At 42.9% G+C, this 72,089-nt stretch overlaps 1 protein-coding gene and 3 pseudogenes across 1 annotated transcript; 1 reads left to right on the top strand and 3 right to left on the bottom strand.

Annotated features, from left to right (window-relative positions):
* The first annotated feature begins 21,219 nt into the window (after positions 1-21,219).
* LOC103224986 (olfactory receptor 2A12-like) lies at positions 21,220-22,158 on the top strand (annotated as a pseudogene).
* A 15,458-nt stretch (positions 22,159-37,616) lies between these two features.
* On the bottom strand, positions 37,617-38,546 carry LOC103224985 (putative olfactory receptor 2B3; annotated as a pseudogene).
* Positions 38,547-51,525: 12,979 nt separating this feature from the next.
* On the bottom strand, positions 51,526-52,459 carry LOC140709317 (olfactory receptor 2A12-like; annotated as a pseudogene).
* Positions 52,460-58,679: 6,220 nt separating this feature from the next.
* Positions 58,680-59,797, bottom strand: LOC103224983 (olfactory receptor 2A7-like). The gene has a single exon (XM_007979126.3). It carries the CDS (start codon positions 59,613-59,615, stop codon positions 58,680-58,682), a length of 936 nt encoding a protein of 311 aa, XP_007977317.2. The 5' UTR covers positions 59,616-59,797.
* Positions 59,798-72,089: the final 12,292 nt, after the last annotated feature.

The raw sequence follows: 72,089 nt of genomic DNA, 5'->3' as shown, positions 1-72,089 counted from the left end.
GTGACAAGAATTCGGTGCTGTTTAACCGTTTCTTTTTTTGCTTCTTCTTATAGCAGGAGACAATCTCCTCCAAGCCACGGGCCGATTCTAGCATTCTTCATGCTTGTTTTTTTCCTTACTCTCCATCTGCCCTGGCTCTGCTGTTTCCTTCCTGCAAGAAAAGAGGAGAAAAAGGAGAGGGGGTGATGTTTCCTGAGGACTTGCCAGCTGGGTTCTTTGGGATTTCGGGTTCCTGTTTGCGGGCTGGGGGGACTAAAGGTGACCTCTCTCCTGGGTATCTGCCTCCTCCGCCTACCTCCCAGCCTGCGCCTGCCAGACTCCTTCAGGGGTAGCTCTCGGGGCAGGAACCCTTCTGGAGTTTGGGGAAGGGCTTCTGTCCATGCCCTACCATGGCCTCCTAGTCCACAGCAGCCTGGATGTTCCTGGCGGCTCGGAGGCCGGTCTTGATGGCGGTGTCCATCCAGCCATGTGGCAGGCCGGTGTGCTCGCCAGTGAAGTGTCACGGCCCTCCTCTGGCTGTGACAGCTGATCCGAGTAATGCACAAATTGGTAGGGTGTGAAATCCGCAAAGGTGCCCATGGCGAGGGAGTCCAGAGACCACTTCTTGACCACCGAGGAGGGGCACATGTGCCACAGCTCCTCCTTGGGTATCTGGTGCACGGTCGCCAGGTCATTCAGGACGATGTCCACCACCTGGTTGTGCTTCAACGCCGTGAAGAAGAGGGAGTCATCATCCAAGGTGTAGGAGGCCAGCAGGACACCCTTGCCGTCGGGGAGGCTACGGCTGGGGTAGATGATGTAGTGCGAGGGCTCGTCGGTGATGGATACTCCGCCCCGGATTCCCATTTGATACATCCGTCCCATTCCCAGAAGCGCTGGTCACAGGCCAAAACCACCTTGGTAGTGCCAGTGTAGTGCACAGAGCGGAGGGCGTCGATCTTGTCCGTGGACGGGGGTGGCTGGAAGGCGATGAGGCACATGGCCTTGGCTGAGGCGGAGACCACCACGTAGTCGGCGGTGAGGGTGCACTGCGCCCAGGCGGGTAGGTCCGCCCGGTATGAGACCCGGACTTGGGGCCCATCCCTCACCACCGCCTCCACCTTGGACCTCAGGTGGAGGGTGCCGGGCTTCAGGCTGGCGCCGAGGGCTTTGGGGAGCTGGTCAAAGCCACCAGTGATCTCGAAAAAGCTGCAGGGGTGAATGGGGCAGTGAGGGTGGGAGGCTGAACGTGGACCCCTCACCTTACTCCCATTCTGGGGCTTCTTTACCTCACTCACCTTGGTGGAGTAAGAATTGTAAAAGGACATCAGGTGGCTGCAGTTGAACATTTTCAGACTATGAGCTGCAGGAGGGTAAGAGAGAGAAGGAGCTTTAGATTAGAGCAGAATTCCTGGGTGGGCACAAGGAGATGGGAGTTGAAGAACCAGGGCAAGGGTAGTTTCAGGAGCTCCTCTTTTCCTTTTTCTCACCTTCATTTAAAGACCTTTTGAAGACTAAGTTGAAGACATTCACTGAAACCCAGGAGGACTGATTCATTACCAAGAATTGGGTTATCTGGTGGTTCCCTTTCCTCCCACTGCCATTGCTCAAACCACCCAGGGACAGGAGAAGAGAGGGGACTGGGCAGTGGGATTGGTGGCAACATTCTTGGAGAGTGTTATAAGACAGGTGGCCCAATCACAAGAGCACTGAATAGGAGTCAGGTGACATGGGTTTGTCCACTAATTTGCCAGGTGACCTTAGGCCAGACCCTCTTCCTTCCTGACCCAGGCTGGGGTAAGGCAGAAGGCACCTTGTCGATGGACTCGTAGAAGAGATTCATAGCACTCTTGCCCTTCTCTGTGGGGCTTACAGAATAGCCCAAGAGATCTGGGTTGGCCTTGACCTCCCAGCTACGGTAGCGTTGCCTTGATGAGGTACCAGGTGTTGTCATCATGCTGGATGAACTTGTTCAGTTTCAGGCCAAATTTCTTGACATAGGTGTAGACCAGGCTGGAGCAGAGACAGGCATAACATGGTCCCCATCCCCATGGCATCTTGTTCCTGCTGGCCTCACAGCAGAAACTAGTTCCAGCAAAAGCAATTTCTTCCTCTGCCCGGGGGCTTCAGACCAACTCCTTCCTTAGCTCTCATCCTGTTTTTCCTTCTTTTCCTTCTGTCATAGCCCGGAGGGATATGGGGTGGGGAGTTCACCCATCTCTGAATTAAGACCCTTTAGGGAATCTCAGTTTGTAGAACTCCAAAGTAGACATAGAGGCCTTTTGTTTCAGACAGAATTTGAAATTTCATTTTCCATTTCTGAGTAGGTCTAAGGCCATATCTAAAGACTCCTAGTTTGGACTAGTTCAGCTGGTTTTTTTTTGGGTGGTGTTTGGAGGGAAATCTTGGGTTCAGTTTACATTTAAGGCAAAAAAAAAAAAAAAAAGAGGTCATATTTCCAATAACAGGCTCTGAAATTGAGGCAACAATTAATAGCCTACCAACCAAAAAGAGTCCAGGACCAGATGGGTTCACAGCCGAATTCTACCAGAGGTATAAAGAGGAGCTGGTACCATTCCTTCTGAAACTATTCCAATCAATAGAAAAAGAGGGAATCCTCCCTAACTCATTTAATGAGGCCAGCATCATCCTGATATCAAAGCCTGGCAAAGACACAACAAAAAAAGAGAATTTTAGACAATATCCCTGATAAACATCGATGCAAAAATCCTCAATAAAATACTGGCAAACCAAATCCAGCAGCACATCAAAAAGCTTATCCACCATGATCAAGTTGGCTTCATCCCTGGGATGCAAGGCTGATTCAATACACTCAAATCAATAAACATAATCCATCACATAAGCAGAACCAATGACAAAAACCACATGATTTTCTCAATAGATGCAGAAGAGGCCTTTGACAAAATTCAACAGCCCTTCATGCTAAAAACTCTCAATAAATTTGGTATTGATGGACCGTATCTCAAAATAATAAGAGCTCTTTATGACAAACCCACAGCCAATATCATACTGAATGGGCAAAAACTGGAAGCATTCCCTCTGAAAACTGGCACAAGACAAGGATGCCCTCTCTCACCAGTCCTATTCAACATAGTGTTGGAAGTTCTGGCCAGGGCAATCAGGCAAGAGAAAGAAATAAAGGGTAATCAATTAGGAAAAGAGGAAGTCAAATTGTCCCTGTTTGTAGAAGACATTGTATATTTCGAAAACCCCATTGTCTCAGTCCAAAATCTCCTTAAGCTGATAACCAACTTCAGCAAAGTCTCAGAATACAAAAGCAATGTGCAAAAATTACAAGCATTCCTATACACAAATAACAGACAGAGAGCCAAATCATTAGTGAACTCCCATTCACAATTGCTACAAAGAGAATAAAATACCTAGGAATCCAACTTACAAGGGATGTGAAGGACCTTTTCAAGGAGAACTACAAACCACTGCTAAATAAAATAAAAGAGGACACAAACAAATGGAAGAACATTGCATGCTCATGGATAGGAAGAATCAATACTGTGAAAATGGCCATACTGCCCAAGATAATTTATAGATTCAATGCCATCCCCATCAAGCTACCACTGACTTTCTTCACAGAATTGGAAAAAACTACTTTAAAGTTCATATGGAACCAAAAAAGAGCCCATATTGCCAAGACAATCCTAAGCAAAAAGAACAAAGCTGGAGGCATCATGCTACCTGACTTCAAACTATACTACAAGACTACAGTAACCAAAACAGAATGGTACTTGTACCAAAACAGAGATATAGACCAATGGAACAGAACAGAGGCTTCAGAAACAACACCACACATCTACAACTATGCTGGGAAAACTGGCTAGCCATATGTAGAAAGCTGAAACTGGATCCCTTCCTTACACCTTATACAAAAATTAATTCAAGATGGATTAAAGATTTAAATGTTAGACCTAAAAACATAAAACCCTAGAAGAAAACCTAGGCAATATCATTCAGCACATAGGCATAGGCAAGGACTTCATGACTAAAACACCAAAAGCAATGGCAACAAAAGCCACAATAGACAAATGGGATCTAATTAAACTAAAGAGCTTCTGCAGAGCAAAAGAAACTACCATCAGAGTGAACAGGCAACTTACAGAATGGGAGAAAATTTTTGCAATCTACCCATCTGACAAAGGGCTAATACCCAGAATCTACAAAGAACTTAAATTTACAAGAAAAAACAACCCCATCAAAAAGTGGGCAAAGGACATGAACAGACACTTCTCAAAAGAAGACATTTATGCAGCCAACAGACCCGTGAAAAAATGCTCGTCATCACTGGTCGTCAGAGAAATGCAAATCAAAACCACAGTGAGATACCATCTCATGCCAGTTAGAATGGTGATCATTAAAAAGTCAGGAAACAACCGATGCTGGAGAGGATATGGAGAAATAGGAATGCTTTTACACTGTTGGTGGAAGTATAAATTAGTTCAACCATTGTGGAAGACAGTGTGGCGATTCCTCGAGGATCTAGAACTAGAAATACCATTTGACTCAGCAATCCCATTACTGGGCATATACCCAAAGGATTATAAATCATTCTACTATAAAGACACATGCACACATATGTTTATTGCAGCACTATTCGCAATAACAGGGAAATTGTAAGAAGTGATGGGAATTTTAAATAAGTGTGAAAGAGAAAGGCAACAGAGACTTGTCAGTAATGCTAAAGAGATTTTGCCTTTTTTCTAAAAATAATAGGCATTATTAATGGGTGTTGTGCACATATAAGGATTTAAGCATAGGTATGCAAAAGTGGTTGCATGGAGCACTCACTGAATTGGAATAGAAAGAGGAGTAGAGGAAAATCTGAAGGTTAGGTGGATTATTTTACAGCTTAACATGGCATAATTGACATATAAGAAACTGTTTGTTCATCTTTAAAGCACACAATTTGCTGAGTTAATGGTAACTATTATGATTGTTAGTTTGGGAATCTATGGCTTTCTGTGTGATGCTGGACGCTGAGCCTCTGTCTTCTCTTCTGTTAAATGGGAGTTGAGTGTTAGACCTGGCCCGCAGAGTTGAATCACATGGCACAGTAAATCTGAAAGGGCTTTGATCTGATGACTGCGGGTCCTTTCCTGCCTCTTCCTCATCTCTCCTCCTTGCCCTTTGCTCCCTCCCTTTCCCAGGACTTACCTGTGGGATTTGGGGATGCGCATGGGCCCCAGATCCTAATACCAGCCCTCCTCCTCATTTCTGAATGTCACCACTCGGCCCCCAATATGGTCGCTGGCTTCCAGGATGGTCACCTGGAGTGCGGAGAAGCTTTTGTCATCCCCAGAGACATGCTGTCCCTTCTCCCCACCACCTCCTCCCACTCCCACCCTGCCACATGCGCTGGCCTGGAATTCCCAGCATCCCTGAATGTGCGGGATAACCAAACCAGGGCTGTTTCCCCCCGAACACCCCTGAGAAATGGAGGTGAAGCTGAATTCTCTCCATCGGCTGGGGACAGAGCACCACTTGGCCCTTGCCTGTTAGTATAGAACACAAATTGTACTTAACAATATTTAAAGGTTGAGGGTTTAAGAGACCCAGGGGTTATGCAGTTTTCCAAGAGTTGGCCGTAACCTGGCTCTTGTCTTTTGCCACCCAAGGAAGCAAACTGGTGGCAAATGATTGAGGCCCCTCCATAGCCTACTCACGTGGTGGCCAGCGTCCTGCAGGGTCTTGGCTGCTACCAAGCCTGACATGCCAGCTCCCACTACCACCACACACTTGGGCAGCGGGGAGGTGTGGAGCCCCTCCTGGGCTGTGACGAGGAAGGACTCGTAATTGGGATCCTGGAAGCAGTTGGCCAGGTCCTCAGAGTAGGCAAGGCAGCTGGGGGTAGCCAGCAGGAGCCCCAAGACCAGGATTTCTAGGGGCAGAGAAGACAATAGGGGTGCCTTTTGGAGGCTCAGACTCTGAGCCCTGCCTGCCCTTCCCAGTATGAGCTTGGCTGTGTGAACCAATACAGGACAGTCAGGTTAGGGCAATGGCTGGTGAACGTGTGGTTGTGAACATGTGTATTTGTGACTGTGTCTGTGATTGGAAACTCAGGGGTGTGTGCACGTTTGTATTTGCCTGTAAATGTACCCGATGGTGAGTGTGTATATGAGCTTGTCTGTGTGAGCTTGAGTGTGTAAGGGACTGGTTCTGTGTGTGTGTAAGTTTCAGTGTGAGACTGTGATATAAGTCTCTGTGAGTAAGAGTTTGTGATCGCTGCCCTGTGTGATTTTGTGTAGTCTGTGATTGTACGTGAGGAACGTGTTTGTGGGTGGGTACCTGAGTCAACGTGTGTGGAGGGATCTGTATGGGAAGGTGAGATGGATTGTAGAACTGGATATGTGTTGTCTTGGATTTGGAAAGGTAAGCGTGATGGAATATGCACATTTGCTTGAGTTCCAGTGAGAGTATGAGTGCCTACGCTCTTGTGTTTGAGTCTGTGTGTGCATTTTTAGTGTGAGGCTGGATGGGAGAGCCTGAGGGTGTCTCCATTCTTTGGGAATGTATGCATTTGTGACAGAATGTGTGTGGTTGAGGGGAGGAGCCGTGGTGTCTATGTGTGTGTCAGCGAGAGTATGTGAAGGAGGTGGGCATGGTTTTCTTAGGGGATGAGGAATGGGGAGTGACCCAAGGGAAATTGGCAATTCTATTGTTCTCTGGCCTCACAATATCTTTTTTTCAGAGCTTTTCAGGTATTTAATGCAAAGTCAAGATTGGAAACCACTGGTCAGATAGTTAATAACTGCCATGCAACAAGTTCTGAGTGACTTGACTTTCTTCTCCACAATGAAATGCTCTGATGGACAGAGAAATTCATCCGGGAGTCTGAAACAAGGGGCTGTGGGATTTCCTATGTCCCTGCTTCAAAGGGGAGCAGCCAGGAACTGTGACACAGTGTACTCCCTTCCACTAGCCCTAAGTTTTTTTGAGTGGGTAAGAACCCCTTTAGTCCAGTCTTTGTGGAAGTGGGACGGTCAAAGCTGCCAGAAAGAAAGGGATCCTCAGGAACCCCCTGCTGAGGAAATGCGGAAGACCCAGCTGGCTCAAGGGCAGGCCCTTCCCAGTGCTGACAAAGCCTTCTGCAGGGGTGACTCCTCAGGAAAGAGGAGGGGGTACACATGCCCATGGGAGAGACTCCTCAAACTTCATCCCCTCACTCCATCCCCTAGACTTACCTCAGCCTCCCTAATCCATTCTCAATCCTTGAAAATTTTCCCATCTCTTTGAGCTATTGCCATTTCTGTCTCAGTCCCCATGTCCTTCCCCCTGAATGGACCGAACCCCTAATTTATTCTCCAGACCCACTTTCAATCCCTCGCCCCATCCCTGGCCTTCAATTGAGCTCCTATCCTTTATCTCAGTCCCCACCCTCCTTCCCCTTGCAAGGCCCTCCTTGCAACCTCCTCCTAAGACTCACCTCAGACCCTTTGGCCATTCTCACCCCCAATCTAGTTTCTCTCCTATTTCAACGTCCAACACCTCCTTCCTTGGGCTCCTCTCTCTCAGGCCTAGAGACCCCACTTACCACTCATCTTGAACTTGGCCCTGCAGCTTATGCCATGCTAGGCAGCTCTCCCTCTCTCTATGAGGAGCCAGCTCCAGCCCCGCAGTAGTTGGCCTCTGTCCCACTACCTGCCCTCAGCCCTATTGGCTGGATCAAGCAGGGAAGCATTGCCCTCAAGTCCCGGCCTCTCAAGCGAGATTATTACAGTGACTCATTCCATCCTCAGCCTCGTCTTCTGTATCTTCACTTCTTCCTGACTGTCTCCCCAACTAGGGAAAGCCACTCCTCCCAGCTCAGACCTTACACTTGGTGCTAATGGGGAGCAGGGTTATGGGAGCCAGGTAGGCCATCCCAAACCTGCTGGGATCACTCCCAAGGAAGGGGTGAGTGTTGGGACTGAGCATTGAGGCTCGTTTGGACATCCAGTGTCTGGGCTGTCAGCATAGGCCGAAGCTCCTGGCTGATGCCCCCAGCAAATGTTGCTGCTGCCACTGCTGTCCCACTGTGGAGTCTTCGGCTCCTCTGGGAGTCTGTTCAGGGTGGAGATTCTGGCCTGGGGCTCCATGAGAGAACTGTGTCCCCCTACCCCTCTCAGGGGCTCACTGGACAGGCAGGGTAGAGGTCTCTTGCCTGGCCCATTTGCCATAAAGAGTGTTTTTTCCCTGTCCTCTGGCTCCCCTGGGGATTCCTAAGGCTCAAGCAGATGTCTTTGGCACTGAAATTTCTTCCCCAGAAGAGCGGGGCCAGCTGGCTATGATGCCAAAGCTAGCTCTTTGCCATCTGTGTGCAGTGGATGGCCAGAGAAGTGGGCAGAAAGCATGCACAGTATGGGGCAGGAGAGGGGCAGGAGAAGGACAGGAGTGGGCCAGTGGTGGCACTCAGCAGCTGGGGCTCAAAGTGGCACAGAGGAGAGGGCACTAACAATGGAATCCAACAGAAGTGGAATTGAATGTTGCTGTGTTCTGTCCTAGCCATGTGGGTTATAACTCTCTGAGCCTGTTTTCTTATCTGTAACATGGGAGCAATCATATCATCTTCATAGGGTGTTTCAAGGATTAACTGAGATACTGTATGGGAAGAGCCTGGCATAGCACCTTACGCTTGGTAATTATACAAGCTCGTTTACTTCTCCCTTTTGGAGCTCAGGTTTGGGTGGAGAGCAGACCACACACAACTGTCATATCTTGAAAACAGAGGTAATTTCTCCAGCACAAGGTAGCTGGGAGGACTGGGTAAAAGAACACATAGAGAGTTATTGTGCGAACTACTGAGCTTTAGACATAGGCCATGGACTCGGTCTTTCTCTCTCTCTCTCTTTGCTGTTTATTGCAGTTTACAGTAAGTTTGAAATTGTGAGGTGTGAGTCCTCCAACTTTGTTCTTCTTTTTCAAGATTGTTTTACCTATTCTGGGTCCCTTGTAGTTCAATATGAATTTTAAGATCAGCTTGTCAATTTCTTTTCTTTTTTTTGTTTTCTTTTTTGAGACAGGATCTCGCTCTGTCACTCAGGCTGGAGTGCAGTGCCACTGTCATGGCTTGCTGCAGCTTCAACCTCCTGGGCTCAAAGAATCCTCCTGCCTCAGCCTCCTGAGTAGACTATAGATACATACCACCACGCCCAGGCAATTTTTAAATTTTTGGTAGAGACAGGGTCTCACTATGTTGCCCATGCTGGTTTTGACTTCCTGGCCTCACAGCTTGTCGATTTCTATAAAACTGTCATCTACGATTATGATAAGGATGATGTTGAATCTGTAGTTCGATATAAGGCGTACAGATGTCTTAACAACTTTTATTTGTTTGTTTTTTGAGACAGAGTTTCACTCTTGTCGCCTAGGCTGGGGTGCAATGGTGCTATCTCGGCTCACTGCAACCTCTGCTTCCTGGGTTCAAGTGATTCTCCTGCCTTAGCCTCCCGAGTAGCTGGCATTACAGGTGCCCACCAGCACACCTGGCTAATTTTTGTATTTGGAATAGAGATGGGGTATCAACATGTTGGCCAGCCTGGTCTCGAACTTCTGACCTCAAGTGATCCACCCACTTCGGCCTCCCAAAGTGTTGGGATTACAGGCGTGAGCCACCATGCCTAGCCTTAACAACATTAAGTCTTCTGATCCATGAACTATCATGAGCCACCAAATTACCATGTGGTCTGAGTGCCTATTGGGAACTAGGTATTGTTTGACTTACCAAGTCATAAAGCTGGCATGCACTCCATCATCAAATGGAAGTGGTATATACAAAGTTGGGCTCTCGTAGTCCCTGGAAACACAAGAAGTTTGCATGGGGAGGTGGCCTAGATGCCCTACTCTTGCTACGTTACCCTCCATTGTCTGTACCTATTGTCTTCTGGGGTGTTCCCCAACATTTAGAACTGATAAAGAAGAGAAACTCAGGCCTGGTTAGGCATGATGTGTGGGCACCACCTGAGGGTGGACAGCTGTAGTACTTCTGGGACATCCCTGAAGGACAATGGTGAAGAGGAATCCTCTCGGGGGCAGAACATCAATAAACATTAGTTGTTTATTTTATCTGGAAGGAGAAATGAACCAAGATAAAAGTCTATATTGACTAATGGACTGGGGCCAATGGTTTAGCTAGATGGTCAGGGACTTGGAAGGGACATGATTAGAAAAGTGGTGAGAATGAGTGCAGGGAAGAGAGGTATATGGATAGTCCTTAAGTCCTTAATACACAAGAAACTGGTCTGACCTAAAAAAAATAATAATAAAATAAAATAAAAGGAAGACATTTGCATTCTGATATATTTGATTTTGTAAAGACAAATTGTGACCGGAAGTGACGGCTCATGCCTATAATCCCAGCACTTTGGGAGGCTGAGGGGGACGGATCACCTGAAGTCAGGAGCTCGAGACCAACCTGGCCAACATGGTGAAACCTCGTCTGAATAAAAACACAAGAATTAGTCAGGAGTGGTGGTGGGTGCCTGTAATCCCCGCTATTTAGGAGGCTGAAGCAGGAGAATTGCTTGAACCAGGGAGGCAGAGGTTGCAGTGAGCCGAGATTGCACCACTGCATTCCAGCCTGGGTGACAGAGTAAGACTCCATCTCAAAAAAAAAAAAAAAAAAAAAAAAAAGAATAATTGTATCAAGATTAATAGGTGGCAGTCATTAAGTCAAATATGAGGTTGCAAAAACTGGCAGAGTGGTATCCTTCCAAGAAAGATGTTGTCCATTTATCTTGGAACTGCCATTCACAAACCAAGCAGCTCTTGTCAATAAGTCAAGAGCTGTTTATAGGGAACTGTAGAATCCAGCAGTCCTAGGCGAAAAGAGGCTTCTTGCTACTAAATGTCTCCTCCTTGCATTCCTCAGGTATCATGATCCTGCATTAACCATTTCCGTTTTATGATGGAACTCTTCCAGGCATTGCCTGGAATACCTCCTTGGGGTATTTCTCTGACATCACCCCAGGCATTGTGGGTATTTCAGGTTTCAGATTATTTTGTGCCTTTTGTTCATATGAGTAGCTTCAGTCAATGTCCCATAGTGAAGTGGCAAATGCCCCTCAAGTGGAAATTCTCTAGTCCAAAGTCCCAGTAGTTGCCACTTGGAGGCATTTATAGGCTTTTGCCATAAGCACCAATCTACATTCTGCATAGAACTATCAAACAGAGAATTTGTCTATATCACCACTCCAGCTTCTATTCTATGCTGTGTGGGCTTGGGCAATCTTACTGGTTCTCACTGAAAATGTCCAGTTAATATTGCTTGAAAGATTTACATGTCTTCTGTTTTACAATACTAGGTCGGAAAAGGTAGGGTTTTTTTTCTTTCTCAGTGGTATATAAAATGATGCGTCCTAAAATTGATCATGTCTTAGATCTAACAATACATAATAGAGCACTTAGAATTGTGTCAGGTACATAGTAAGTACTAAAAAATTAGCTATTATTGTTACTGAATCATTTTCATTCTTTTTCTGGGGGGGGGGAAGAGAACTCCCATTTTTGTGTCAGTGAAGTGTAAGCATTTCTACTGCAATGTCACATCCTGAAAATTCTCGCATTGTACAAAATCAGGTACTGAAGATAGCAATGTGTGGGAAAAATAGGTTTGGAGAAAACCTCTCAAAACTGTTGCACCATCACCTGGTGCGGTGGCTCACACCTGTAATCCCAGCACTTTGGGAGGCTGAGGCGGGCAAATCACCTGAGGTCAGGAGTTCGAGACTAGCCTGACCAACATAGTGAAACCCCATCTGTACTAAAAATACAGAAATTAGCCAGGCATGATGGAGGGCGCCTGTAATCCCAGCTACTCAGGAGGCTGAGGCAGGAGAATCGCTTGAACCTGAGAGGCGGAGGTTGCGGTCAGCCGAGACCATGCCACTGCACTCCAGCCTGGGAGACAGAGCAAGACTCCGTCTCAAAAAACAAACAAACAAACAAACAAACAAACAAACAAAACCGTTGCAGCTTTGTAATCACAGCAATAACAAATGCAAGAATTATCCTAATGAAAAAATGTAAATATTTAAGACTTGTTAAACTTCTGGTGGATAAAGAAATGACTGAATTTAGGACTTCAGCTTATTAAAAAGGTGAAGGTAGCTTGATGAAGAGGATGTAAAGAAGGGATGTAGGTGCTGACTTATGGAGATAAAGGCAAAACGTGCAAATACTAGGGGAAACTTCACATCAGTTACTTTCACGACAGAGCTATGGCCAAAAGGAAGAATGTGGAGTGAGTGAGTATCATGTACCTGCTGTGTTGTATACAATTACTCCTTAGCTTGCTGCATTTAGTCATGTTAGTGCTTCAATTCAGATGCTGTTTGTTGGTGGTACAAAGCATTAACATTCTGGAAAAATAATGCATGAACCAGTGTAACTTCTGCATAACTATGGCTTCGTTTTCCTATATGTTAGTTAGATGGAGCCAATTTAATTTACAGACACATGTTTGAGAGCAGAACAGACTGAACTTTACATTGTCCCCTAGTAACCTTGCCAGGAGGTGCTATTTACATTTTACAGATAAGAAAATGGATTCAGGATCAGACACTAGCTGTGTGTCACAGGATTGGTGAGAGATGATGACGATAGGAATCAAATCCAGGTCTTCCTAGTTCCAGACCTATGCTTCTTACATGTACACCGCAAAGCCTGCTTTCTACCAAATTTCCCTGATTACTTCTCCTGTGATTATTCCAAGAATAATCATACATTTTCTGATGAACTGTTAGCCTTGGCTTCATCAGGCTGATGTTTTGGAATCTGGCAGGTTAGCAGAAGCAAAAGATAGTTGGTTTTTGCTTTCAGTGTTTTCTCAAGTTGTTTGTTAAGTTTGGCTCTCAAATTTCTACGTTTCTTTAGTAACTGAATTTCCTCGTGTTGTAAGGTTTGTGAGTTCAGAGTGAGTAAAATATTGCCTTTTCTTTGCTTATTTACCTTATCATAGAATTTTCAAAGTTTATCTTGCTCATTTGGGGCCTTTATATGATATTAAGAGATAATTGTTTTAATCAGATAATTGATATTATCTGATTAAAGGAGAGTAATTTTTGAATCCAGAGCCTTTTGACCTTATGAGAAAGATGGTTTTTTTTTTTTCCTCTAAGACTTCTTGTATCCTTCTTGTGTTAGAAGTGTGGGAAAAAGAGTTAAAATTATTACAGAGCATGAAAAAAATTTCAGGATTAGGTTCCCCAGAATTTAGAAAAGTTTCTTCCTTTATGTTTTTTTTTTCTTTTTCGAGATGGGGATCTTGCTATGTTGCCCAGGTTGGTCTCCAACTTTTGGCCTCAAGCCATCCTCCCATCTCAGCCTCCTGAGTAACTGAGATCACAGACAGAAGCTACTAAACCCAGCCAGAAAGTTTCTTTGTGACTTTTTCTCTTTTCCTTTTTGGGAAACATTTCTGCTTCTCCTCATCAGGAAGTATTTGCTTGTGTATACAGTAGTTATGTACATGGGTAGTAGGTTGTATTAACAAATGTTTACTGTTTGAAACCATAGACCTTAATGACCTCAGTGCACACAGGAATAAGACCCCAACAGCCTAATGCAGACGATGGATGACCCTGGCCAGGCGTCGGCCACAGGGAGAGCTGCCAACTGAAGTGGACCAAGGCTTTGCTCAGTCCTAAGCTGATTGGTTTCAGGCAGTAAAGCAGACCCAATGCTGCCAGGTCTTCTCAGTTTTCAAGAGAAGATAGAAATCACAGTATTTTTCTTTGTGAAATCTGATATTTAAATGGTGACAAATAATTACATTTTTTTCCCCTAACAATGCTGAGCAGGTTGGTGGAAGCAGCTCAAGCCCTGCCAGTTGTTGCAACCTCATGTCTGACTTAATGATTGTCGTCTGCCAATCTGGACACAATTTTTCTTTACAGTGCCAATATATCAAAATGTAAATGTCTTTCTTTTTTTTTAGTCAGACTGTTTACTTGTATATTAAAATTTTCTAGAGCTTTTGACTTTGAAAAACGTCAAACCAATGAAAAAGTTGAATGAATGATACAGGGGACACTGCATATCCCACGCCCTTCACCTGGGCATGGCAAATTAGATTTACCAACTCTTAATATTTTGCCAAGTTTATTTCATTGCTCCTATTTTGTTGGACCAATTTAAAGTAAGTTGCAAAAGTCATAGTATTTTACACCTAAATTTTCTGTCATGTTATTTCCCAAGAACAAGAATATTCATCTACGTAATGATAATGCTGTTATCACATCTAATTTTTTTTTTTTTTTTTTTTTTGAGATGGAGTCTCGCTCTGTCGCCCAGGCTGGAGTGCAATGGCATGATCTTGGATCTTGGCTCACTGCAACCTCCGCCTCCTGGGTTCAAACGATTCTCCTGCCTCAACCTTCCGAGTAGCTGGGATTACAGGTGCCTGCCACCATACACAGCTAATTTTTGTATTTTTAGTAGAGACGAGGTTTCACCATCTTGGCCAGGCTGGTCATGAACTTCTGATCTCAGGTGATCTGCCTGCCTCAGCCTCCCAAAGTGCTGGGATTACAGGCATGAGCCACTGCGTCCGGCCCTGTGTGTGTTTTTAAAAGGCCTTTATGATAGTTTTCTATAATTTTGTTTAATTGACAATTAAACCGATTTTAATTTCCCTCTGGCATGCCAGACTTTTTCTCTCTGTACTTTGAGATGTAAATTTTGCTACCTGATTTTTCACCTAAGAGTTGTTTTCTTTAATATGCAAATTTAGGGTTATTTAGCTGGCAACTGTCTAGGGTAATGAAACAGTTTATCTAGAGTTTCAAAGCCTAAGATACTGTTAACCCAAAATATCTGAGACAGATCTCAGTCAATTTAGAAAGTTTATTTTGCCAAGGTTAAGAAGGCTCCCATGACCCAGCCTCAGGAGGTCCTGATGACACATGCCCAAGGTGATTGGGATACAGCTTGCTTTTGATACATTTTGGGGAGACATGAAACATCAATCAATATATGTAAGATGTACATAGGCTTGGTCCAGAAAGGCAGGACAAATTGAAGTAGAGAAGGGGCTTCCAGGCCATAGGTAGATAAGAGACAAATTCATTTGAGTTTCTGATTAGCTTTTGCAAAAGAAGCAATCAGATGTGCATTTATTTCAATGAGCAGAGGGATGACTTTGAATAGAACGGGAGGCAGATTTGCCCCAAGTAGTTCCCAGCTTGACTTTTCCCTTTAGCCTAGTGATTTCAGGGTCTCAAGATTTATTTTCTTTCAGATTTCTCCCTTTTTCTTTTTAAAATCTTTTGGAGAAAGCATCTTAGAAGAAAATAAGTCTCTGGTCTCAGGTTTCATCTGATCACTTATAGCTAGGACAGTTTATTCATAGATAAGTGTGTCCCATGTTATCAGGAAAGCTTATTTTCAGCAGGTTGTGAAGTCTCACATCCTATGAAGAGAAAATAGAGAAAGGAAGGGAAAAAACAGCAGCAAACAAACAAATAAAAAGAACAATTCTGGAAAATCAATATAGGCCATGTTACCCTGAAGCCCACACATCAGTAGGCAGGTATGAAAATGGCTTGTGTATGTAAATAGGTTGTGGTTATTTTCTTTGAAGTTTAAGTTGTCTGGCATCAGTTTGCAGGATTTTAAGAAAGCACAGCTTAGTTTTCAGTGATTTCAAATTAGGAAAAATGGGGGGAAAAGGAAAAGAAGAAGAAAGAAATGGAAAACATTATTTTAGAGACTTGTAGCCAGGAAAAATTTTAGAATTCAGTCCAAGTTGTAGAAAATAACAAAAATTGGAAAACATTAAGCAAAACTGGAATCTAATAACAGATCTACTATAGTTTGTTTTGAAACATAATTTTCTCTCTCCATTTTCCATTTTCACTAAAGACAAATTGTAGTACAAATTCATTTGCAAAATAAGTTTTAGTCTTATTTTACTTGGCCTGAGTATTTGCATAAAGCCAGCAAGAATAATTATTTGCCAAATAGGCTCTTTTTTTTTTTTTTGAGACAGTCTCGTTCTGTTGCCCAGGCTGGAGTGCAGTGGCACTATCTTGGCTCACTGCAAGCTCTGCCTCCCAGATTCATGCCATCCTCCTGCCTCAGCCTCCTGAGTAGCTGGAACTACAGGCACACGCCGCCATGCCCAGCTAATTTTTTGTATTTTTAGCAGAGATGGGGTTTCACCATGTCAGCCAGGACGGTCTCGATCTCCTGACCTTGTGATCCGCCCGCCTCAGCCTCCCAAAGTGCTGGGATTACAGGCGTGAGCCGCCGCTTGGCTTTGCTAGAACTTTACTTCCATAAGAAATCTCAGATTCAACTTTAATGCCTTAAGCCCAGATGGGCCTGCAAATATCTGTATTAATTGGGTGAATTCCTCACTTTGAGATCCCAAGAAAACTTGGGACTCCTGGGCCTGTCAGAAAGTGACATTCTTGCCACAGGTCAGGAAACTGTACAGGGACTGCATAGACAAGGTATTGTTGCAGGATCCTTGGGATGTCATTTTTCTGGCCAGAAACCTCTTTGGCTGGTGGTGCCTTTGCCCAAGTTTTGCTCAGGCTTGCTGGGGTTATTTTGCTCACTTGGCCTGGCAGGCTGTGCTCAGCTCCCGCTACTGGCCTGGGTCCCACACCTGCCAAGGGTGAGTCGGGGGTGGAATGGTGAGGGGTGTGTGAGTGAGCATGGGATCCAGCTACTGCACAGTCAGATATGCCAGCTGCTGCAGCAGGGTGGACAGTTTCAGGTGCTAGCATGAGTGCTGGCTCTCTGTGAGGGTGTGGACAGACCAGGTGTACCACAAACAGCTTCCATAGCTGGCACTGGGGAACACAGTGGCACCTGGAAGCTTGGAGATGCCAGGAACTGCAGAGCAGAGCCCCCAGGTCTGGGCTCCCTGAAGGGCTGCAGCTCTTCTTTCCTTCTCTTCACCTGCAATGTGGTGAGCAAGGGGCATGTCTCAGCCCTGTTTGTGTTACAGCTCTTTTAGCCTCGCCATTCAGTGGGTCCTGAGTTCTTGTCCTGCAACCAGGAAGAATGAGGTACTCAGACAAGTGGAGGGTGAGCAAGAGGAAGAGCAGCTTTATTGAACAATGGAACTGCTCACAGGAGACCTGCAGGTGGTAGTTCCTTTCCACAGCCAGGGTGTCTTGATGAGTGTTCAGCTCCTCCTAGTGGATAGGGTAGGTCCTCTCTGCTAGGCAGGTCATCCTGACAAGTGTTCAACTATTAGCAGAGAGGGTAGCTCCTCTCTGTAGCTGGTCGTCCCATTGTCTGTACAACTCTCAGCAGAGAGGAGGCCCTAGAGAGGGTAGCTCCTCTCTGTAGCTGGTTGTCTCATTGTCTGTACAACTCTCAGCAGAGAGGAGGCCCTAGAGAGGGTAGCTCCTCTCTGTAGCTGGTCGTCTCATTGTCTGTACAACTCTCAGCAGAGAGGAGGCCCTAGAGTGGGTAGCTCCTCTCTGCAGCTGGTTGTCCCATTGTCTGTACAACTCTCAGCAGAGAGGAGGCCCTAGAGTGGGTAGCTCCTCTCTGCAGCTGGTTGCTCCATTGTCTGTTCACCTCTGGCTGAGCCCAGGGCTTCTACAGGCCTCAGAGGGCAGGAAGGCCATGCTGATTGGTTCATGGACAGTCATGGGTGGGCCTGGAAAAAGCACCACAAGTTCCCACTCCATCTGTAGGACTGGCAACCCAGCCCCCAGCCTTCAGGCCCTCCCTGGCCTGTTGGTGGAGCCTCACCAGACATCTGCCCCCTTCCACCCAGGAGCCTGTCTGCTTCTGGCTGTCATTCATGGCACCCAGGTTGTAGGTGCCGAGGGTCACCAGTGCCAAGTTTCCTTCAGCTGCCCATTGGCTTCCCTTCTATGCTTCTTGGTGCCCAAAGTCGGAGGGGCTGAGGCGGCAGGGAGCTGGTGTGTCAGCCCTGCCTCAAGCATGTGCACACCCAGCTGGGCTGTGACAGTGCTGGGGTTCAGCCCCGACTTTGCTCCAAGACCAGAGTGGAGGCCGACAGCAGGGGGAAGCCAGGCAGTGGGAGGAGACATTTCTGAATCTGTAAAAGCTGGGGGGGCCTTCCCAGGCCCCCAAGAGAGCAGGGATACCTGGGTCTCAGCATTAATAATGTATAATCATTTAGGTCAATGTACTAATTTCCATTTTGATTTTTCTTTATTCCATAAATTATTTAGAAGCATATCTCTAATTTCAAAGGAGTTAGGTACTTTCCCATTATATTCAGTGTAACCTTGATTTCTGGGTAATTTCATTATAATCAGAAAATCTATTCCAAATGATTTCTCTTTTTTGAATTTTTTTGAGCTCATATTTATGATGCAGCATATGACCAATTTTGGCAAATGTTTTATGAAGCTACATATTTTTTTTTTTTTTTTGAGATGGAGTCTCACTCTGTTGCCCAGGCTGGAATGCAGTGGTGTGATCTCAGCTCACTGCAACCTCTGCCTCCCAGGTTCAAGCAATTCTCTGCCTCAGTCTCCTAGGTAGCTGGGATTACAGGCACCCGCCACCACGCCTGGCTAATTTTTTTGTGTTTTTAGCAGAGATAGGGTTTCACCATATTGGCCAGGCTGGTCTTGAACTCCTCACCTCATGATTCACCCACCTCTGCCTCCCAAAGTGCTGGGATTACAGGCATGAGCCACCGTACCTGGCCTACATGTTTCTTTTAATTAGTATTTACATGGTGTATTTTCTCCCATACTGTCTTCCCAAAGTGTTTATGCCCTTATGTTAAAGTGTGCTTTTCATGGGTAATTTGTAGGGTTTTTAAAAACTCCATCTGGAAATGTGTGTTTTAAATTAAAATACTTAGTTTATTTGCACTTAATTATATACTGAAGTCATATTTGCCATCTTTCTATTTATTTTCTATTTGAACTACCTGTTTTATGTTTGGTTTTTCCTTCTCTCAAAGAGCATTATTTTGGGTTAAAATGCATTATCAGTTCATTTATCTTATTTTAGCTTGTTAAACATTATTTTTAATGATTTCTCTAGATATTAAAACATAAATCTTTGACTTAGCACAGTTCAACACAAATGATTAGTTTTATTACTTTTCTAATTTTGATAAATAATTAGATTACTCTAACTTCATTTACTTTCTTTATTTTTCATGTTATTTTTGTCATAATGTTTCATTTTCAATAGTTTTAAGTCCCACAAGACCTTATTATTATGTTGTAATTATTATTAATTTATATCTACATACATATTTTCCATGCCCTTGAGATGCTTTTTATTCTTTTTTGCATTTTTGTGTTTCTTCCTTTTTTTTCGGCCTGAATAACTTCCTTTAAATTATCTCACTTTTTTTTTGTCTGGAAAAGTTTTTATTTCACCTTTAAAGCATTGTAATTTAAAATAATTTTTATTTTGAAATAACTTCAAACTTAGGGAAAAGTTGAAAGAATAGTACAAAGCAATCCTGTATGCCCCATACCTAGATTTATTACTTTTTAACATTTTATAGCATTTACTTTATCATTCTATCTGTATAAATATATTATTGCTGTTTTTATAATTTTCAGCACCATTCTAGAGTAATTTGCAAATATCATGCTCCTTTACCTTATAATACTTCAGTGACTATTTCCTAAAACCAAAAATACCCTCTTATATAGGAGTTATCAAAATCAGGAAGTTAAATATTGAAATAATATATATATATACAATCTAATATCTAATTTAAATTCCAATTTTGTCTATTGTCATAATGTCTTTTATAACATCCCTCTCTTCCAAGATTATATATTGCATTCGTTATTTTTCTTTTAGTCTCTCAGCATTTTTTTGTTTTTCATGACATTTTTTGAGATTAGAAACTAGTTATTTTATGGAACATTCCTCAATTTGGGTTTCTTTGATGTTTCTTCATGATTAGATTCAGGTTTTACATTTTTGGCTAAAATGCTATATAGATGGTGTATTCTTAGGATTGCACATCTGGATACACACTGTATCTATTTGTTCCTTACTGGTGATGTTAATTGTGATCACTAAGTTTAGATGTTGTCCAGTTTCTCTATTATAGATCTACTATTTTTAATGTTTGTACTCAATAAATCCTTAGTGGATAGATAGCTTGCAACTACCTAAATAAAAAGTTTGAGATTCAGACTTTTTCAAAGAGGATGTGACTCATAGGAATGACCAGCCTACCAGCAGCACTGGCCAGAGCTTGCATAGAAATGGCGGCTGTGTTGAGGGGAAGCATTGCCTGAGCATGTGGCCAGGGCTGGTCTGTAGAAGTGGCTGCTGGATGGGGAGAGTGTGGCCTGAGTGCGTGGCTGTGTAGTCCACGGAGGTCAGTTGGAGTGAGTACTACAGTCCTTCCACGCACCAGTTTACTCACTCTAAAGCTGAATAAGGAAGAAGAATGAAGCAAAGCTGAATAAGGAAGAAGAATGAAGCCAGCAACATAAGTACCTTTCTGCAGCCATCACATTTCAGTGCCCCTCTGTCGCCCTCTATTGACAGAGCCTCACATTGCACCGGCTGGGGCGGGAGAAACGCTTGCATGGTGTCAGGAGAGGCGCGTAGCACATCCACACTTATGTTTTCTGAGACAGAGGGAGCTCCCTCTCAGGTTTGGGGGCTGGGGCTGAGAAGGTGTAAACTGATTCTTGCTAGACATGTGAGTGACCAGTTGTCTACTGAGGGGTGGGGATAGAGTGGGAAATTGACTATGAGCATTTTATGTTTTATTTCCTGTGTTGAGGCATTGTGTTACAGGCTTCATATACATTGCTTCTACTCCTTACAAAAATCCTGAGAGGTGAGTGTAATTAGTCACATTTTACAGATGAGGAGATTCAGGCTGAGAAAGGCTCAGAATGGTTAAGTAACTTGTTCAAGATTATACAGTAAATGAATAGTGGGACCAGAATTAAAATCCTAGCCTGTCTACCTCCACAGCTGTTATTCTTGCCAGGATACCATACTTTTTTTTTTTTTTTGAGATGGAATTTTTCCCTTGTCACCCAGTCTGGAGTGCCATGGTGCAATCTCGGCTCACTGCAACCTCCATCTCTTGGGTTCAAGCAATTCTCCTGCCTCAGCCTCCCAAGTAGCTGGGATTACAGGCGCCCACCACCATGCGCGGCTAATTTTTATATTTTTAGTTGAGACTGGGTTCACTGTGTTGGCCAAGCTGGTCTCGAACTCCTGACCTCAGGTTAGGATACCATATTTCAGATGACATTTATGTAAGTGTAGTTTTTTATAGGCCCCATCATGTGGATGCTTCCAGGGCAGAACCAAAGCTGGGTTTCTGAATTTATCCTGCTTGGTTTTCCAGTGACCGCATTTCAACAGGATCCTCTCTGTTGCCTTTCTTTTCTTCTACTTGAGCTCAGTCCCAGACAGTTGGCTCATTGTCACCCTGATCTGCCTGGACATGCATCTCCACACTGCCATGTACTTCTTCCTCTGAATCCTCTCCCTGCTGGATATGGGCCATATCCTCACCACCATGCCCCAGACGTTGGTGCATCTTGTCATTCACTCTCAGACCATCACCTTTGCTGGCGGTTGGCTGCAGATGTATGTGTTTGGTGTCTTGGGCCTGAGCGAGTGCATCTTCTTTGCAGTCATGGCTTATGACCAATATGTGGCCATTTGCCACCTGCTGTGTTATACTGTCATCCTCATTTGGGACTGTGCACATGCTTGGTAGTTGGGACATGGGCCTGTGGTTTCTTCTCCCTGATTCATACCTTTCTCACCGTGAGGCTGCCATATTGTGGGCCCAATACGGTCAACCACTATTTCTGTGAAGGCCCCTCGGTACGGAGCTTGGCTTGCAGGGACACCCGCTTCATTGAGATGGCAGATCTGGTCATCAGGGTCTTTATGGTTGTTGTCCCACTGTCTCTCATTCTGGCCTCCTACATTCATATTGCCCTGGCCATCCTCAAGATTAAGTCCACCCAGGGCCGCTGCAAAGCTTTCTGGACCTGTGCCTCCCCCCTGACCGTGGTCACACTCTTCTATGCTCTGGTCACTTTTATCTACGTGAGGCCCAACTGCAGCTATTCTCCTGAGCTAGGTAAGCAGATCTCATTCTTTTACAGTGTCTTCATGGCTGTGCTCAATCCTGTGGTCTACATTCTGAGGAACAAGGACATTAAGCAGCCTTTTCTCAAAATGATGGGGCATAGTAAAGTTGCCTAGTGAACTGGGAGCTAGGAGAGGCCTGGGGTAGAATGTCCAATGTTGAAGAAAGGTACAGCAACTGTAATGTGCAACTAACGTTGTGCATTTGAACCAACACAGTACTTGGTCAGTGGAACAAATGTGCATGAAACTAACATGGCTATCTTGGTCCACTTGCTTCATTGTGGTGCAGTAACAAACAAATCTGTAATTTCAGCATCTTAACAACAGCAAAAGTTTGTTTATTGCTCACATCCCATGTTAGTTGTAGGTCGGCTATGGCCTTGTGCAGTCTCAGATCCACCCTGAAGGAGAAGCCCTTATCTGGAACATGCCATTCTTATGGCAGAGGGAAAGGAACAATGGCCAAAACAAATGATGACTAATAAAGCATTTCAGAAGTGACACACACCTCTTGGCTCACATCCCATTGGCCAAAGCAGGTCACATGTTCAAGTGACCTCAAGGAGGCAGGAAGTATTTTCTTCCTGCAGAGAAGTAATGCATATCACAGGACAATGGACAGGCATGCGTAATTACAGGGAGGGCAGCAAATAACAGATAATGATATAATCTACCATAATACCACAGCAACCAATAGAATACATGTAACCAACATGGAACATGGTAACTGTGTGACATGGCGCATGGAAACAGTAGAGAGCCAAAGTGATTTAAGCAAAGTAGGACATATAAACAATATTTGCTGCCAACACAGAAAATTAAGATGATGGTATGTGGAACCAATACAGCCCATGGACCTGACTTGGTGCATGTAATCAACGTGGTTCAAGGGGCTAACATGGTATACTCTGCATTGTGTTGTGGAAAGACACAGAATTTGATGTTCAGTGACCTGGGTTCTAGTGCCAACCTTGCCAACTTGCTGTGTGTGTGACTTTGGGCAATTTGTTTCCTCTCTCTAAATCTCACTTCATTTATCTGTAAAATTAACACATTGAACATAAGGGTCCCCAAAGCCTGTTGTGTCTCTAAAATTGTATGCCACAATAGGCAGAGTAAGCATGGTGTATGAAACTCAAATGCAATAAATTTGTGAAAGTCCTCTGTGAACCATAAAATGAGCAAGGAAACCATAAAAGAATAAGAATTGCTGCAGACCAGGCACAGTGACTCATGCCTTTAATCCCAGCAATTTGGGAGGCTGAAGTGAGAGGATTGCTTGAAGCCAAGAGTTTAAGAGCAGCCTGGGCAACAAAGTGAGACCTGCCCCCTGCCCCACCGATCTCTATAGAAAAAAATTACCTGGGCACAGTGATGTGCACCTATAGTCTCAGCTACTCAGGGGGCTGAGGTGGGAGGATCACTGGGGCCCAAGAACTTGAGGCTTCTTTGAGTTATGATTGCACCACTGCACTCCAGCCTGGGAGACAGAACAGGACTCCCATCTCTAAGAAAAAAAAAAAAAGGGTTGCTGCTATGTGTGCTGCTCATCTGTAAACCAGAATGGGCAGCATACCTAGCAGTGATTCATTCTTTTAAGACTTAAATGACATTGGACTTTCTAAGAATCTGTGATAGTTAATACTTAGTGTCAACTTGATTGGATTGAAGAATGCAAAGTATTGACCCTGGGTGTGCCTGTGAGGGTGTTGCCAAAGGAGATTAACATTTGAATCAGTGGGCTGGGAATGGCAGACCCACCCTTAATCTGGATGGGCACTATCTAATCGGCTGCCAGCGTGGTTAGAATATAAGCAGGCAGAAAAATGTAAAAACGCTAGACTGGCCTAGCTTCCCAGCTTACATTTTTCTCCCATACTGGATGCTTTCTGCCCTTGAACATCAGACCCCAAGCTCTTCAGTTTTGGGACTCAGACTGGCTTTCCTTGTTTCTCAACTTGCAGATGACCTATTGTGGGACCTTGTGATCAAGTGGGTTAATGTTTAATAATCTCTCATATATATATATATCTCTCTATATATATAGATATATATATATATCTCCTATTAGTTCTGTCCCTCTAGAGAGAACCCTGACTAATACAGATTTTGGTACCAGGAGTATTTCTAGAGAAACATAATATTAAGGATAGAGTTCCTTTGTTGGTTTTGGGGTTTCTGGAGTTGGCTGCTTAATACGATTAGACTCTAAAATGCTAAGGACTCTACTTTTAGTAATATGGAGAACACTGATAGTCCTTGGTGTGAACTGCTTAGAGAGTTATGCAAAATAAATGCATTTGACACTCCTGATTCACCACTCATGAGAGGCAAGGAGTTTAGCAACTCTATACATAATACCTTTGAGCATATGTGGATAACCAAGGAACATAATGAAGCTGGTTGGTTGCTCCTAAGTTCAGTGGACAAAGTGATGAAAGAAAAGATGAACTCAGGGATTCTAACTCCCAGCTTTAGAAGCAGATACTGAGCCTCAAATCTGCTAAGATTGCCCTGAGTGAGGGTCGTATCTCCTGTAGAGAAAGAGCTGAAATTGTGGAAAAACAGACACAAGTTTTCATCATGCAAGTGACTGACCTGCAATGAAAGGTGCACGCACAGCCTCACTCAGTGTCTACTGGTAAAGCGAGGGCATTAATTGGAAAAGAATGGGACCCTGCAACTTGGAATGGGGACGTATGGGAGGACCTTGATGAAACTGGGGACACTGAGTTTGTAAACTCTGATGAACCTTTTTTTTTGCCAGAAGAAACAGCTTCTCCATCACCAGTAGTGGCAACAGCCTCTCCCAGACCCATGCTGCTGCCATCTGCCTTTCCACCTTTGTCTAAGGAGATAAACCCTCTACTGCCTGAGGCAACAGTGATGGCCTCCCCTGAGGCAGTTGCTAAACAAGATAATGGTGATTCTCCTCAGGAACCATCCCCAACACCCATGTTTGCTTCTAGACCTATAACTAAAGCCCTAGCTGGCCCCTACAGGTGAGGTTGAGAGTGTGACCTATGAGGAGGTGCACTACACTTGAAAAGAACTGCTTGAGTTTTCTAATTTATATGAGCAGAAATCTGGAGAACAGGCATAGGAATGGATATTAAGGATGTGGGACAATGGCGGAAGGAACATGGAGTTGAGTCAGGCTGACTTTATTGATTTGGGCCCACTAAGTAGGGACTCTGCATTTAATGTTGCAGTCTAGGCCGGGTACAGTGGCTCATGCCTGTAATCCCGGCACTTTGGGAGGCAGAGGCGGGCGAATCACAAGGTCAGGTGGTTGAGACCATCCTGGCCAAAATGGTGAAACCCCATCTCTACTAAAATAGGAGAAATTAGCCAGGCCTGGTGGCACGTGCCTGTAGTCCCAGCTACTCAGGAGGCTGAGGCAGGGGAATCACTTGAACCCGGGAGGTAGAGGTTGCAGTGAGCCGAGATCATGGCACTGCATTCCAGCCTGGTGACAGAGCAAGACTCCATCTCAAAAAAAAAAAAAGATAGGAAAGAAAAAGTTCTAGTAGTAGTTTATTTGCTTGGTTAGCTGAAATATGGATTGAAAGATGGCCCATGGTGAGTGAGCTGGAAATGCCTGATCTTCCTTGGTTTAATGTGGAGGAAGAGATCCAAAGGCTTAGGGAGATTTTAATGGTGGAGTGGATTAGTTACTTTAAACCTACTTATCCCAGCTGGAAGGGTCCAGAAGATATACTCTTGACCAATGCCTTGCAAATTAGATTTATAAGGTAGAACCTGCATCTTTAAAAAGCCCTGTAATTGCTCTTTTCTGAATGTCAGATCTAACAATAAGAACTGCAGTCACTCAACTACAAAATTTAAATGCAGTGGGAATAATTGGATCCCGAGGTAGCAGGGGCCAAGTGGTGGCACTCAACTATCAATGGCAAGGTGGGCATAGCTACTGTAATGGACAGGGGAGGCAAAGCAGCAATCAGAATAGTCTGACTCCTGTAGATCTCTGGCATTGGCTGATTAATTGTGGTGTTCCTAGAAGTGAAATTGATAGGAAGCCTACTGCATTCCTACTTAATTTATATAAGATGAAAACTTCTAGGTTGACTGAACAAAAGACTAATTTGAATTATAAAAACAGAATCATGGCCCCTCAATCAATTTCCAGACTTGAGCTAGTTTACAGACCCAGAACCCCTTGAATGAAGGGGAGGCTGGGACCCCTTGAGGAAGGACCCCGCTACACTACCAACAATTTATGCTGTTAATCTTTTTCCCATCCTTCCCCAAGGAGACCTCTGGCCTTTTAGCAGGATAACTGTGCATTAGGGAAAGGGAAGTGATCAGATATTTCAGGGACTATTGGACGCTGGCTCTGAGCTGATGTTGATTCCAAGGGGCCCAAAACGTCGTTGTGGTCCTCCAGTTAAAGTAGGGCTTATGGAGGTCAGGTAATTAAAGGAGTTTTAGCTCAGGTACGACTTACAGTGGGTCCCAGGCTCATCCTGTGGTCATTTCCCCAGTGCCAGAATGCATAACTGGCATAGACATACTTAGCGGCTGGCAGAAACCTCACATTGGCTCCCTGACCGGTAGGGTGAGGGCTACTATGGTGGGAAAGGCCAAATGGAAGTCATTAGAGCTGCCTCTACCTAGAAAAATAGTAAATAAAGGCCGGGCATGGTGGCTCATGTCTGTAATCCCAGCACTTTGGGAGGCTGAGGCAGGTGGATCACGAGGTTAGGAGATCGAGACCATCCTGGCTAACATGGTGAAATCCCATCTCTACTAAAAATACAAAAACAAAACAAAACAAAACAAAAAAAACTAACCAGGTGTGGTGGTGGGCACCTGTAGTTCCAGCTACTTGGGAGGCTGAGGCAGGAGAATGGCATGAACCCTGGAGGTGGAGCTTGCAGTGAGCCAAGATCGCGCCACTGAACTCCAGCCTGGGCAACAGAGTGAGACTCTGCCTCAAAAAGAAAAAAAAAGAAAAAGGAAAAATAGTAAAATAAAAAACAATATTGCATCCCTGGAGGGATTGCGGAGGTGTGATTTCCCACCACACCCTGATTCAACTCTCCCATTTGTCCTGTGCAGTAGACAGATGGTTCTTAATGAATGACAGTGGATTATCATAAGCTTAATCAAGTGGTGACCCTAACTGCAGCTGCTGTAACAGATGTGGTTTCATTTCTTGAGCAAATTAACACATCTCTTGGTACCTGGTATGTAACCATTGATTTGTCAAATGCCTTTTTCTCCGTTCCTGTCCATAAGGCCCACCAGAATCAGTTTGCCTTCAGTTGGCAAGGCCAGGAATATGCCTTTACTGTTCTACCTCAGGGGTATATCAACTCTCCAGCTTTATGTCACAATCTTGTTTGGAGAGACCTTGATCGCTTTTCACTTCTGCAAGATATCACACTGGTCCATTATATTGATGATATCATGCTAATTGGATCCAGTGAGCAAGAAGTAGCAAACACAGGGGACTTATTGGTGAGACATTTGTGTGCCAGAGTTTGGGAAATAAATCCGACCAAAATTCAGGGACCTTCTACCTTAGTAAAATTTCTAGGGGTCCCGTGGTGTGGGACCTGTCGAGATACTCCTAAGGTGAAGCATAAGTTGCTGCATTTGGCCCCTCCTACAACCAAGAAAGAAGCACAACATCTGGTGGGCTTATTTGGATTTTGGAAGCAACACATTCCTCATGTGGGTGTGTTACTGTGGCCCATTTATCAAGTGACCTGAAAGGCTGCCAGTTTTGTGGGGTCCAGAACAGGAGGTCTGGGCTGCTGTGCAAGCTGCTCTGCACTTGGGCCATAGGACCCAGCAGATCCAATGGTGCTTGAGGTGTCAGTGGCAGATAGGGATGCTCTTTGGAGCCTTTGGCAGGTCCCCATAGGTGAGCCACAGCGGAGGCCTCTAGGATTTTGGAGCAAGGCCATGCCATCTTCTGCAGATAACTACTCTTCTTTTGAGAGACAGCTCTTGGCTTGTTAATGGGCTTTGGTGAAAACTAAACGTTTGACTATGGGTCATCAAGGCACCATGCGACCTGAACTGCCAATCATGAACTGGGTGCTTTCTGACCCATGTAGCCGTAAAGTGGGTCGTGCACAGCAGCATTCCATCATCAAATGGAAGTGGTATATACATGATCAGGCTTGAGCAGGTCCTGAAGACACAAGTAAGTTACATGAGGAAGTGGCTTAAATGTTCACGGCCTCATGGCCTTCTCTCCCCCAGCCTGCACTGATGGCCTCATGGGGAATTCCCTATGATCAGGTGACAGAGAAAGAGAAGACTAGGACCTGGTTCACAGATTATTCTGCAAGATATGTGGGCGCCACCTGAAAGCAGAGAGCTGCAGCATGACAGCCCCTTTCTAGGACATCCCTGAAGGACAGCCGTGAAGGGAAGTCTTCCCAGTGGGCAGAACAAGCAGTGCATCTAGTTGTGCACTTTGCATGGAAGGAGAAATGGCCAGATGTGTGATTATATACTGATTCATGGGCTGTAGCCAATGGTTTGGCTGAATGGTCAAGATCTTGGAAGAAGCATGATTGGAAAATTGGTGACAAAGAAATTTGGGAAAGAGGTGCGTGGATGACCTCTCTGAGTGGTCAAAAACTGTGAAGATATTTGTATCCCATGTGAGTGCTCACCAATGGATGACCTCAGCAGAGGAGGAGTTTAATAATCAAGTGGATAGGATGACCTGTTCTGTGGACACTACTCAACCTCTTTCCCCAGCAACCCCTGTCATCGCCCAGTGGGCCCATGAACAAAGTGGTCATGGTGTCAGGGATGGAGGTTATGCATGGGCTCAGCAACATGGACTTCCATTCACCAAGGTTGACCTGGCTACGGCCACTGCCAAGTGCCCAATTTGCCAGCAGCAGAGACCAACACTGAGCCCTTGATATGGCACCATTCCTCGGGGTGATCAGCCAGCTACCTCATGGCAGGTTCATTATATCGGACCTCTTCCATCATGGAAAGGGCAGAGGTTTGTCCTCACTGGATTAGACTCTTACTCTGGATATGGGTTTGCCTATCTTGCATGCAATGCTTCTGCCAAGACTACCATTCATGGACTCACGGAATGCCTTATCCACCATCATAGTATTCCACACAGCATTGCCTCTGACCAAGGCACTCACTTTACGGCTAAAGACGTGTAGCAGTGGGTTCATGCTCATGGAATTCACTGGTCTTACCATGTTCCCCATCATCCTGAAGCTGCTGGATTAATAGAATGGTGGAATGGCCTTTTGAAGTCACAGTTACAACACCAACTGGTGACAATACTGTGCACGACTGGGGCAAAGTTCTCCAGAAGGCTGTGTATGCTCTGAATCAGCATCCAATATATGGTACTGTTTCTCCTATTGCCAGGATTCACAGGTCCACGAATCAAGGGTTGGAAATGGAAGTGGCACCACTCAACCACTCACCATCACCCCTCGTAATCCACTAGCAAAATTGTTGCTTCCTGCTCCCAAGACATTACTTTCTGTTGACCTAGAGGTCTTAGTTCCAGAGGGAGGAGTGTTTCCACCAGGAGACACAACCATGATTCCATTAAACTGGAAGTTAAGTTTGCCACCTGGACACTTTGGGCTCCTCCTACCTTTGAGTCAACAGGCTAAGAAGGGACTTACAGTGTTGGCTGGGATGATCGACCTGGACTATCAAGATGAAATCAGTCTACTACTCCACAATGGAAGTAAGGAAGAGTATGCATGGAATACAGGAGATCTGTCCCATCCCGCGGGATCGTCAATGTAGGCCCTAGAAGAGGGAGTGGGAACTCGGGGGGACAAGAGACACGAGAAATGGAGACAAGACAGTATCCTGATCAAGTCTCGTTTATTGGTGGCAGTGTAATGCCTTATATAGACCAGCAGGGGTGGAGGTTGGGCCAGGGCGATGATGGTGGCCCTGCGGTGGGCATGGCCAGGTAGGTATTGGTTTCTTCGGTCGGATGTCATGTTGCGCCTGCGCCGTTGGTTGGTAATTTTCCCGGGCGCGGGATGGCGCCTGCGCTGTAAGTTGATCATTTTCCCGGGCGCGGGAAAATGAGTGATGAAGAACCCGGAAGAGCGCCATTTTGTACTGGCGTATGAGACAGCAGAACAAGGAAGAAAGTAAATCTAGGGAGGAGGCATAAAGTGGAAATGTATAGAGCTCAGGTGTCAGTGGTCAGTTATGATCGCTATGGCCGGGCCACGCAGCTCCGGACAGAGATCCATTAGGGCATCTCTTACTATTATCATGCCCTGTGATTAAGGTCAATGGGAAACTACAACAGCCTAATCCAGGCAGGACTACAAATGGTCCAGACCCTTCAGGAATGAAGGTTTGGGTCACGCCACCAGGAAAAAAAACCACAACCTGCTGAGGTGCTTTCTGAAGACAAAGGGAACACAGAATGGGCAGTAGAAGAAGGTAGTCATCAATACCAGCTATGACCACATACATGACCAGCTGCAGAAAGGGGATTGCAATAGTCATGAGAATTTTCTCCTTTTGTTAAAAACACGTTTGTGCATGCATGTATACACTTGTACTAAGAAAATATCTTTATTTCCTTTTTCCTTTATCATGTAACATAAGATTTATTGACTTCATATCAGCATTTAAGTGTTGTTAACTTTATGTAATAGTATTTGGGTTGGGGATTGGTGCGTTTCTGGTTATACGAAGGATAGTTGTGTTATGTCAGGTATAATGATGACTTTAATTGTCTTTATTTCAAGATTATGTATCATCTCAGGAGATGTGTACGGGTTCAAGTTGACAAGGGGTGGACTTGTGATGGTTAATACTGAGTGTCAACTTAATTGGATTGAAGAATGAAAAGTACTGATCCTGGGTGTGTCTCTGAGAATGTTGCCAAAAAAGATTAACATCTGAGTCAATGGGCTGGGAAAGGAAGACCCTCCCTTAATCTGGGTGGGCACCATCTAATCAGCTGCCGTCACCGCTAGAATATAAAGCAGAAAAATGTCTCAGAAAAACATGAGAAGACTAGAGTGGCCTAGCCTCACAGCTTACACTTTTCTCTCATGCTGAATCCTTCAGGCTCTTAAAATCGGATTCCAAGTTCTTCAGTTTTGGGACTCAGACTGGCTCTCCTTACACCTCAGCTTGCAGATGGCCTATTGTGGGACCTTGTGATCATGTGAATTAATACTTAATAAACTCCCCTTTATATATACATACATATCTCCTATTAGTTCTCTCTAGAGAACCCTGACTAATAGAGATTTCTGGCACAGGCCTCAGAGTTAGCAGAGACATCCATCTTTCTTTCAGGCCTCATCGGTGGCCCAGATGTCTTAGGGAGGGGTTGATTCATTTCCACTATTTCTTGAGTATCCACTGTGGTCCAGCTAGTATCAGGTCCTTTGAGAATGAAGAGAGAGATAAGGAAAGACAGTCATGAAATTATAATGCCACAAGTCAAGAAGATACTGCAGTGACCCATGGGGACCAGTGATCTCATGGGAATGAGATTCTCTGAGGGGGTGGCAGACATGGAGGGCCAATTTACTCCTTGCCCCGCTCCACGTTGCATATCTCAGTCCTTTGTAAGCTTTCCAGAGCTTGAAGTCAGGGATGGGGGAGAATGCTATAGACTGTGTCTCTCCTGAACTGTGCCCCCCAAAATTCGCATGTTGAATCTCTAACCCCCAATGTGACTGTATCTGGACTAAGGAACTAGTTAAGGTTTAATTGGATCAGGAGGGTGGGCTCTAATTTGATAGAGTCCATGTCCTTATAAGAAGAAACACCAGGGAGCTTTTTCTCCCTCTGCTGTGTGAGGACTCAGTGAGAAGGCATCTAACTATCTGTGAGCCAGGAAAAGAGCTCTCACCAGAACTTGATCATGTTGTGCCCTGATCTCAGACTTTCAGTTTCCAGAACTGTGAGAAAATACATGTCTATTGTTTAAATCACCCAGTATGGTATTTCTGTTATGGCAACCTGAATTGACTAATATAGATTTGGGTACCGGGAGTAGGGTGCTACTGTAACAAATACCTAAACATGTTGAAGCAGCTTTGGAACTGGTTAATGAGTGAAGGCTGGAAGAGTTTTGCGTTGCATACTAGAAATATAGACATTAAGGGAGATTCTGCTGAGATTGCAGACACAAATGAGGCATGTGTTATTGGAAACCGAAGGAAAGGTAATCCTTGTTATAAAGTGGCAAAGAACTTGGCTGAACTGTGTGTGTGCGTGTGTGTGTGTGTGTGTGTGTGTTTTATTTTTGGAAGTAAGAATTTGCAAGTAATAAAAGTGGGCATTTAGCAGACAAGATTTCTAAACAAAATGTTGAAGGAGTGGCACGGTTTCCCCTGCTTTAGTAAAATGCAAAAGGAAAGAGTTGAATTGAAGAAGGAATTGAGGGCTTTATCCTACAGGATGCAGTTTATGCTTTGAATCAGAGCCCATTGTTTGGTGTTGTTTCCCAGAGAGCCAGAATGCATGGGTCCAAGAATCAAGAGGTAAAACTGTGAATGAGTCCTCTCACTATTTTACCTAATAACTCATTGAATATTTTCTTCCTCCCCCAGCAACTTTGAGCTCCACTAGCTTGGAGATCTTCATCCCCAAATAGGAAATTCACCTTTGGGCAAAACAAAGGTTGCCACTGAATTTCGAGATGGGACTTCCATGTGGCTACTTTGGGCTCCTTGCACCACTGAACTAACAGGCAAAATAAGGAGCTAATCTGCTGGCTGGATGATTGGCCCTGATTACAGAGAAAAAAATGAGATGTTGATATACAATTGAGGCAAAGAGAAGAATGTCTGGAACCCACAGGATTGTCTGGGGGCAATTCTTATTACTTCCATGCTTAACAGTAAAGGTTAATGGAAAATTATAGCAACTAAAAAAACGCAAGATAACTGGGGACCTGGACCTCTCAGGAATTAAAATTTGGGTCACTCCGTCAGGTAAATAACCTAGAGCAGCTGGGTTTCTGGTTGAGGGAAAGGGAGATATGGAATGAGTAGTTGAAGAAGGAAGCTGTAGATAGCAACTATAATGTCATGACCAGTTGTGGAAACAAGAATTGTAATTGCTTTTCATATTTTCTCTATGTTTGTGATATGCACGTGTTCATTTATATATAATAATCACACTCTTCACCTTTCTAATTTTCATTTAAAAATTATTTTATACACAAGTTATTGGAAGTAAACTTTACACATTTGTCTTTAGGTAACAGAATATCAGTGCAGTTATGACTGAATTTGAGGAGTAATTAATATAGCCTGTGATGGATACAATAGGTATTGGGACTGCACATCTCACAAGAAGTGTGACCGATGTAACTTGTTATGTAAAAATATAAAGTTGTTTTGTTTGTTGTAGAGGAGTTTAAATGTTCACAAGAGGTATGTATGTGATATATATATGATGTATATGAGAACTGAGTAGTCAAAGGGGTGGACTGTATCAGTTAGCCATGTATTCCTTCCCACTTTGAAATGCAGCCTTTAACATATGCTCTGTAATAAACAGCTGAACTCCTTTGAGCATCTCTCCTTTAAAGTGAGACTGATGTTAAGTTTTCTCAATAGAGGACACTGGAGGGACACTGCAGGAGAATGAGATTTCTGGCAATTTCCTGCCCAGGCACAGAATCAGAATGCACTACAACCTCAGGCCAGACCACCCTCTCAACAAGGAAACCAGAGCCCCACACATCCCGTCACTTGCCTGACTCCCTTGGCAAGCCCTGGAGTGGCGTGAGTGTAGCCCCTGGTGGACTCATTCAGCAAGCTGCTATGTGGCGCCTGTAGCTTGCAGGGTCACAGAGAAGTAGTTCTTTTTGTAAGCCCCACACACCATGAAGGCTCCCTCCCAACAGCACTCAGCTGCCAACTGCACGTCCACACCATTGGTTGATGATTGCTTGCTCTCTTACCTGCACTTTGGCATGTGGTTTATAATTTGCCTCTCAGCTCCAGAGCAGCTCTGCCTTGGGTAACCAGCAAACTCTTCTGCAGTTCTGTACCTGAACCATAACTTCTCCATGAGGTCTGAACCCCTTCTAAGTTTGTCTTTTTAAAGCCACTATCCTTTAGCCCCAGAGCACCACTCAGTTAATACACATTAATATTTAACTTCTCTTGTATTGGGTAGTTTCTATCTCCTGATTGGACCCAGAGAGCTACAGTTTCTCTAATTTTTCAAAGTAAGTATCATTATCTCTATTTTACTGAAGAGAAAAAGTGAAGCTCAGAAAATAAATGCAAAGAGTGGTTAGGGTCATTTCCAAAGTCCTTTAGCCAGTACATGGAGAAGCTGAGATTTCAACTTTGTTCTGTCGGCTCCATCTCTGGCCATTACCACCCAAAATGTTCACCCCACGGCATCCATCCTTCCCATATATTCTTCCTATACTGGGTTCATCTCCTCTTCTTGCAGCTTCTCTGTGAAATTTCCCTTTCTAAAATTAAGATGCATCCAGAATTTCTTCACTGAATATTCCCTTCACCTCTTTACCAAAATACGAATTTTTCTTAGGGGCAGTACTCTTGGATAGGCTTTTAAGTAATCAACTGGACTATTTCCTACTCTGAAATCTAAATTTCCCAAATTGCACTCTGTTCTAGCAACTCCCTCAGTTCGCCTCCATCCTTACCCCCACAATGTCTGTTCTCTAGCCGAATCAAAACCACAATGAGATACCATCTCACACTAGTTAGAATGGCAATCACTAACAAGTCAGGAGACAACAGGTGCTGGAGAGGATGTGGAGAAATAGGAACATTTTTACACTGTTGGTGGGATTGTAAACTAGTTCAATCATTATGGAAAACAGTATGGCGATTCCTCAAGGATCTAGAACTAGAAGTACCATATGACCCAGCCATCGCATTACTGGGTATATACCCAAAGGATTATAAATCATGCTGCTATAAAGACACATACACACGTATGTTCATTGCAGCACTATTCACAATAGCAAAGACTTAGAATCAACCCAAATGTCCATCAGTGACAGACTGGATTAAGAAAATGTGGCACATATACACCATGGAATACTATGCAGTCATAAAAAAGGATGAGTTTGTGTCCTTTGTAGGGACATGGATGCAGCTGGAAACCATCATTCTCAGCAAACTATCACAAGAACAGAAAACCAAACACCACATGTTCTCACTCATAGGTGGGAACTGAACAATGAGGTCACTTGGACACAAGAAGGGAAACATCACACACCAGGGCCTATTATGGGGAGGGCGGAGGGGAGAGGGATTGCATTGGGAGTTATACCTGATGTAAAGGATGAGTTGATGGGTGCTGACGAGTTGATGGGTGTAGCACACCAACATGGCACAAGTATACATATGTAACAAACCATAACAAACATTATGCACATGTACCCTAGAACTTAAAGTATAATAATAATAAAAAAAGAATCTTGAAAAAGAAAAAATAAACACACAAATACCATATTTGAGAGCTTCAGATGGTCACTTTTAGTTTACCAAACAGTAATTTTCATATTAACATGTTAATATGACATCAATTTGTGAGAAATCAATCACAGGTCCGATCTTCTATCTTAGGATCTGTGATTAAACTGCAGCAAAAGTGAAACTGACTTTTGTCAAACAGAAGGGTATCAAAACTTGCAGGAGTGTGGGTCTGCAGTTAGGTAAAAGAAAATCCAGACATAAGTGTGGTAAGAGCACTCAGGAAATACAGCCTTACCAATAACTCTGAAAGCACAAAAGGTACTAGGTAGATGTATGCATATCAATAGCTCTGAAAGTGTTGAAGAGTTTGAATGTGAAGCTGTAGAAATTTCTTGATGATATCTCAATATTTCACTTTTTTGTTATTTTATATGTATATTCGTTCAATATTTCACTTTTTTGTTATTTGATACGTACATGCAAGAGGGTTAAATAAAAATCTGTATTTAAAAGCAACTAAAAGAGATCTCCAATAAATATGAAAATTTCAAGTAAAAAAAAAAAGAATAATGACAAGGATTAAGAAAATGCTGGAATTCCTGCCCCGTTTTCCTTTGGTGGTGAAAAGGGTGAGGGTAGTATTTGGAGGAGATTCTGTAAAGGTGGAAGAAGTTCCTTGTGAAAGCTTTCCTCTCTGAATCAGGCTTCGCTGGAGGTGTCCCTGACTTTCTTGATACTGTAGACAATGTGTGGTTAGTACAATTTCCTAAGATTCTGTGGAGCCACTTGTCTATGCCTCCTCCAAGGTGCCAGGGACCATCAGGGGCCAAAACCATGGGTAAAGGTCTTGGCACTGGAAATAGAAGCCAGCACCACTATGACTATCATATCCACCTGCAACTCCTTGGAGTTATTGGAGTTATTGGATCCTACGATCCAATATGCTGATCATATCCCATCAGCAACTCCTTGGATCAAGTACTCTATTAGCACCATTATTACTCAATTCAGATTTAAGGAACTGTTTATGAAAAGGTTTATGAAAAGGCAATGAAGATGTCTTTGGGGGCATGCTGACTGGTTGAAATTAGGGCCTTTTCCAGCAGCACTTGGAGGAACTGTCGTGAATTTTTAAGGTTTTGCTGATTCTGAATTCATGAGCTTCTTGGTGACAGTCCCAAGCTAACTAAATCCACAGCAGATTGAAATGTAAACAAATGCCAATGTTTTCATTTGTAATGCTAGTTATCCCTTTTCAAAGAGCAGAATGGTCCTTTTCTCTAAGGCAAAATGGTCTCAGATATCTTCTTGGTAACTGTAGATTTGAGAAACAGAAGTAGACGATGAGAAGAATAGCAGCATCTATATGAAGCAGTGTCTATATAAAGGATTCAAGCACTGTTTTAAGAACTTTACCTTCTCACAACAATCCTATGAGGTGATGATCTGCTGTTAGTAATATCACCCAATTTTACAGATAAGGAAACTGTTTGGCTACCAAGTATAAACTCTTAATCACTATGATATGATTTAGGTAATGTTTTATGTGTGTACCCAGAGACCCCTCAAGATATCTCTTCACCCCCGTAGGAGCTCACCTCTCCAACGACCAGGTGGATTAGGCAGCCTGGGACTCACATTCCCGTGGAAAATGCTGTATGGACAATGGCCAATCCATGAACCCTATTCCTGGGGTCACTTTTCCTTTCTCCTATGTTTCTTTAGATCTGTTTATGATTTTGTTTGAGATAAAAATAAGGTCACTGATCTGGAGTCCTGGGAGCCATCTTATCACAGCCATCTTGAGTTTATTTAATATGTCACATCCTTGAACAGTTACCCCATCAGCAAACATTGATGATGCTTTGTGCCGGACCCTTTGCTGAGCCCTGGGGAAACGAATCAAAAGTACATTCTACTTGGTACTATGTCTACAGTTGGGTCTTTTGATGGTTGAGGCTAGCCCAGATGCTGGAGCCATCAGCAAGTCTACACCAGCTACTTACCTTTACATATCATCAGCCTTAACCATCGGTCAATGGTTCCTGCCTGGGTAACATGGCCACAGATCCTGTGATTTCAGATCTGGTTGTGGCCTTCTATGCTCCAGTAGTCTCACTCAGGGGCCCTGCGTCAGCCTGTTACTTTGAGGAAAGCCTTCTTCACATCTTTGTTTCTGAGGCTGTAGATTATGGGGTTGAGAAAGGCAGAGATGACATTGTAGAACAGAGCCAGTATCTTGTCCCTCTCTGGGGAGGCACTGGCCCCAGGGTTCATGTACATAAACATGGCTGGTCCACAGAACATGGTGACCACAATGATGTGGGATGCACAGGTGAAGAAGGCCTTGAGTCGACCCTGAGCTGAGCGGATTTTCAAGATAGTGGCAAAGATGCAGACATAAGCGGACAGAATGAAGGAAAGAGGTACCAGGAGAAGGATGAAGCCCAGGATGAAATCTACTTGGTCATTGAGGGATGTGTCTGTACAGGTTAGCTTCAGAACAGCAGGGACCTCACAGAAAAAGTGGTTGATCTCATTGGGACCACAGTAGGGCAGGCACATGGTGAAGACAGTATAGACTAGGGAACAGCTGACACCCCACAGTCCGCAAAAGACTATCATTGCTCCACATAGCCATGGACTCATAATAACCTTGTATCTGAGTGGGTAGCAGATGGCCACATATCTATTATAAGCCATGACAGAGAACAGTCAGCCTTCAGTGATTCCCAAAACCAAGAAGATGTACATCTGGGACACACATCCAACATAGGAGATAGTTTTCTTCTGGCAGATCAGATGCACCAACATCTGGGGCACAGTAGTGGTAACGTAGCTCATGTCCAGCATGGAAAGGGCACTAAGGAGGAAGTACATGGGTGTGTGGATGTGGGAGTCAAGGTGGATCAAGATGACAATGAGCCCATTGCCCACAAGTGTAGAGAGGTAGAGGAAGAGAAAGATGTTGAAGAGGATTGCATTAATTCGGGAATCCCTGGAGAAACCTAGAAGGATGAACTCAGACACGAAGCTGTGGTTATCCCAGAAGTCTTCCATTCTCCTGCAGCTGCAGAAAGAGAAATGGAGCTACTAGTGGTCCAGTTTAGACCACTGCACTACATGCCTGTAGTCCCAGCTACTCAGGGGGCTGAGGCATGAGAATCATTTGAACCCAGGAGGCGGAGGTTGCAGTGAGCCGAGATCGTGCCACTACACTCCAGCCTGGGTGACAAAGCAAGACTACATCTCAAATAAAATAATAATAATAATAATAATAATAATAATAATAATAATAGAAAGAAGGTGGGGAGAGGCAAGTGAGGATTCTCTTTTGCTATTTTAAATGAACAAAAAAGCATTGATATTTTATGGATATTGCAAAGGCACTTTATTGATATTTTATGGATATTGCAAAGGCACTTGATAAATCTTAGGACACATTTCATTTGATAAAATTTGACTTCCATTAAAAAAGACCTTTTGGTATTTCGAAGTTTAGCAACTCTTTGAAAAACCTGAGAAAGTAACAAAGATTTGGATGTGGTTCTCTTTCCAGTGCCTTCCTCATACAGGCTTTCACAGATCCTTGGTCACCTCGCTGTATTAGTTGCCAGGGCTGTCATCAAAGTAGCACAAATAGAGGGGCTTAAAACAACAGAAATTTATTCTCTCGGTTTCAGGAGGCTAGAAGTCTGAATTCAAAGTGTCAGCAGGGTCATGATCCCTCTGAAACTATGTGAACATATGTTTTCATTTATTTTGGGTATATACCTAGGAGTGGAATTGCTAGGTCATATGGTAATTCTGTGTTCAACTTTTTGAGGAGTTGCCAATTGTTTTCCAAGTGGCTGCACCATTTTACATTCCCATCGGCAATGTATGAGCATTTTAATTTCTCCACATCCTTGCCAGAACTTCTTGTTGTCCATCTTTTTGATGATAGTCATTCTAGTAGTTACCATGTGGCATCTCATTATAGTTTTGATTTGCATTGTTCTGAAGGCTAATGATATGGAACACTTTTCATATGCTTACTGACCATTTGTTTCTTTGGCTTAGAGAAGTGGCTATTCAAATCCTTTGCCCGTTTTTAAACTGAATTATCTTTTTATTATTGAGTAATGAGTTGTTCACGTATTCTGTTAGTTGATGCAAAAGCAAAAGCAATTGTCATTACTTTAATGGCAAAACCCACAATTACTAATAGATACTAGACCCTTATCAGATATATGATTTCTAACATTCTCTCTCATTCTTTGGGTCATCTTTTCACGTTTTTAATAGTGTCCTTATAAACACAAAAGTATTCTAATTTTGATGGAGTCCAACTTATCTTTTTCTTCAGTTGTTTTTGGTTTAAGTGTTGTATCTAAGGGTTTATTTATAGACTTTCAGTTATATTCTATTGATCTCCCTGAATTATTTTTGCAACTACGCCATAGACATATGTGTTTTTTTTCTGGGCTCACAATTCTATTTTGTTTATCTACATGTCTATGCTTGTACCAGTATCACGTAGTCTTGATTCATCTAACTTTGTAGCAAGTTTTGAAATTGGGAAGAGTGAGCTCTCTTAACTTTGCCCTTCTTCAAGATCGTGTTGTCTATTCTGGATCTCTTGAATTATGTAAATTTTAGAAACAAGCTTGTCAATTTCTTCCAAAAAGGTAACTGGAGTTTTCACAGGGATGTGTTAAATCTGTAGCTTTTTGGGGAGAATATTGCCATATTAACAATATTAAGTCTCCTGATTGATGGACATGAGCTATCTTTCTGTTCTTTTAGGTTATCTTTAATGTCTGTCAATGATGTTTAGTAGTTTTCAGTGTCCAAGTCCTGCACTGCTTTTGTTATTTTTTCCTAGATATTTTATTATTTTTGATGCTATTAGAGTAGATGGACTTGTTTTCCTAATATCATTTTGAATTTTTCTTTGCTAGTATATAGAACTACAACTGATATTTGTATATTGATCTTATATTCTGAAACCTTGCTGAACTTATTAGTTCTAACAGTTGTTGTAAGTACAAATTCTGTAGAATTTCTATATATGGTAAACAGAAATCTTCCATTTCGAATCTGGGTGCCTTAAAAATTTTTTTTTCTTACATAATTGCCCTGACTAGAACCTCCAGTACAATGTTTAATAGCAGTAGTGAGAGTGGACATTCTTATCTTACTGCAGGTCTTAGAAGGAAAGCTTTCAATCTTTCACCAATAACTATGATGTTAGCTGCAAGTTTTTTATACAAGCCCTTTATTAGGTTAAAGAAGTTCATTTTTAGTCCTAAATTATTGAATGCTTTTAATGAAAGAGTGTTGGATTACGTGAAATGGTTTCTCTGTATCCTCTGCCAGGATTATCAGGCTTTTTGCCTTTTATTCCATTAACATGGTATTTATATTGATGAATGTTTGAGATGTTGAATCAACCTTCCATTCCTTGGATGAATCACAGTTAGTCATGGCATATGACTTTACGTGTTGCTAGATTCAGTGTTCTAGAATTTGTTAAGGATTTTTGTGTCTATGCTTATAAGAGATACAAGTCTATCGTTTTCTTGTGATGTGTTAGTGTGATTTTGGTATGAGAGTAACATTGGCCTTATAGAATGAATTGGGAAGCACTACCTTCTCCTCCTCCTTCTTATTCCTCTTCATCTTTTTCTTCTTGCTTTTCATCTTCTTTTTTCCTCCTCCTCCTTCTTCTCCTCCTCCCCCTCACGCTCCTCCTCCTCCCCTCTTCTTCCTCCTCTCCCTCCTCCTCCCCCTCCTCCTCCTCTCCCTCCTCCCCCTCCTCTTCCTCCTCTCCCTCCTCCTCCTCCCTCTCCTCCCCCTCCTCCTCCTGTTCCTCCTTCCCCTCCTCCTTCTCATCTTCCTCCTCCTCCTCCTCCTTCTTCTTCTCCTTCTTCTTCTTCTTCTTCTTCTTCTTCTTCTTCTTCTTCTTCTTCTTCTTCTTCTTCTTCTTCTTCTTCTTCTCCTCCTCCTCCTTCTTCTTCTTCTTCTTTCAGAAAGTTTGAAAGGATTGGCATTGATTCTTAAACTTTTGATAGAATTCACCAGTAAAGCCATCCGTTCCCAGGCTTTTATTTTGGGAAATTTATAAATTACTGATTAAATCTCTTTACCTGCATAGGTCTATGAGAATCTTCTATTTTTAAAGTCAATTCTGATCATTTACATCTTTCTAGAAATGTGCCTATGTCTTCTAGATTAATTTGTTGGCATACAGTTGTTTATAGTATCTCCTTATATTCCTTTTTATTTTGTAAGGTCCATATCAATGCCCTCTCTTCCACTTTGGATTTTAGTATGTTAAGCCTTTTCTTTTCCTGGTCAGTCTAGCTAAAGGTTTGTCAATTTTGTTGATCTTTTAAAATAATCAACTTTTGGTTTTGTTTATTTTCTCAATTTTTTCTATTTCCTATTTTATTTATTTCCACTAAATCTTTATTTCTCCTTTCTGCTTGCTTTCAGTTTAGTTTGCTTTTCTACCTTTCTAAAAGTGAAAGATTAGGTTATTAACTTGAGATCTTTCTTCCGTTTTAATATAGGCATTTAGAGATACAAATTTCCCATTAAGCACTGGTATCCCATAAGTTTTGGTATGTTACATTGCTACATTAACTCCAGAAGTGTTTATGTGGATTTTTTGTGTGTTTGTTTTTGTTTTTATGTTGACAATTAGGTTAGCTGCAAACAAATAGAAAGAGTTTTACTTCTTTCTTTTCAATCTCTTTTCTTGCCTTATTACACTAGCTAGAATTTCCAGTACTGTTTTGAATAAAGGTCAATGAGAGCAAACATCTTTGTCTTTGTACTGATTTAGGGGGAGAGTATTTAGTCTTTCATCACAATGTGTGAGTTTGCTGGAAATTTTTGTAGATGGTCTTTATCAGAGTGAGGAAGTTTCTTTCCATATCCAGTTTACAGAATTTTTGTGTGTGTGTTTATCATGAATGAGAGAATGGACAGTCCAAGCCACAAGCATTTGAAATAACCTTATGCAAATATATTTGAATGGCAAGTTAGCAGCTCTTTTTTTCAAAGGGACTCAAGGACAAGATGTGGACTGGACCATAGAAGATCTCTTCCAGTCTGATATTCTGTTTGTTTCTGAGGCCAGAGTTAGGTGCCGAGAGTTCATGGGGATGCAAAGGCTTTCATCTGACCTAAACATAGTTAGAAAACATTTTGAAGAAGAGACCTATATGAAGCATTTATGAATGAGTGAGGAGACAGCTGGGAAGTGGAAGGAGAGAGCATTCCATGTGGAATAGCTGATGCAAAGACCTAAACAGTCAGGACTGGCTGGAGTAGAACGATCATGTTGGGAGGTGGGAAAATTAGGTGGGTCTGGTGTGGATTTCTACTGCTCTGAGAGCTCTAAGAAGGAAGCCCCATTAGTTCTAGCAAATGATTCTCATATGCCCCCGCTAATGACCCTAGGGCAATTTTCTTAACAAGCCCTCAAGAAACACAATTAGCATGCCTTGCTGACAATTTTGTCTTCAGAAAATCAAGACTCTTTATACCCTAGGGCTTGTCTCCTTAGAGGCTGTGGTGTTCAGGCGGGAAACTCTGGCACTGGAGACTCTTCCCTTCTCAAAATTATACATCACTCTTATAACTTGTATTCCTCTAATGCTTGGGGAATGCTAAGAATTCTCTAGGCTGGCAATTTCCCTGAATTTATCTTCTGAAGAAAGTTGTTAATGAACAAAGTATACTCTTAGGATTTATTCATCTTTTAGGTTTTCTTCAAATTCAGACAATTCTGGGTTTTCAGATAAAACTTCTTTCAAAGCAGTTAAAAACAACTGGAATGTTTAAAAAATAGAATCCTATCAGAAAAACACATAAAGACTAATTTAAAAGGTTCATCCTGTGTCACCTTTTGCAAAGCAACTTAATATTTATCTGAAACTAGAGCTATAGAAATTTGATTTGCTTTAATAGCAGTAGAAATAGTTTAGTTCCTGGTTAATGTGGCATCTGATGTGATTCTGTCTCACTAATGTGTGTGTGTGTGTGCGTTGTGTGTTGAAGACATGACTCTCTGGATATGCAGTCAGTTGTCACCGTGAGTATCCAACCCATACTTACTGACCTCACAATAAGCCTGATCTTAACATGTGAAGTTGACAAATACAAGTTACTATCAATAACGAACATTTTCTAAGATAATAGTTTGAAGGTAATGAGTCTCTGATGATAACATACAATTATTTAACTTTTAAGTCCTGTTACCTTTTGAGCTTAAAAATAATTTTATTATATCTCCTGTAAGAATTAAAGAAAGGAAAAGAAACACGAAACAGGGCTGTCAGTTAAAGACAGGTTTTCTTTAGGTAAAACCTGAGAGGCGCTCCTGGTCGATTTCGGTCAAGAGCACTTTCTCTTACAGACTAAGAGTATACATTGGTTTTAGGGTGAGGGGGCTTATCAGAAACTTGGAATGTTTATGTGTGTGGAGAACTTTATGGTGGGGTTGGAATCTCCCTGGGAGGAGGGGAGGTTATCTTGGGGCAGATATCTTTCCAGCTCAGAGAGGAGTTATCTCGGCTAGCATGTCTCTGGTCGGGGAGCAGTTTGGAATGTTTCTGGTTGGAGATGTTATTTGTGGTTTATGGTCATGCTGACCTTAGCCATTAGGCTGATGCCATTTGGATTTAGGTGGTTATTTATTAAGGTGAACTTTAGAATAGGGGGTTTGTCCAAGATAGCGATGCTTCTGCTCTGTCACCTCCAAAGTCAGATATGGTCATTATCTCCATTTTACATATGGGAGAACTGAGCTCCAAAGAGATAAGGTGTTTTTTCTAAGATCTTCACAAATTAAGTCAAGGCTAAGGTTCAGGGCACTTTCCACTGTCCTCATGATTTCTGGTAGCAGAGGAAGTTTAAGGCTAAGTCATCTGTGGAAACCAAGACACTCTCCTTGTAAATAAAAGTATGAGTTACTGGAAACCGCAGTTGGGGTAGATATAATGGAAATAGGAGAGGAGCTCATGAAAGTGAAATAGATCTGAAAGAAGAGTTTGGGAGATTGCAGACCAAGAATGGGAGTAGAGCTAGGGAAAAAAAATCACTCAACAAACATTTATTGTGAAGTTAATATTCCATTCTACAGTACTGTTTGTTTAGGCTACAGAATGCTGGTGAGGATGATCTAAAGCACCCATCAGAGCAACTTTCTTAAAAAGTTCCCAAGAAACACATCTGGATGCCAAGGATCTGGCTCAGTAGTTGTGACTTAGAATAATAGTCCTAAATCTTTTCAACTTTCCTCAATAGTGTCCCATCCATTATGTCAGTTAAGTTTCAGAAATCTCAGTTGGCTACTTGGGATGTGGCACAATATAATAGATAAGAGCCTGGACCTTGGAACTATGCTACCTGGGTTCAACTCTCAGCCATGTAACTTTCTAGCTGGGGCACATTTGGAAATTTATTCAATCTTCCTGTGCCTCTATTTCCTTTGAGAGCATCTCAAGTATAGTTGATGAATCTTTGTTGATTATAATAGAGATAATTAATCCAATTCACATTTTTATTAGTAGTTGACCACCAGAAGAGCGCTGATTTAAACCCAGCAGTTATTTGGCTTTGGGCCTTATATTTATTAGGTACCCCTTTAGGGACTCCTATTGAGTTAATATAAATGTTGGGTTCAAAAGAATTTGTTAGATCTCTCCGACTTCAGGGGCCACGTGGATTCTTGAGGATCTTATGGAATGCCAGGTTGAATGGAATGACCAATTGAACTAAGGCACAAGTCCTGCTCTAATTGGATGGTAATAGGTCATGGAGATTCCTCTTTCCACAATACCACCAGAAATCAGCCCAGGGTATATGAATAATAGAGTAGTTGCCTTTGTTTGACTCACCAGTAATGTTTAGTAAGTGGGTACAAGTTGAGAGTTCTCCTATGGGCTTATTGAACTCTACCCCCTGCCTAGAGAGGCAAGAGGAGTGATTTATATTTCCTATGGAGAATGAGGGGATTGCTCCAGGGTCTGGTCTCCGCGAGGTGAGAAAGAGCAATGATAAACTTTTGCAAATCTCATTTCCCCATGCATCCCTGTCCTGGTATACAGCCAACATGCAATGCATTCCATCAGCATTGGTATCCTATCCTAGGGTAAATGGAACCACCTGTGCCTGAGGCTGCCCTGCAGAGCATGCGTAACTGTTTCCCTTATTAAGACTAGTACTGAAAATTTGACCTATTCAACCCAGGCATTTGCATTCCCATATTCAGTCTTAATTTCTAAAGTTGGCTTCAAATCAGTTACCTTAATTATTTTTACTATCTTAGGGTCATTGTCTGATGGGTTAAAGGAAGTAGTGGAATTGAGAGTTATAGTAATCCTGGATGGGCTCAGGGTGGAGTTGGTGACTAGTCTAAGAGCTAACCATCCCATGGGATCCCTTCCTGAGACACCTATTCCTAATCCATACCTCCAAGGTTCCTGGTCTAGAGCAACTGGGTTATTTATGGTAATTATTATAGGATTGCATTATAAATTTCTACATTTATGTGGTGTAGAGCCCTTATATGAATGTATTTTATTCTTTAAGGGTTTGTTTTGGAAGAATGGCTCAGCCCCCTTGAAATTGTGTGGTCCACCAGACCTCATTTCAGCTAGTACAGGGCTTTCCCTAATAGCAACTTGCTTCAGGACATAGATATTTGTCTGCTCGTGACAGCTGCCTTTGGTTCCCTAAATTCCCACAATGTAAGACTTGGCAGGCATCGAACTTCATGGTCTGGGAGTGAAGGTTCTAATTTTGTTGACCATTAGTTTGATTGGATATTCTTCTTCTACTGGGCTCCATCCAATAATTGTGTATACCCTCACCCCTGGTAGTGGGATTAATCATAACCACATCCACCCCCAGTGATGGAGCCTGCTCATAGCTTCCTTCCAGGTTTTCCTTAGAGTTAGCTTTAAGGGTTCCTTAGGTGATCTGTACACTTCCCATTCACTCTTTTCCCTTCCTTCCAGGGGTTCTTCTACCAGTCTCTTGACTGTAATGTAATGTGTCCACCCCTGTTCAGTTGTTGGATGGTTGTCTCAGTGATCAGGAGCACTTGACAGGGACCTTCCCAGCTTGGGTGGAGCTTGTCTTTTTTCCAAGTCTTAATTAGCACCAAGCCACCAGGCTGGAAGTGGTGAACCGTGAATTCAAGAGGCAGGGTTTGAGTCAGAAGTCCTTTCAACCTAAGGGATGACAGGGTGGAGGTTACGGCCAGTATATAATTTCTAAAAATTGGTCTTTGGTTTCCATAGTAAGAGGGTCAGTAGTCCTACCTAAATACTGGAGTCATAATAATTCATAAGGGGACAATCCCAAGTCTTCCCTTGGGACTGTCCTAATCCTAAGGAGTGCTATTGGGAGACGTTTGGTCCAAGGCATTTTAGTTTCTAAGATTAGTGTAATAATATGCTTTTTGAGAGTCTGATTCATTCTTTCTACCTTCCCAGAGGAAGGGGGATGCCAAGGGGTGTGGTAATTCCATCTAATGTGTAAACCTTCCATAATTCCCATTACCACCCTCAAGGTAAAGTGGCTCCCATTGTCTGAATTAATATTTTCTACCAGGCCAAATTTTGGTATAATTTGTTCTAAGATTACTTTGACCACATTCCTGGCGGTGGCCGTTGGGAGGTGGAAGGCCTTCGCCTAGCCGGAGAGGTGGTCTACCATTACCAGTAGATACTTTAGTCTCCGTATTTGGGGCATTTCTGTAAAATCTACTTGAATGCTTTGAAATGGCCTTAACCCAGGAGGTCTCCCTCCGGTAGTCTGTTTTCTAACTACCTTTTTGTTTATTCTATGGCAGGTCACTCAACCCCCACACACTTGTTTAGCAAGGGTATAAAGTTTTATACACCCATAATTTTTGAGTATTGTGTCACACATGGCCTGGGAACCCCAGTGACGTCCCTTATGCAGTATGGACATCAGTTCTTTCATTTTGGGTTTATCATTTCCCCCCAATCAGGGAGCACCCACCTCCCATCCTCAGTTTGAGTGGCCCCTATCTTGCCCAGCTCTTCCTCCTCCTCTTTAGAAAATTGGGGTCTCAATACTACCTTAGGGATATCTGGGGATAGGCTAAACAATTTAACTTCTTTCAGGGAGAGGCTTGCTTAGCAGCTTTATTTGCAAATCTGTTCCCTACAGCTTCTATAGTGTTTCTTTTCTGATGGCCACTTACATGAACTATAGCTACCTCTGCTGGAAGCAGGAGGCTTTCTAAAACTTGTTTAACAAATTCCCTATGTACCAATTCTTTCCCCCTGCTATTTATTGAGCCCCGCTCTGTCCAGATCTTTCCAGAGGTGTGTACTAATCCATACGCATATTTGGAATTAGTATATATAGTGCCTTCTTAGCCTTCTAGGAGCTTTAGGGCCTGGTTAAGAGCATATATCACAGGTTTGGGCTGACAAGTTATTGGGTAATTTACCTTTTCTGCATAAGGATTGTTTGTTTCCATTAATGACAGCATGGCCATTGTGTCTTTTACCATCTATTACTCGGGATGACCCATCCACAAACTGCCTTGTCACATCATGTAGTGGAATTTCTCTAAGGTCTGGTCTAATTTTAGCTTGATATTCTATGATATCTAAACGCTTATGCTCTGATGGCTTCTTATTCTCTTTTTTTCCACAAGAAACTGGCTGTATTCAAGCAAGTATCTGTTGTTAAGACCAAATTATTAAGTTTTTTTAGTAATATGGCTTCATATTTTAAAATTTGGGAATCAGTCAACCATCTGCCAGCTCTTTGATTTAATATATTCCTAATCTGATGTGGGATGCTCACTACCAGGGCCCTACCAAAGGTCAACTTCCAACTCTCCTCTACCAGTAGGGCTGTGACAGCTACTGCTTACTTGCACTTTTGTCTCTTTGTCTCCCATTTTTTACAGCCTCTCTCTCTCTCTCATACTCTTTCTTCCTTTTACATTCTCTCTCTCCCCAGTCTCACCTTCTGTATCCCTCTTTTATCTCTGTTTTTCCAGTCTCTCTGTCTCTCACTCATTTTCTTCTTCTATCTCTCTGTCATCCCATTCCTTTCTCCCTCACATTCAGTTTCTTCCTCTTTCTCTCTTTTGGCAAGAGTTGAGCTGTCCTGTGCCCTGGCTCCCCTGGTCCATATGCAAAGACGACAACTCTGCCGAAACAATAAAAGAGTTAGCTACAGTTTTCATCCACAACTTTCAGCAGCCGGTTCCCACATATAACTGTGCCTCCGGCTCTCCCCTGCCTTCAGGGTCAGCAGCTTAACTCTTTCTCTCTTCTTACAAAAGCCTTCTGAGCTTCCCTCAGTAATTCCTCAATCAGTTTCTCATTCCATCCATCAATCTTTTGCAGTTTCTTTAGTAATAGCAGGCCAGCTTTTAGTCACAAAATTAACCTTTAAAAGGCCCTGCCGTGCTGGGTCCACCAGATCTAATCCTGAATATTGTCTCATTTGATTTCTGAGCCTCTGTAGAAATGCAGAGGGAGTCTCCTCTTTGTTGTTGTTGTTGAATCTTGAATGCTTTTGAGACATTCTGTGTCCTAGGAGTGGACTCTTTAATCGCTCTAATTATTAGCTCCGTAAGGCCTTGCATTTGGACCCAATCCCTGGGGTCCTTATTATCCCATCTGGATCCACATTTGGGAATTTCTGCTCAGCTGGCAGGACTCCTTGCCCAGGAGGATGCTATCTCTCGCAAATGGTCATGGCTGCCCTTCTAATCATTCCCCTGTCTTCCCCAGTAAACAGCATATTAATGATTGACATAATCTTAGCCTAAGTATAAAAATTGGGTCCTAAAAATTGATCTAGCTGCTCTGCTAAACCAAAGGTATCTTCCAAGAATGGCCTCATTTCCTTTTTAAAATTCCTAATCTCAGTACTTGTTAGAGGTGCACTCACAAATCCAACTTCTCCCTGTCCCATAGGGACTTCTCTAAGCGGGTACATGTTAGACACCTGCTGTTTAGAAGGAATAGGGAAATTCTCAATGTCCTTCTTACATTCTTCTAATTCTTTCCTCAAGTTTGGATAAGGATTTAAGGGAGCACTGGGTTTAGCTCCTTCATGACCCCCAGATTCCGGTTGCCCCCCTATCTCCCTGTCCTCTACATTATGAGATGTATGGGGTGGGGGCCAGCATGTTAGGGTATCCCAGGGCTTTTCACTGGGTCAGGGCTCTTTATTATGCTCTTTTTCTTTCTCCTAAAGGGGGAACATAGGAGTTAATTCACTAATCCAACAAAGAGCATAACCCATCTCCTCTTGTGAGGATGGGATTTTATCATTCACAAAGAGAATTAAAGATTGGCACACCCAAACCTCATCTGAGCCAAACTTAGGCCAAAAGACTGAAGGCTGATGAATGGGCACTTTGGGCCAGATAAAGCAGCAATACTTAATCATCTTTTGCTTTTACTTGTCCCTGGTCCAAACCTGCAGCATTCTCCTCAGTGGACTATCTGGGGGAACTTCAGAGGCGGTCTCTTTAGTTCCCTCTTACCTTTGTTCCCGAGGCCTAGAATTCTTATTTCCCATTTTCAGTTAGTCTCTGTGTCTGAGCTATTCCCTGTGTACTCAGCCCACCCCTACTGGAGATTTCTTGCACACCCTGAGAATAGCTTCATCCGTCTCCAGCCATTTCCCTCACAGGAGAACCATGGATTGGGACTTCACACTAGCTCTGTATCTAAGATACGTCTCAGCCACACGCACTCGACCTCTGAAAATGCCCAACCACCAAGGCAGTACTTATCGTCCAATTTTCCTACCTTGGCTGATGCACGAGGCTGCCTGGTTGCCGGGGTGCCTGCTTTTCTCCCTTTGTCACCTCCGTTGTCTCCTGAATAACATTCTTGGGTTTGTCTATGGCTTCTGTGGGGTGCTGGGACACCCGGGCAGAGCAGGCCACCTATATCGGGTGGGACACGTCTCCCCTCTCAGCCATTGTCTTACTCCACGCAGGCACAGAGATCCCTGTATGGGCCACCAAGTTGTGAGAAACAAACTCACCCATCCAAACCCAAAGAATGGATGCAGAGACCTGGAGAACAGCAAAAGTGAGACTTTTGTAAGTCCCGATCATGCAAGATCAGGTGTCTGATGGGCAGGCATACCCAGCATGGTTTCAACAAGCAATTTATCCCCTAGTGTGCAGGTCCCTCCCCTGCTTCCTCATAGGCTGCATACTATGGGGTCATAATCTTCCCAGACATCACCTATTAGTTGTTGGGGCTTTAGGTGTTTTTCTTTAGGGTTGTCCTGCTGCCTTTTGTTGCAGCCCACAATACATTGCAATCCTAGCTAGCTCAGGGGCTCTTCAAGTATTTGACTTATGACCTAAGTAGCTGAGCAGGCTGATAAGAACAGACAAAGTGAGCTGTTTTGCAGGCTAGTAAACTTTCATCTTAGACTAAACTTCTTTGGTTTGAGTGATAGCAACTAAGGAGGGGGCCCTGACAAGCAGGCATCGACTTTCTAAGTAGGGGCCTAGTATATCCTGTTTCTTCTGTAGTTTTCTGGCCTACGCCAATTCAAGGCACTTTGTCTTGGAAATGGAGCACTGTACATATTATTTCTTTAACTCCCAAAGTGCTGGGGTTACAGGCATGAGCCACTGCACCCTGCCTAGAGTTATTATAAGAATGAAAATAAGTACATATAAAGCACTTAGACAGTGACCGTCATATAGAAAAGCTCAATAAAGTTAGCTATTATTATTTAGGCACAGTGAATTTCATAAAACACATTTTACAGATATGGAAACTCAATCCCAGAGAAGTCAGATAAATTTTCCAAAGCCACAGAAGGTCAATGACCTTGAATAAAGTTCTCTGAGTCCTTCCTTAATGTTTTCATTGGCAAGTTAATATGAAAGTGTTTTTTTTCTAAGTATCTTGCTGATTCAGAGAGTCCTTATTCACTCTAATGACTTCGATGAAAGTGTGAGGGGTGTAGACAAGAGATCAGAAGCACTGCAAACAGTCTTATCCATGATCTATTGAATGTCCTCACTCATTTGAATTAACTTGAGGAAAGCCCTCTCCACATTCTTCTTCCAGAGGCTGTAGGTAATGGGGTTGACGAAAGCAGAGACGACATTGTAGAACAGAGTCAGTCAGCTTCTTGTCATCCTCTGAGAGACTTCAGAGCCAGGCTTCATGTACATGAGCATGCACGAAATACAGAACATGGTGACCACAGTGATATGTGGAGATCATAATCTACCCTTGATGGAGTGAATCCTTAGAATAGTATGAAGATACAAACATATGAGGCCAGGATGAGGGATAATGGGATCAGGAGCAATATGAAACCCAAGATAAAGTCTATTTGGTCATTGAGGGATGTGTCTGCACAGGCCAACTTCAGGATAGCAGGAATTTTTTTTAAGTGGTTGGTCTCATTGGGGCAGATTCACTGCAAAGACTGTGTATACAAGGGCACAGAAGAAGAGACCATGAAAGGCAAATCTGACTGCCAGGAGTACACACAGGGTCTGGCTCATCTGGACCTCAAAATTGGGTGGATAGTATATGGCAACGTACCTGTCGTAGGCCACAGTTGCAAAAATCTAGGTCTCAATGATGCCCACAGTCAGGAAAATGTACAACTGGACCACATACTCAACATAGGAGATAGCTTGATTATAGCTTACAAAATGGACCAATATCTGTGGCACTGTGGTGGCGGCATAGCTGAGATCCAGAAGAAATACATGGATGGGGGTGTGGAGGCGTGCGTCTACTCTGATCATGGTAACAATGAGCCCATTGCCCAGGACTGTAAATAAGTAGAGGAAGAGAAAGAAAAAGAGTTCAGTTGGTCCTGGGATTTCTGGAGAAGCCCAGGAGGATCAATTCAGTTACAGAGCTGTGATTTTTCCAGACTTCACTATGCGTGGCCTTCCTTCTGAGGAAAGAAGAGGACATATTCTTGATGCCCTTGCAGTTGCAATGGGAGAACACTGTGTAAGATCACAGAAGCAGGGACTGAAGCCAAAATACCTACCTGCACAGTTGGAGAATGTTTTATCCAAATTGGCCTAGCATAGCTCTAAGCACTTAGTAGGAATTCTATTAATACTTGCTGGTTTGTCCAATTGACTAACCCCAATAAAATTTCAGTGGCTCTGTTGTGAGAATTGTACAGATGAGTCTTTCTTTGAAGATCACACACACACACACACACACACACACACACAGCATAAATTAGTTTCATAGCAAATGTTTTATAGCAAGCCAGAAAGTTCTAGACCTGTCTGTAGTTTTAAAAGTTGTTCTTTCAAGTATCAAGACTATAGGTGCTGCAAATGACAGTAAATAAAAAAACAAGCAAATAGAAAATCCAGTTTCTTCTCTTTGTTTTCTTTCTGTCTGACGCTGTACCTTTCTCACACACTATACATTTTCAGAAAAAAGGGAAACTTTAAATAAATGTTTTTGGGAAGAGAAAGGAATCTTTTTCCTAGAACATTTATCCTTTCATCCACACCTTCCCAGTCATACCTGCAGTGATCACAACTGTAAAGAACAAATTGACATGTAAAGTTGGCCTCAGAGACTCAAGAATTTAGACATAGAGAAAATTTCTGTGCCCGTGGTAGTGCTCAAAAAGGTGAAACACATTTCCTGGAAATGAGATACCTGTGTGTATTAGTCTGTTTTCACACTGCTACTAAAGACATACCCAAGACTGGGCAATTTACAAAAGAAAGAGGTTTAATTGGACTTATAGTTCCGTGTGGCTGGGGAAGCCTCACAATCATAGTTAAAGGCAAGGAAGAGCAAGTCATGTCTTAAATGGATGTCAGCAGGCAAAGAGAGAGCTTGTGCAGGGGAACGCCTCTTTTTAAAACCATCAGATCTCATGAGAGTCATTCACTATCACAAGAACAGCATGGGAAAGACTTGCCCCCATGATTCAACTACCTCCCACTGGGTCCCTCCCACAACATGTGGGAATTCAAGATGAGATTTGGGTGGGGACACAGCCAAACCATATCACTGCATGTCTGGAAGCTTTTTGTAAAACCTAGTAAGGAATCTTCCACAGCCATGTTGTTCACAGGATAGAACTGAGTGGTGGGTGAGAATGTATCTTCAGTCTGATCTGGACTCAGTCCTTGATCCTAGGTTGGCAGCCGGGACAAGAGGGCATATTACTGACCAGTCCTTTTTTCTTTATGCTTCTCCTGGTCCTTAAATGGCTGTAACAGAGTTCTATCATCTGGATATGTCACATTTTCCAGATTCCAAAGAAGAAATTGTCATTTATAAAATGGTGCTGTATAAAATGTTTTAGTAAATGTGATCCTGTTAGATTATTACCACAACCTGTGGAGGTCAGCACCACCATTTTCATTTTCATAAATGAAAATTTCAAAATCAGCCATCCAAGGTCAGATAGATATTATAGTAAGTGATAGATCTCGGACTTAAACTCCAAGTCCCATGTTCTCACCACCACATTAAGATCAAGTGTGTCTCTCACACCATCAAATGTCATGTAGGGTTTAGCAGGACAAAACATGAAATAAGCCCCTTTAAGCGACATTGTTCGAGAAAAGTGACTTGTGTAGTCACAATTTTAGGGGACAGAAAGTACATGTTGCACAGCATTGCAGAGTGTCAAGTTTTTCCATAGAAAACCCCCAAACCTTGGATCAGAATTTCAATATCTGAAATATTATACAGAAAGTGAAAGGCTGATAGCTATCAATTTGAATTAAAATAATACCTCATAAAGTTAGGGACAGGACCCCAGCTCAGATGGATGAGGAAAATATTTAATTCTCATGTTAGAGGCAGTATGCCATAGCATTGGAATTAGCAGGATCTGAGTTTGAATTCTCACTCTAATTATGGATACAACCTAGGCATTGAAAGCTAACTATGTGCTGAAAAATCTGAAGTATACCTCCATCCTAGATCTTTTCTTTGAACTCATCTATTCAACTGCCTATTTGATATCTATCTCCATTGGAATATCTAACAGGTGAGTTAAACAACATTTTCTAAAATCAAATTTCCAGTCTTCCCTCATAAACCTGCTCCTCTTACAGTCTTCTTCAGTTCAGTTAATGGCAATTTTATCCCTTCAGTGGCTAAAATGAAAAAAAAAAAAAAGCACCTCAGAGTCTTTTGAACTTTTCTCTTGCTTCCATACCCACCACTCCCATGCAATACATAGGCAAATATTATTTGTTCCTTTTCAAAGATACATCCCAGGAAAAATCACCTCTCCATCTCCACCATTGCCACCAGTCCAAATTGCCATCTTATCAGAAATATTGCAATATCTTCCAAATAGTCCCATAGTGTCAACTCTCTTTCCTCAGAGTCTATTCTTAGAACAGTCACTAGAGTGATCCTGTTAAATATAGGCCAGAAAATGTAAATTCTCTTATCAAAACCCTCCAGTGGGTTTCTGTATCTCTCAGGAAAAGCCAAAGTCCTGATAAGTCACCTCCCTGTCCTCACCTCCTACCTCTCACTTCTCACCCTATTGTTACTGGCGGAGGGTCTTGACTATCAGTCGTCCAGGTTCTTGGCATTTTGAACAAAGCATTGGACAAAACTCACAAACAAAGCAACAAAGATTGAAGCAACAAAAGCACAGGTTTATTGAACTGAAAGTATTAATACACTTCACAGAGTGGGAGTGGGCTTGAGAATATGGCTGAAGAGTCCTGGTTACAAAACTTTCTGGGGTTTAAATATCCTCTAGAGGTTTCTTGTTGGTTACTTGGTTATACCCTAAGTAAATGAAGTAGTGGCCCCCAACTAGTTTGATTGGTTGTGGGAGGTGAACAATCAGAGGCTGAAGTGAAGTTACAAAGTTACATTCCTATGCAAATGAAGACTAGGACTGCGACCTTTCTGATTGGTTGTGGGAGGGGACTAATCAGAGGCACTTTTCATGTTTCCTCTGTCAGGAAGTGGAAAGGGGAAGGAGGTTGCAAAAGGAGTAGCCTCTGATCCTTTCGTTACTTCCGCATGAATAGGTGGGGTTTTTCCTTTTGATTTAGTTCTAGGAAGCCAGCAAGAATCGGCTTTAGGTTCCCTGCCTCCAGACCCGGTTCTCCTGCCTCACTGCCTGTTCCCCACGCAGTCTTTGGTTGCTCCTCACACAAGAGATACTCCTTTTTCAGAGTTTTTGCAATTACTGTTCCCACTGCTGGAAATTCTCTTTCCCAAGATATCTTTATGGTTCATACTCTCACCTCCTTCAAGTATTTGCTCAAATGTCATCTTCTTAAGGAATACTTGAGTCTCTCCTGACCATTCTGCGTATGGAAACATCTCACTCCCTATACCTATCTCCTGTTTAATCTTTCGTAAAGGAGCATTTAGCATCTTCCAATGTACTATGTAGGTTCTAAATTATCAGTTTCCCTCACAAAAATAGAAAGATCCTGTCTTCTTGATTCATTGTGTGTTGCCAGATGCTAGGATAGCGCACACTGGAAAAAGACACGCTGGATAAACGAGCCAACGGAACTGAGCTGTGCCCCGAGGCACAAGCACTGGAGTTTCTTGTGTTGGAGCTATCCTTGGTGCTGAACCTTACTTCTTATGCAGCTTCCTTCCCATTGTGTGGACCTCATTTTGGGGCTTTTCCTTGGATTTATATAGCTCTCACCAGATTTCTAAACAGGGTCTAGCACATGCCGTTTGCATACATTTTCTATAGTCATCCCATAAAGTCAAAAAGTCAATACCCACTCCTGACTGCATCTTACAACTGATGAAAGTGAAATTTAATTAATGTTAGGCAAAGAGCCCAATGATGCCCAGTGTACTGTTTTTGATTCTTGCACCTACAATTTAAAAGTAAAAATGACAAACGAGAGTTTGTCTATCCAGAGAAGAGAGTTTATCAATAAAGGATCCATGAAACCATGTTATTTAAAGAAGAGAAAAGAGACTGAGAAATTTGAGCATGGAGACTTATGAAGAACTTGAGAGATCTCATCAAATATTTCAAAGTTTGTCATGCAAAAAAGGGAGACATGTATGTTGTATGTTTCCAGAGGGAAAAATTACAAATGATTTGTAAAAGTTACAGGGAGGCAAACCTTAAGCTCAACTTACAAAAAAAAAAAAAAAAAAAAAAAATACCCCTGGTGATTCACACTGTCAAATAATAGAATATTTTGCTGTTTGGAAGAGAGTGAAATAGTGAGCTCTCCATTTTTAGAGGCATCCAAGAATAAGCTACAGGGCCATATTATTCAAAAGTACTGTCATTATTTTGGATGTAAAGTTAGGCTGGATGACTTTAAAAGTCCCATTTACCACAAACATCCTGAATTTCTAAAGCTCAATGACATGAAGATTCAGAGAATTTATAATTTTAGAGGTGACTTCTCAGTAGGTTCCCAACCTCATAGCAGAAGCTAGAGACAAAACAAAGTAATATGGTAATAATGGGAACCAAGTAAGCCTGAAATAACATATTGGTCAACCGTAATGAAAATTTAAAGTTTCTACTGTCTTATTGTATTTTTGCAAATATGGAGCTCCCTTGGGGACTATAATTGGTACCTAGAAAGGGTTACTTTTCTGCCTTCCTAGCAAGACCTGCTCAATGCTCATGTTTTTATATGGATTTCTAGCTTGGAATGGTTTTTGAATTTTGATATGGTTGCAAATATTATTCATTATGTCTTTGTCTGCTTTTGCCCTCCAGCAAGAGTTGAGAAGTTGTGTTAGAGACTATATATGTATCCCACAAAGACAAAAATATTTACTATTTGACCCCTTACAGGAAAGGTTTGCTGACTGCAGCTCAAGACAAACCAACTCATTCCCATACTCCAAATACTCCAGATACTTTCACAAAGGTGTGGTCTATGAGGCAGACTGTATCAAGGAGGCAGCAGAGGCTCTGGGGTCAAAGAAAATTCAAGTTCAGTCCTGCCACTAACCAACAGCACAAACTAGGTGTTTACCTTAACAAGCCTCCAATTTATCATCTGTAAAACTGGGAGAATAACACATACCTTGAAGTTTTTTGTGAAGATTAAATGAGACTTTAGATGTATGTAGCACTAGAGCAACAAACATCATTTGCTTTTACTACTATTATTAAATTACTCATCTGGTTGTAATTCTCTACCCTGTTTTCTCCTTTTGATAAAATTCTAATCATAAAAGTCTTCCTTGAAGGTGCTTCTATTACTTCTCATACCTATACGGTGCATACTCTCGTTTGTGGAATTCCTTAAAGAGGAGAACAATGTCCTACCTTTCTTCAATTCTTAGCACAGGGCATGGGTAGGAGTTAATAAATACTGGGTTAATGACTTTATGAAGTTATACTAATCATATGAAAGTGAGTTTATTGCAAAGATGAATTTTCAGTCCAATGACTTCTCTATCACTTTCTCTCTCAGAACTACTCTTAAGGTCTTACTCCTTGAGGGCTTCTACCCAGGTTGTCCACTCCACCACAACCACAATCCTCTCTTTGGTGATATGTTAACTGAAATGCACAAAGTTAAATGGAAAGGAGGAAAAATTAAATAAAGAACACATGAACATTTCTTAAATTATCTTCCTCACATGTGCTTCTCTTCCAGTCTTAGTCTGTGTCACTTGAAATGGCATTACAGTGGGGAAACAGGGCAGGAATAGAATGCATTTTCATTGAGCACTAACCATGGATCCATTACTTTACATCAAAGACAGGATAATGGTTAAGAGCATGGTCACTAGAATCAGTCTTGGGCTCCAGTTCCAAATCTACTGCTAATTAGCAGAGTGACATTGGGCAAGTTATCTTTTTTTTTTTTTAAATATACACCTGTTATGTACCCAAAGAGCAGGTTATCTAAGCTTTGTGTGCCTACATCCTCTTCTAGAAACCAGTGATAATAATAGTATTTATTTCAAAGCATTGTCCTGATGGTTAATTGAAATAGTACATGTGAAGTGGCTGAACACTGTGCCTGGTGTTCCTGGAAGACATTGCAGGGTCTGGTCTGCCAAACAGTGAACTGTCTCCCACAGACCTGTGTGGAGTTGAGATTGAGAGCTGAGTGGGAGTGTCCACTGGTGCTGCTGGTCATGTGATAAGTGTGTGGGGCAGTGATTGTGCACCATGAGTCTTATTTCTCTGACCCCCAGCTATTACTCCAGGGACTCATTATAAGGCCGTGCCCCAGCCTGTCACCCTGAGAACAGCCCTCTTCACGTCCTTGTTCCGGAGGCTGTAGATGATGGGATTGAGGAAGGCAGAGATGACATTGTAGAACAGAGCCAGCTTCTTGTCCTCTTCCGGGGAGGACTGAGAGCCAGGCTTCATGTACATGACCATGGCTGGCACAGAGAACATGGTGACCACAGTGATATGGGAGGCACAGGTGAAGAACGCCTTTAGCTGCCCCTGTGCTGAACGTATCTTTAAGATGGCAATGAAAATGTTGAAATAAATTAGAAGGATGAGGGAAAGTGGGATCAGGATGACACTGAAACCAAGAATGAAATCTACTCGGTCATTGACTGAGGTATCTGCACAAGCTAGCTTTAAGACTGCAGGGACTTCACAGAAGAAGTGGTTGATTCTGTTGGGGCCACAGTATGGCAGGTGCATGGCAAAGACTGTGTAGACAAGGGCAGAGGTGACACCCCAGAGTCCACAAAAAATGACCATTACCCCACAGAGCCAAGGGCTCATGATGACCTTGTACCTGAGTGGGTGGCAGATGGCCACATACCTGTCTATAGACATAATGGCAAAGAGCCAGGACTCAGTGATGCCTAGCACCAAGAAAATGTACATTTGGGCCACACAGCTCGTGAAAAGGATTGTCTTCTTCTCACTGGCCAGATGTGCCAACATCTGGGGCACAGTTGTAGTAGTGTAGCCCAGGTCCAACATGGACAGGATGCCAATAAAGAAGTACATGGGAGTGTGAAGGTGTGAATCCAGGCAAATGAGGATGGCAATCAAGCCATTGCCCAGAATAATCAACAGGTAGATCATCAGAAAGGCCGAGAAGAGCAGAGGAGTGGTCCTGGGGCTGAGGGAGAAGCCCAGAAGGATGAATTCAGTCACAAAGGACTGGTTGGGCTCCTGCATTATGTTCCACCTCTCAGTGAAAAAGAAAGGCACCAATTCAGGCAGGGAACTAGCTAAGGTTTGCACTCGAGCTGGGGTCACTGGTGGGGTTGGGTAATGGTCAATGCCCAGTTCAGCTGAAACATGATAATCCCCAACAATACCGCCAATTTTACCTGCTCTTGTCCACTGCCACCACTCCCAGGAGATTTATGAAGAGGAGTCACATCTAGCACTGGCTGTACCTCCAAACCACCAACACTTACCTGTCTCAGCCTCAGTTTCTCCAGCTGTGAAATGAAAGCATTGAACTAGCCGGTCTCTAATTCCCCTTAGCATCCTCCTCTCCTTAGTGAGGCACTTGGATTTTCTTCATGCCACCGGGCGTTTTGAGATAAATATTGGTGTATTGACTTTATGCAAGTTGGAAAATTTCAGAGGCCTGTAACAATGAGAATACCCACATTATCCTTTGAAGATATATATTTTTTTATCACTTTAATTTTACCCTCAGTCTGTCTACAGGCCAAGACACTCTCTGACTACACACCCACCTGATCTCAGGCCACAGTGTAGTAGAAAGAACACTTACTTCTAAATCCGGCCGGTATAATTTGCTGAGAGAATGACCTTGAACAAGCCATTTACCCTTCCCCCAACCTCTCTGAGATTGCTTCCAGAAGTGCAAAATGAGAATAATTGTCTCTCTGTTCCAGGTTTGCTGTGAAGATTGAATAATATTTTGGCATGGAAATTATCACACAAGAAGGCCTAACACGTGATATGTGTTCAATAAATCTTAGCTGCATTTCTGCATGGCTCTACATATACAAGACTGGTATTCAGGTCCAAGCTGTGCAAGCAGATGTCTTGAAAAGTCACTCCATCATCCTTGATGCCCAGCATAAATTTTCACTGCCCCAGGTGTCTACCCTCCGTTCCTTCTCCCCACAAAAGTCAACATTCTGTTAACACTTTTGTCTTCTTGCTGACCCCTAGCTCTGTCTCTCTGAGCCTCAGTTTCTCCATGGGAACAGGGAAAGGGCACCCTCTCTGAAGAGATATCATATGCATCATCAGCCCTTAGGAAATGGAGCTATCTTGATGTCCTCAGTGTTTCTCCTTCTCCTGGCACTGATTTGTCTGATCTCAACCTACGTGTTCCCCAGTTTGCTTGCTCTGCTTCGGAGCACCATGAACGAGTCTCCACAGGAACCTGTGCCTACACTCAACCCATTAGATGGTTTATTAATTTTGGTCAAAAGGACTGCACAGTTTGACTCTCCTCTGTGCTAGGCATCTTTCCAGGACCTTCATTGATGTTAATCTGATAGACGTCACGTAGCTGGCAGACAACTATTTTTATTAAAATCTACCTTTCACCAAAGAGCTTTTGCAGGTCACGTCGTCTCCCTAGGTTGGCTTCAGTTTCTTCCTCTGAACAAAAGATAATGGTGCTGGGGCCAGATGGTCCTGAAGGGAGAGAAACCACATGACAGGGTGGAATGGGCATGGGGTTTAGAGACAGCTGGTTCTGCTTGGATTCTGGCTCTGACTTGACTTGCTGTGTGACCTGGGCTCTTAGTTCACTTTTCTAGGCCTCTATTTCCTCAGCTATAAAATAGTATTCAAAATACCTACTTTGAAAGCCACATTCTTCTTGTGGAGAAGCAGCCCAAAGAGGTTGGACTATTCCACCTTGGGCATTGTGTGGGGAAATGTGCTGCCATTTCTCACTATTTATTATTTACATGAAGCCAATGAATGGGATTTTTTTTTTTTAGGCTCTGGTGTTAAAGAGTGTTTAACCTGGTCAAACTGTGAAGGCAGTCTGTGTTCAGTTGGGACAAGCTGTCTATAAACCAGTGAAGTATGCCTGCAGATGCCGTTCTACAACCAGGACCTTGGTTTCCTGAACCCCAGAGCTCCCATCACTTCTCCCTAACTCTCCTGAGGGTGTACAATAGTCTCTACAAAGCATTTGGGAAAAAACTGCCTGACTCTCAGACATTGTAAGCAGAAAGCCCATGTGAGGGAGACCCGGGAGCGACATCATCCACCATGATGAGCCCAGCCTCTGTGCCTCCATTTGGGCCAAAAATATAGAATTCAGCTTTTGAGCTGTGCCTTGCAAAATGCTTTGACATTCATTCTCACTTTGAGCCTCCTGATGACTCTGTGAGAAGTATAGGGGAGGGATTATTATCATCATCTCACAGGTGGAGAAACTGAGGCTCAGAGAGGGAATATATAGAAGAAACTGAATCTCATTCATTCTTCAGCAGCTGTAGGGTTTCCCATGTGCAGCAAAACCAGAGCTAGCCAGAGCTCAACTAATCTGAGTCATCAACTTACTGAAACTTTTTGTCCTTGATTCTTAGGATAAAAAAGCCAAATCTTAGGGGAAAAGAGTCTTGTGTTGGCTTTGGTTTGATTATATTTACATATGAATATATGTAAATATTTATATATATACACACATACACACACGTGTATATAACCATGCACGCACACACCGTGTGCATATGCACACCCACACATGCACACACGCATGCACACACAGTAATCAATGTCATTTGTCAGATCAGTCCAGTCAGACAGGTCAGAAACTTGGAAAATCCTTTAGCTCCTGTCTCTACATCCTATCTGTCCCCTGGTTCCATCGCTGCCACCTTCGAAATGCCTCTCCCACCCATCTTGTCTCTCTCCAATCCCGCTGCAATGATCAGCTCAGACACTCAGCATCTGTCTCTCACCTGTTCTCATCTCAGTCCTCCCACTGGACCCTTTCTCAACCCATTCTCTGCCCTGTGCTTCAGAGTGTTCTTCCTAAAACAAAAATCCGATTGGGCCACTTCTTCCTGGCTCCCTTGTCTGCAGGGAAAAGTCTAACAAATTTAGGCCAATTCCCCGGCTTCACTCCTTAAAGCCAGACTTAGTTTTGGTCCTCAGACTCCAAGGAAGGTTGAGGGGCTCGACACTTTACAGAGATCATCTGCTGCTCTAGAGCTGACATAGAAAACATTCCAGCAGCCCTGGAGGTCATCTCCAGAGAGGAGATGTGGAGACGGATTTACTGTAGGAAGAAGCTGTCTTCTAGGTCGCAATGGGAATTTGTGTCAGAGTTGAGACTAGGATCCAGAACTCCTGACTCCCAGCTGGTCAACTCCTTAGGCTAAGTCTTAGCTCAAGGCAAGCCCAAGCTAACTGGGAAATTTTGCAGGTCATAGCTGGGCATGGTGGCTCACCCCTGTAATCCCAACACTTTGAGAAGCCAAGGTGGGAGGATCACTTGAGCCCAGGAATTCGAGACCAGCCTGGGCAATATAGTGAAACCTCATCTCCATAAAAAATAAAAACATAATAGCCGGGCAAGGTGGCGCATGCCTGTAGTCCCAGCTACTTGGGAGGGCAAGGCAAGAGGGTCGTTTGAGCCCTGGAGGTCAAGGTTGCAATGAGGTATCGTTGTGTCACTGCTCTCCAGCCTGGGCAACAAAGTGAAACCCTGTTGAAAGAAAGAGAAGAGGAGAGGAGGGAAGAGGAGGGGAGGGGAAGGTGGGGGAGGGGAGGGAAGAAGGGGGAGGGGAAGGAGGGGGAGGGGAAGGAAGGGGAGGGGGAGGAAAGAAAACAAAGAAAGAGGGAAAGAAAAGGAAGAAAGAAAGAAAGAAGGAAGGAAGGAGAGAGAGAGAGAGAGAAAGGAAAGAAAGAAAGAAAGAAAGAAAGAAAGAAAGAAAGAAAGAAAGAAAGAAAGAAAGAAAGAAAGAAAGAAAGAAAGAAAGAAAGAAGGAAGGAAGGAAAGAAAGAAGAAAGGAAGGAAGGAAGGAAGAGAGAGAGAGAGAAATAAAGGAAGAAAGAAAAGAGAAAGGAAAGAAAGGGAGAAAGAAAAGTCTGCAGGTCAGACACATCCTCACCAAGCAGCACAGTTCCACTTTATGCATGGCTTTATTGCTGCCCTCTGTAACCTTCTTACTTAATACATAGCCTGGTGCATCATAAGACCCAATAAATGTTTGCTGAGTGATCTGCATACCGGGAGACCCTGGGAAGCCAGAACAAAGGAGAAAGGAATTATTACCTTCTCTCTCTCCCTACACTTTTCTCTCCTTTCCCTGGAGGTCAGGAAAGAATCACCTGTGTCTGAGAAGCCCCTCAGGAGAAACCAGGGCACAAGTCAATGGTGGATGGGGCATTGGGAGAACTGGTGCTGAGTGCTGTGAATTTTTCTACTCTGTCCCTGTCCCAGCGAATATTAATAATTCTAGTGATAGCAGTTTATTATGTGTCAGGCACAGTAACATGTGCTTTACATTCATTATTTTATTTTATCCCCATAACTGGGTGATAGCTGAAAGATTTACTAATGAATATATGCACCATCCAATTAGAGCAGACACCAGCTACAGGAAGCAGGGAAAGCTGTAGCAGCCTGCCTGTGAGCTGAACAGGACACCCATGCAATGCCACCCGGTACAGTGAGTAGCATTACTATACCCATTTCACAGATAAGGAAAGAGGTGACACCCCTTGCCGAGGGTTGCAGCTGTGCAGAGCCTGTACTCATGATCACAGGCAGCATCACCTCCCTGAGCATCTATAGTAAGAATGGCTGGGCTGACGTGCTAGAAAACAGGTCCTCATCCCCCCACAGCACTTACTCGTTCACTTGCCTGCTCATTCCCTGCCTCCTCCCAGGTAGGTGCCGAATGGAAGGAGTCAGAAGGAACAGAAAGCATAACCCAAAAGCAGATGAGTGAAGCCAGGGCAGACAGTTGATCAAGCCAAGTAGACGCAGGGAGGAGATAATACCAGGCTTGTTGCTGGTGCTGCTTCTGCACACAGGGGAATGGCCATATGCTGGTTCTATCCGAATCTGTGTGTCCACCACTGGCCCCCAGCCCTTCATACCATGATCTCCTTCATAATGGGCTGCATGTGGTAGCAATGGGCATCCCGAAGAAAGGTCAGAGGCCAGGAGGGCAATGCTAGAGCTAGCCCTTCCCACATGTCCTCCTCCTACCATGTCCAGGCAACCCCAGGAATCCTCAGAGCTGTCTGGGAAGAGGATAGAGGGCTGGTTCAGGGGCATAAGGGTAAGTGGGGAGTACCCTTCTCCAAGGGACTGGGGTCTGCTGTACCAGGTGATACGGGTGAGTTATAGCAGCCCAGCACTATCCTAGGAGACCAAAGATAGAGCAATGTGGAGAGGGCTAAGGCGGCAGCTCCCCACCCAAGGGCAGCAAGAATAGACCAGGGTACAAGCCAGAGGCACAGGCTGGGCAGAATGGAGACATGGAGGCAGATTTGGAAAGAATCAATGTACACAAATGGGCAGACAGGAGACACAGCAGCAGGAAAGAGACTGAGTAGACTGGAAAGAATTGAAAGCAGAGAGAATCAGAAGGTCAGAGAGGAGCCTGGAGCCTGGCCCCAGGGAGCAAGTGTTGGCCCCAGGGTCCCCTATTGACTGGGCTGGAGCAGCTGCCACATTCTCATGCCCCTCCAGCAGGAACATACCTTGCAAAGCTGCCTGAAACCTGCAGCCTCCCTGAACATCACAAGCGAATGCCGCCTTCAGAGTAAGATGCTGTCCCAGCCCATGGACCTCCAGCCCTGGTCTTCCCCTCCCAGATGAGGAGGGCAGCCACAGTCCTCCACAGAGCCTCGGTGTTTGGGAAGGCTCTTCATTCAGGGTGACCAGACCTGGCAAGGGTCCTGAGCCAGCAGGTTCTGAATCTTGCTGACATCTGCTCTGGGTTGCAAGTCCCTCACTGACACCTCAGCACACCCACAAATCTGCTCTGGATAACCTCAGGAATTCAGCAAATCTTGGGGCTGGAGGCAGTCTTGAAAAATCCAGCCCATACTCAAGCCCCTAACTTCTCTGCAGCCTCCCTGGCAAGCATGCTGCAGCTGCTGTTCACATCCTTCCAGGGACAGGAGGTTCCCTCTCTCAAGGCTCAAGGCCGCTTAGGTGGCCGTGACTCTGCCTTTCATAAAATCCTTTATTGTACTGAACTAAAAGTAAGTACTGGTCCCTTCTGACTTCAATGGTAAGTTATCTAAGGCACCCCACGCCCCCATACTCTGCTCCACCCTCTCACCTCTAACAACACTCTCCTTTCTACCCCAGAATGCCCAGTCTGTGTTACAATGCAGTGACGTCTACATACTCCTGCCTTTCCTTAGGAGGGATGTGGGGTTCCTGGGTCACCTCTGTCCTCTTAATAAGCCCTTCTTGTTCTGACCCCACCCATAATTCCCAAGCTGGATCCTTGCCTCCACATAATGTCTCTAGTGTCAGGCAGCAGCCCCAGCCGACACTTCCCACTGACAGCCACAGGGATCCCCACACCCTCTGCTCAGCAGCTAAGGGCTCTGAAAATCAACCTCTGGGGAAGTGATTGGTGTGGCATAAGACCAGGGGATTTGTAGTCAGACTTGGCCACTGTGACCTGGACAAGTCATGTAGCTTCCCAGAGCCCCTGTTTCCTCTATAAAATGGACCCATGTTCCCTATGTCACAATCATACCTGCAATTCATTTTTGTTTTTGTTTGTTTTTAAAGTTGTCATTACAGACCAGACATTGAGTATGTACTACATCCTTGTGGCATTGTTTTAATTTTACAGATACAGAGCTGGAAACTTGGAGCATCAAGTAGCCTGTGTGGAGCTGGGATTATGCACACAGTTTTGTCTGACCACACAGGCTGTGCCCCTAATCAATACTTAATCCAGTGTCATGATCCACTACAAGCCAGGCCAGAGACAGGAACCACCAGGGCTCCTGGATGGGAAGGACAGAGTCACATGTGGAAATGTCCAGGAGTAGGAGGTGGTTGACTAAACAAACTCTAGACCTAAGAGCAGAAATTTGTGAGGGCAGGAGTTTCTTCTAGGGTTTTTGCTAAATACATACCCTCCTGGGAATCTGGAAGGAAAAAATAAATGGGACCAATATTTATTGAACACTTTTAGTATGCCAGGCACTTCACAAGCACCATTTCATTCAGTTCTCCAACAACTCTGTGCTCTGTGAGAGAAACACATTATTTCCACTTAATAAGTGAGGACATTGAAGATCAGAGAGGTGAAATGGCTTACTCCAAGTCACAGCTGTTACTCCAGCTGTTCAAGGTAGCTGAGATCTCATCTAGGTCTGACTGATTTTGTAAAGTACCTTGACTGCACTCTGCTTGCGAGGTGGGGAGAATAACAAACTGGGACCACCTGAGTCTCTAGCCTAGAGAGAGGGCCTGCCCTCAGCTCTTCTGATGACTGGGTCACCTGCAGAATGACTCCCCAAAGTTGAACCCCAGCCTCTCCAGGAACCCTGAGTTGTTCCTGAGGTCCCTACCTGAGCTTCAAGGTGATGGAGACTGAGAAGGAAAGAGAAAAATCTCGATTCTCTGTCCAGGGGATGTCCACTGTACATTCATTTACACCCGTACTAGATTCCTGTCTGCTACTGAGTTATAAAAGTAATCCATATCCATCAAGAAAATTAGCAAACACTGAAAAGTAGAAAGAAGAAAAAAATCATGCTTTAGTTCCATACAGTAAAGAACATTTTCATTTTGACTTCTTGATGTTTCTCTCTAATTTTTTTCTATGTCAAAATGATAGTGTTTGTTTTTCTCTTGCCTGGTTGATATCACACTTTAGGTTCAACTTTACTGTGACAGATTCTAGTTCGTTGGTCTCCTTCTTTGCAAATAGAACCATATTCTTGCTGACATTTGTTTGGGACAGTCAATCCACCATAAAAAATCTAAGCCCAAATGACAACCATGTTATTCCCTTGCCCAGACCCCACATCATGAAGGGTGATATTGAACCTGATCCCATCCAGTGAGACTTAAGAACTCTTCTAAGCAGTTTTTGTGAATATAATTTGTTTTCCTGACATAAGAGATAGGGTGACTGTGATACAGTCCCATTCCTCAGACCGTCTTTCTCCCACTGTGAATACAGATATAATGTCTGGAGTTAGGCAACTCTCTTGACATCATGAGAAAAAAGCTGAGACTCACAGTGGTCTCCCACTAACATTATTCAACTGTGAACAAATGCAACTAGTCATTTATCTCAAGACTTCTTGTTATGTGAAAAAAAAATTCCTGTATATATGAACCAGTGTTAGTTGGGTTTTGTGTTCTTCTTTGCAGGCCAATTCTAATGGATTAATTATTTTGCCTTTTTAAAGACTTAATGTTACATAGTAAGCAATTTACCATCCACTGACATATCCTTTATAACCATTATTTTCAAGGAATTGTTAGCCTATTGTTGGACATGTAGTTTTGATTCCATTTTTTTTTCTATTAAAAATGGTACCTAATTGGATAGCACTACAATGTAGTAAGCTTTCAATAAAAAAAAAATTGAGTTGAGTTAGAGTTATAAAATATAGAAGTAGCAGTTTCAGACTTTGTTACCAACCAGGATGAAGTAACAGGCATCAGAATTAACCACCCCCCACAACACACATCTGTAATAACTACAAATCTTTAAAACAATGTGAAACAATATTATTTGAGACACTGGACATCAAGCAGCAAGAGACAGTGATCTATGAGACTTGAGAAACCAGTGAGTTCAACGCTACCATTTCCCCAAGTTACTGCTTAGAAAGAGAGACCAGGCTATGCCATGGGTACTGAGGACACGGAGGAGGCCAGTGGTCTCCATGGGTTGAGGAGATAGAGTTGAGAGTTCAGCGAGACCAAAGTGGCTCTCTGAAGAGTTCACAGAGCAGGGCACTGGGGAAATGAGAGCTGTACAAAGAAAGAGCTCCAGAGATTTGCACGGGGTCCCACCCAAGTCTTCAGCTAAGTATTGATCAGTGCATTTGTGTGAGGAAACGGCCAGAGGATGGGGAAAGAAGTACAGGGGGAAAAGTGAAAGGATTAGAGGGAACAAACCTCAGAGCTCATATAGGGCCATAGATACTTCCTGTTCCCATTAGCCAGACTAAAGGCTGCTCTGGTCTCACACAACAAAACTTAAAAGCAAAACTCAAAAGGGTTAAAATGTTTACAAGTAACTTAACTGCATTCCAGAAAAATGCTCAAGAGTATTTATTAGGAATCAAAAATAAAATATCCAACACAGTTGGATCAACAAAGTAAGATTCGAATGTCTGACACCCAATAAAAATTACCAGGAATGCCATAAAACAAAATGATACAACCTATAATGAAGAGAAAAATAATTTGGTTAAAACTGACTCAGAAATACACAGATCAATAAGAATAAGTAGATAAGGACATTAAAAAGTTATTATATCTATATTCCATATGTTTAAGAAGCTACAGGAAAGATCAAGCACAATAACAAGAAACATGAAAAATATAAGTCTAAGACTGAAATATAATAAAAATAAAACTATATAGAGATGAAAACTATGTGTTAGATGAAAAATGCACTGGGTAAGATTAACAGTAGATTAGACATTGCTGAAGAAAATATTAACAAACATAACAAAACCAACCAAAGCAGAACACACAGAAAAAAGCCTTTTGAAAAGTGAATAGAGCATCAGTGAGATGTGAGACAACTTCAAATGGCCTAAAATGTTTAATAAATGTTATCAAAATAAAAAACCAGAAAGATATTTGAAAAAATAATGGCTAAAAATTGTCCAAATATAGTTAAAACTATAAGCCCATACATCCAAGAAAATCTCAATGAAAACTAAACATGAAGAAAATTCTAACAAGACCTGTCATAAGAAAATTGCTTTTAAGTGCTAGTCTTAAAAGAAGCCAGAAAAATATATTACATATAGAGAATCAAAGATCAGAATAACAGCCAACTTCTCGTCAATGGCGAGGGAAGCAAAATAGCGCTGGAACCATGTCTTTAAGGTTCTGAAAGAAAGAAAACAAAACTGTCAAACAAGAAGATTTTACCCAGAAAAAATATCTTTCAAATATCAAGGTGAAAGAAAGAATTTTTCAGACATTGAAAGCTGAAAAACAATGACAGAAATATGTCTAGCAAATCTCCAAATATTGGAAACTAAAGCACACGTCTAAAAACTTGTGAGGCAAAGGAAAACAAAAAATTAGAAAGTATTTGGAGCCAATGAAAATGAAAACACAATATATCAAAATTCATGAGATATAGTTAAAGCAGTACTTAGAAATTTATAGCACTAAATGTTTATATTAAAAAAAGAAGCACTTTGGGAGGCTGAGGCAGGTGGATCACAAGGTCAGGAGATCAAGACTATCCTGGCTAATACGGTGAAACTCTGTCTCTACTAAAAATACAAAAAATTAGCCGGGTGTGGTGGCGGGTGCCTGTAGCACCAGCTACTCGGGAGGCTGAGGCAGGAGAATGGCGTGAACCCAGGAGGTGGAGCTTGTGGCGAGCCAAGATCACGCCACTGTACCCCAGCCTGGGCAAAAGTGCGAGACTCTGCCAAAAAAAAAAAAAAGAAAAAGGATCTCATAGCAATTACCTCTGCTTCCACCTTAAGACTAGATAAAGAAGGCCCAATTAAACTCAAAGTAAAAAGATAAAAGGAAATAGCAGATGTTACAAAATCAATGAAGTGGAACATAGAAAAACAATATAGAAAACCAACGAAACCAAAGGCTAATATTTTTGGAATTTTTTTAGATGGTAAATAATAATGACAATGCTATAGCCCAACTGATCAGGAAAAAAGATAGAAGACATGAATTTCCAATAAGAAGGGTAATATCAGTATAAATTCTATAGATATTAAAAGAATAAGGGAATGTTGTGAACAACTTTATTTCAATAAATTAGAAACAGATAAAATGGACAAATTCATTGAAATACATTAACTAACAAAGCTCATTTGAAAAGAAATAGATAACCTGAACAGACACATATCTATTTTAAAGATTGAATGTGTGGTTAAAACTCTTTCACAAGAGGAGCAGGCAGCAATCTTTGCTGTTCTGCAGCCTCTGCTGGTGATACCCAGGCAAGCAGGGTCTGGAGTGGACCTCCAGCAAACTCCAACAGACCTGCAGAAGAGGGGCCTGACTGTTAGAAGGAAAACTAACAAACAGAAAGCAAAGTATCAACATCAACAAAAAGGATGACCACACAAAAACCCCATCTGAAGGTCACCAACATCAAAAACCAACGGTAGGTAAATCCATGAAGATGAGGAAAAACCAGTGAAAAAGGCTGAAAATTCCAAAAACCAGAATGCCTCTTCACCTCCAAAGGATCACAACTCCTTGCCGGCAAGGGCACAAAACTGGATGGAAAATCAGTTTGACGAGTTGACAGAGGCAGGCTTCAGAAGATGGGTAATAACAAACTCCTCCAAGCTAAAGAAGCATGTTCTAACCCAATGCAAGGAAGCTAAGAACCTTGATAAAAGGTTACAGGAATTGCTAGCTAGAATAGCCAGTTTAGAGAAGAATATAAATGACCTGATGGAGCTGAAAAACACAGCACGAGAACTTCATGAAGCATACACAAGTATCAATAGCCAAATTGATCAAGCAGAAGAAAGGATATCAGAGATTGAAGATCAACTTATTGAAATAAAATGTGAAGACAAGATTAGAGAAAAAAGAATAAAAAGGAAAGAACAAAGCCTCTGAGAAATATGGGACTATATGAAAAGACCAAACCTACGTCTTATTAGTGTACCTGAAAGTAACAGGAGAATGGAACCAAGTTGGAAAACACACTTCAGGGTATTATCCAGGAGAACTTCCCCAACCTAGCAAGACAGGCCAACATTCAAATTCAGGAAATACAGAGAACATCACAAAGATACTCCTCGAGAAGAGCAACCCCAAGACACATAATCGTCAGAGTCTCCAAGGTTGAAAGGTAGGAAAAAATGTTAAGGGCAGCCAGAGAGAAAGGTCGGGTTACCCACAAAAGGAAGCCCATCAGACTAATAGTGGATCTCTCTGCAGAAACCCTACAAGCCAGAAGAGAGTGGGGGCCAGTGGATATTCTTAAAGAAAAGAATTTTCAACCCAGAATTTCATATCCAGCCAAACTAAGCTTCATAAGGGAAGGAGAAATAAAATTCTTTACAGACAAACAAATGCTGAGGGATTTTTTTTCATCACCAGGCCTGCCTTACAAGAGCTCCTGAAGGAAGTACTAAATATGGAAATGAAAAACCAGTACCAGCCACTGTAAACACATACCAAAATGTGAAGACCATCGACACTATGAAGAAACTGCATCAACTAATGGGCAAAATATCCAGCTAGCATCATAATGATGGGATCAAATTCACAATAACAATATTAACCTTAAATGTAAATGGGTCAATGCCCCAATTAAAAGATACAGACTGGCATATTTGATAAAGAGTCAAGACCCATTGGTGTGCTGTATTCAGGAGACACATCTCACTCACAAAGGCACATATACGCTCCAAATAAAGGGATGGAGGAATATTTACCAAGCAAATAGAAAGAAAGAAAAAAAAAAAAGCAGGGGTTGCTATCTTAGTCTCTGATAAAACAGACTTTAAACC

This window comes from Chlorocebus sabaeus, chromosome 20 (genome assembly GCF_047675955.1).
Source record: "Chlorocebus sabaeus isolate Y175 chromosome 20, mChlSab1.0.hap1, whole genome shotgun sequence".
Lineage (NCBI taxonomy): Eukaryota > Metazoa > Chordata > Mammalia > Primates > Cercopithecidae > Chlorocebus > Chlorocebus sabaeus.
This window is presented reverse-complemented; position numbering and strand designations above follow the sequence as displayed.

Coding starts and splice junctions, on each gene's coding strand:
- LOC103224983 (XM_007979126.3), bottom strand. CDS start 59,615: ATGCAGGAGCCCAACCAGTCCTTTGTGACTGAATTCATCCTTCTGGGC.